Raw genomic sequence first — 72,089 nt, 5'->3', positions numbered from 1 at the left:
CAAGTAGTGCATAACATTGGGAGAATGTTCCACATAAATTTAAAGAACCATTGTTCTTATCATCCACAATCAGCTGGCCTTGTTGAGAGATCTAACGCGACTATAAAAAACAGATTAAAGAAATGTATGGAGGAAACCAAACGACCATGGACTCAGTGCTTAGACCTGGTCAAAATGTACATAAATATTACAAGTACAACAGGGCTAACTCCCTATGAAACTATGTTTGGAAGACCTTACAGGCTTCCTCAGTTCAAGAACACATGGGAGATCCCCGAGGAAGCCACATTAGCTGATTACATGAGAAAAATGTTGGAACGTCAAAAGAATCCAACCAATAACACTGATGATGAACCCATTTCTCCGCAGGAAGACCCCAAAGTGGTACCGGGAGACTGGGTTTTGATCAAGAGTATCAAGAGGAAGAATTGGCATTCACCCAAGTGGGAAGGTCCCTTTTTGGTACTACTCACGACACCTAATGCTTTGAAAATAGCCGAACGCAACACATGGATTCATTTATCTCATTGTAAAAAGGTGATCTCCGCAGACCCAACCTAAGTACGGAAGGTGAGCAAAGTCTGGTAATAGTGCCTGATCCTGGTGCCAAGATCCAGGGTTGACACGAAAGCTAGCAGAAGCCAATTTCCAAGACACCAACCCGAAGCTCAGGGTGTTGACTCTGAGGAGATCCAAAAACATGAGCATTAGAGAGTCATTTGGTGAGTGCTTTAATCGGGCTGTAGCCTGCGCAAAGTCTACCATGCGCTTTTGGTTGCTTTTGCTGATTTGTGTTACCATTATATTTTTTTCGGGGGTTATTTTATTCGTATGGATAGAGTACCATGAGCCTCGAACATTCTTCTCTCAGGCAACTACCAACACTGATTCTAATCAATATGGCTCATGGGGAAAAATTGCTAGACATAAGCGCAACACAAAATCCCCTTTCGATCATGTTGTTTGTACACCAGAAACCGTCCGCGTTCCAACTTGCGTACCATGGCTTTTGTCTTGGACTTACAATAACTCATTAATGTTTACTGTGGCTCCTAATACATCTTCTTCTATTATTTTACCAATGAAAAGTTTGAAAGGTTTTCGAAATGGTCACCCCACTACTGGGGATAAATGGCTCGGATATTGGTGGTATTTAACTGGTCACCCAGTTAGCACCGACTGGGGCACCCTTGTCACCACACAAACGCAAGATTTTTGGCCCTCTGGTTCCAGTGAAGAGGCTGTGTTCTTTGCTAAACGAGTAACTTTGAAAAATCAGGGCACAAGCCTCCTTTTGACTCTTACACTCCCTGATGGTCAAATTCGTCCTCCAAATGCCACTTTGTTTAACACTTCTTGTTGGGGTTTTCAACTGTGGGCTTGGTCCTCTGGAATTGATCCCCACTTTCCTATTGCTATTTGCATTAACAAAACAATGTCGATCGTAGACCGTCCCGTTACAAATAATTACACCTTGTCAGCAGGAGCAAAAATCACAAGTATGCCCCTCACTGATATAGACAGCTATTTTGTAGCCTCCACAGGAATAAGCGGTCAAACCAACAACTGGCTTCTTATGGCTGAGCAAGCCGCAAAAATGGCTAACACCAGTTGCATTGCATGTATGGGTCCAAGACCTCTTTTGAAAATCATACCTGCAAATATAGTTCCTAAGTGTGCTGTTGTTTTAATGTTAAACTCATCCATTTCACCCACTCATGATTGTTTTAAATGGGATAAGGTTTACCCTGTTGCCTCTATGACAAAATATAAACCCCTTTTTTCGTCCGATGTAGCTAAGGGTAATTTTACATGCATTAGATTACCTGGTACTGGTGAGAAGCTCGGCGCCCTACCTACTCCATGGTGTGAGTCCATGACCAATGTCACTGCCCCTTTTTTGCCCATTGCTCGTAGTGATATTTGGTTTTGGTGTAATAGTAACAAACTTTATGATAGGTTACCTTTAAACAGCTCTGGAATTTGCGCTTTGGTAACCCTATTGTTTCCTGTTCATTTGATACCAATGTCCTCTTATGATCTAACATCTGTTGCTAAGTCCGTAGTGCCCAAATACTGGCCGAGAACGAAGCGAAACGCCGAATGGCAGGGCGCAGCTAATCCAACTTACATAGATGCCATTGGTGTTCCTAGAGGAGTACCGGCTGAGTATAAGCTGGTGAATCAGATAGCAGCTGGTTTTGAATCCGCCCTGTGTTGGTGGTGTACTCTTAACAAAAATGTTGACAGGATTAACTACATCCACTACAACGTGCAGAGGCTTGGAAATTGGACCGAGGCGGGTTTCAAGGCGGTCCACTCCCAACTGGCCGCTACTTCCCTCATGGCTTTCCAGAATCGAATGGCCCTTGACATGCTACTCTCAAAAGAGGGCGGTGTCTGCGCCATGTTTGGTGAGCAATGTTGCACATTTATTCCAAATAATACTGCAGCCGACGGAAGCCTGTCCCGGGCCCTTGAGGGTCTGAGGACCTTGAATGGGAGGATGAAGGAACACAGTGGGGTGAACACGGAGGTTTGGACCGACTGGTTGAACGTGTTCGGAAAGTACCGCACCCTGGTTTCCTCGGTCCTGGTCTCCATTGCCGTTTTCTCTGCCATTTTAACCCTGTGTGGATGTTGCTGCATTCCTTGTCTCCGATCCTTAATTATTAAGCTAATTACAACTGCTATCTCTCCACCAGCTGAGACTTTTCCGTTACTCCAAAGGGATGACCTTTCGATCGACGGGAGTTCTTTCTCTAGTGACGACTCTGTCAGCGAATCCATTGTGGTAAACCTGTCCGATTTGTTTCGTGACTCTGGCTTTGACGATTAAGACTCAATTTCCTCCCAAGTGTAAGTTAGTTCTTGCGAAATGTGATCCCTTGGCTGAAAATCTTTTGAAGTGGCCATATGGGTGATAAGTTAGTCCCCGAGAACTTATGATAAACAGGGGGGAATTGTTAGAAAAATTGTATATATATGTTATCATGCGTTCTCTAATGAGTACTTATTCACAATATTACTGTTCAGTATGCTTGCTGCTTTGCCTTGCTTATTCTTATCTTGTACAACAGAACAGAAGGATTACGGCTGGGTCAGGGGCGAGATGACGGTTGTGTCAAACAAGATGCTGCTGACAGCTCAGCGTCCACCAGAACAGATCGTGAAAACAACACGTCAAACAATGCGTCACGAACCTTCTGATCTTCCTTAAAGAACGTCACTTTCTCTTTTTATCTCTCAGAATATCGCTTAAACTGTTTTGCTGATATAGCCATATCTGCACGCAACACTTTGTGCGTTACTTTTTGTTTCTTACGAGACGAAGCCACAATCTCTTCCCCCCCCCCCCCCTTAAGGGCTAATCGTCTCACACTGTGGGTAGGGCATTCCAAATAAAAAGAGCGAGGAGTGTAAAACAGATTTTTAGTGTAGTCGGATTGCTGTAAGTCTGATTGCACTCCTCGCGAGAAAAGACTCAATATTCTGCCTCACTTGTTTTTTGTCTGCTGACCCTTTTCTCTTATTCAGATATTCAGTTAGCACTTTGAACCTAACAACGTCGCATGCGAAGATGTACCCAATGATCACATAAGCGCCATGATACTCCAGACGCTAGGATGCATGTGTGCGATGGATGCGCACGGCATAGGGCACAATGATCTACATGTGGCTAACATCCTTATCAGGCGCACGTCCCATGACTTTGTGGTGTACGTGAGCGGCCCTGATGTGCTGGCGTCCACCCCCACCCATGGCCTGGAACCTGTGATCATAGACTTTGGGTTGTCGCGTATGCCCTCCCACGACCGGCGGTACCTGGGCGCAGACTACTTCACGGAGATCGGCATATCGTCCACTACCCACCGCCCTGACCGGCGCTACGACGTGGCGGTATTTCTCATGGGCCTGGATTACGTGTTGCGCCAGATGCAATCCCGCAGCGGAGTGGTCGACTATCAACCGTTAATAAACAGTATCCCCACCACCAAGGACAGCAGACCTCATCACAGGAATCTCAGGAGTCTGTGCCATTTGCTAACCGAGATATTGCCCACAAGCAATGTCTGTGACACCGACACCATGCTCGCCATGCTGTTCATCATGCGCTCGGTAGTGTCCATAGGCCCACAGCCATTGGCGGGCGACGTCCGTGCGGCCTGGTGTACCGTTATCGAGCACTTTGGCTATAGTCTGGAGAGACTGCGGGTGGCCTGTGCGAATCTTGTGGCGTGCCCGTGCGCTGAGAGCATCCTAGTTCTGGCCAGGATAACGGCGCATATTACACACCGTGTCAATTCACACAACAGCCGTGTACTGGTTAGACACGTCTACAAGAGCACTGCTTGGAAGCGTCCCGCTGATGCGCTACTGCTGGTGGCGGCCCAAATGGAGTGTCAGCCCCCGCAGTCCTCCGAAGGTACTGTGCGTGTGGTGGACGTAGGCACAGGAGAACAGCGCGTTGAGCCATTGGTAGACTGGGCCACGGTCCTGGCTGTGCGTGGGGTTACCGGAGGCTCCATCAGGGCCATATTGGACAACATCGAGAGGACCAACGGCACCGTGGACAGGATGGTGGATGACATGCTGATGCGCTGTGCCTACATACACAGGAGCAGGAGACACCGCTAAATGGTGTGCCCCTTGGCCTTCAGGGCCGTGGTGATGACACTCGGTATAGACCTGGCCACGGAAGTGCTGTCTGGCATCCTGTGGTCGGTGTCACGCCGTAGTGCCATCTGAGACTTGGCCTCGCGCACTGCGAGACGATTTAGGTATGCACAGGCGATGTTCTCGGAGCCCGTGAGCACGTAGGCATTCTCGATGGTAGCGGCTGTAAACACCCGGCCGTAGCGCTCGGTCAACCTGTCAAACACGGCCTTCGGAGGGTGGGGATCGGTGCGCTTAAAGTATGCCTCCATTTTACATTAAAATATACAGTATATTGGAAATTGGGACTGTGTTGGTAGTGGGCCGCGAAAACAACCTGGTGACATTTATGCACGACCGCGATAATTCGGTGTTCCTAACGGTTAAAGTGACGCATGGTTGTGTAAAGGTTGTGGACGTGGGGAGCTCCGAGTTCAGCACTTATATGGCGGCCTGCCTCTATACAGCAGGACATATATATGGCTCCAGGCTCACGATCCCCAGAGACCTGGCTAGACCATACATGGCTCAAATGGGCTTTGTCAACTGTGGCAACGTCGGCCAAGTGGGCCTGTGCCCTGCGTATCTCAACTATAACCACCACAAGCTCGTCATACACATGGCCTATAACAGCCTCGAGACACAACACTCAATGGTGCTGCTTGTAGTGGGCATGTCCTACTTCCAAGTACAACACTTTAAGGAGATGGTGGACATGAAGATAGCGGGTGCGGGCGCCCTGCACACTGTGGAGTACATCGATAAGATCATACAGCTCGTGTCGATCATGTCCATGCCCGAGTACGGTTCCATGCCACCCTCTGAAAACACTATGTTTGAGTACATCGTATTACCGGGGAATAGCATGCAACACGTCAAAGATAGGTTGGTCAACTGGAACCTGTCATTCCTTGTCGTGGCACACCAGAAGGGACTTGACATGTACAGAACGTCTAATGAGGGACAACCAGAGGTCATGCATGCATCATGGGATGAGATCACCGGCCACGTGACAGTCAGAACATACATGCAATACGCACCCAGGCTCATGGGGTCCACGTGCGGGGACCTGGCCACATATGTTTCTCAACGGACCAAGACCGCGGCGCAGTTTAACCACATGCCCGTACCGGTGATGGGGGATGATATCGAGTGGGATGATGATTAAAGAAAATGTTCACACTGGAGCAGCGGAAGAAGCTGCAGGAGTTGGAGGAACAGGTGAAGTACTACACCAACGCTAAGACCCTGGATGGACTGCCCATGGCCACGAGTCAGCAGTCTGTGTACATCGACAAGATTGTAGGTATGCTGGGTCTGAATAGAGACCCGAGCAAGGGCACACGCCTGGTGGACGTGGCCATTGCCATGCTTTCGGGACCTGAGGCCCAGCCACCCCCTCCTCACGGCTGGGCTAGAGTGTCGAAGCTGTCGGAGGACCAGGCCCTCAAAATGCACGAAACTACCCTCGAGGAATATATGGCCCCGAGGCTAGACTATGCCCAGGAACAGCTGTGTGACCTGGTGTTTGACAACAGTACGGCTGGGTCGGTGTCCGCACGCATCAAGAGGTTCGTACGCACGTGTGACGCCACGGCCAAGTATGCTGACGATGACGACAAGGCCAAGATAGACCGGGTCTTGGATGAGCACATGCTTAGAGTTAATTACGAACTGTACGCTGAGGACTTCAACAGGTGCCGGTACGTCCGCAGGCTCAAGAGAGATGGTCGTATACGCCTCGCGGCCATCCCAGGCGTGGAGCCCATAATTAGGGTGCACGGTCGCTACTTTCTCCTCCGGAGCAGGGACACACACTACAGGTACTGGAAGGAATGCAGGTGCCTGAGGAGGCTGGGCCCATGTTATGGTGGCTGCAGTCCTGACAGTGGTCTTGGCCGTCGTGGTAGTCTGCCACGTTAGCGGCACCCTTGAGCTTGTGTAGAGTGTAGTACGAATGGGGTTTACTGGTAGGCATTTTTTAAGGTATGTTTTAGGAAAAAATGACATTTGTGTTTATCTACACCATCGTAGCTGCCGCACTCATAGCCAGCGGGTCGCCCGTGTTTGTCAGGTTGCTAGTGGCTGTCAGTGTGGTCGCCATGCTGCTCTCCGTCAACCGAGAAAGGCACGAGTGTGCCACACGGCTCGGGAAGAGCCCCTTTCAACGGCACCATGGGGTAACCCTATACCGCGACCACCTCAAACTGCTGAGGGATGTGCGCCTCAAGAATGTTGTTATTTAACGGCGTCCGGTGGAAGAGCGCCGTCTGGGGGATGATCGGCGTCTACTGGGGGAGCGGCGTCTAGCAGGAGAGCGTCGTGTGGCGGGGGACTTTCTCCTGCGGGGGGACATGCGTCTCTTGGGGCTGGCTATCCGGCGCAGGGACCGTGGGCTGGCAGTGCACCTGAAGACATTTGGCTGAGGCATTTTATATATAAAAAAATTGTATTTGTGAAACAGCACAAAGTGCATCAGATACTTAAGCATGCACAATGGACACAGTATACATTTACCAGTGGCTGTATTCAAATTATGAGATTAGAGGGTACGGCCTAACGCGTACATCTAAGGTAGCGTGCGTTAGGATACCCAATTTCAGGCAGGTGGTGTACGTAGAGTGTCTGGGCGAGCCTGTCGAAGTCAAAAAGCTGTTTATCGACCACGGGTTCAAAGTGTACGAAACACCGCTGGCCTGCAACCTGCATGGCGGTAAGGGTAAAGGCACTTTCTTTGGGGCGCGGGTGTCTGGATACATGGCACTGCGTGCCATACAAGAGCACGTAGAGGCACACACATTTAAGTTGCACGAAACAAAGGTGAGTAAGACCCTAGAGTTAACTGCACGCGCAGGCCTACCCTCAGTGGGGTGGGTGGCCGTACAGCAGCGGTGCGCCGTAGCCAGAACAAAGACCATGGTCGACCACGAGTATCTTGTGGCAAACTGGCAGTCGGACTGTTAGGTACAAAATCAGCAAAAGGATCAGCAGACAAAACCAGTGAGGCAGAATATTGAGTCTTTTCTCGCGAGGAGTGCATTTAGACTTACAGCAATCCGACTACACTAAAAATCTGTTTTACACTCCTCGCTCTTTTTATTTGGAATGCCCTACCCACAGTGTGAGACGATTAGCCCTTAAGGGGGGGGGGGGAAGAGATTGTGGCTTCGTCTCGTAAGAAAAGAAACAAAAAGTAACGCACAAAGTGTTGCGTGCAGATATGGCTATATCAGCAAAACAGTTTAAGCAATATTCCGAGAGATAAAAAGAGAAAGTGACGTTCTTTAAGGAAGATCAGAAGGTTCATGACGCATTGTTTGACGTGTTGTTTTCACGATCTGTTCTGGTGGACGCTGAGCTGTCAGCAGCATCTTGTTTGACACAACCGTCCTCTCGCCCCTGACCCAGCCGTAATCCTTCTGTTCTATTGTACAAGATAAGAATAAGCAAGGCAAAGCAGCAAGCATACTGAACAGTAATAACACGGACATTGAGGCCGCCCCCCACATAGAGGGCGTGCCGCCGCCCACCATTTGCTACTTTGACATAGAGGTCAAGTCAGAGTTTGCCAATGTGTTCCCCAGTGACAAGGACGACGAGGTGGTCTTTCAGATAGGTATGGTGCTATGCAAGGGTAGTCAGGTACTCAAGACCGACCTGCTCTCGCTCAGGGGTAACAACTATGACAGCACAGTGTACCAGTATGACACAGAGGCCGACCTCCTGCAGGCGTTTGTTGCGTACCTCAAGGATCACCAGGTGGTTGCAGTGTGCGGCTACAACATAATGGGCTTCGATATACCCTACATGATCAAGAGGTACAGCCGGCTGTCGGCCCTGGGCACACTTAGGCGTGTAGGCTGGGATCCCACCAGACTGGCCCTGGAAAAGACCGTGGGTATGGGGCATGCGAGGATAGCCTACATACAGTGGGAAGGCGTGCTCACCATAGACCTGTTGCCCATAGTGACCATGGATCATAAGCTCGACTCGTATAGTCTCAACTTTGTGGCCAACCACTTTCTTAAGACGGGCAAGGACCCTGTCAAGCCCAAAGACATCTTCAACGCGTACGTCACGGGCAACATGGCCACGGTTGGTAGGTACTGTGTCAAAGACACGTTGCTGTGCCACCAGCTCGCCTGCTACTTCAATACGTGGCTGGCCCTATGTGAGATGGCCTCGGTGTGCAACACGTCCATCATGCAATTATTCACCCAGGGTCAACAGGTGCGCGTGTACTCTCAGATATACAAGCACTGTACGCCGCGCTCGGTGACAGACAAGGTATACGTCATACCCGACGGCAACGAAGCCGAAGCGGTCGGCTCGTACACGGGGGCCTACGTCTACGAGCCCGTGCCGGGTGTGTACAAGAACGTCATACCCCTAGACTTCTCTAGCCTGTATCCAAACATCATCATCAGCAAAAACATATGCTACACCACCATAGTAGAGCACGGCGGCGAGGAGTATGCCTGGGAGGAGCACGAGGGCTGCGAGCATGCCCCGCGGTACGCCGAGAAGGAGGCTTTGGGTCGGGAGATAGGGGCGCAGCAGTGCTCGCTCGCAGCGTTGCCGGCCAAAGCTAAGCAAGAGCGCGCCCGTCTCAGGGATCGCATACAACAGCTCAAAGTACGGTACGCAGCCATGGTGCCCGGCAGCACAAAGTGCAACACGTTCAGCTACAGGTTCACTCGAGAGTTTGAGGGCGTGCTGCCCAAGGTGCTCAGGGGACTGTTGGACAGCAGAGCGACCATACGCCGTCGCATGAAGGACATCAAGGACAGGGACCTGTACATGGTGTTGGAGAAGAGACAGCTGGCGTACAAGATCAGCGCAAACTCCGTGTACGGCACCATGGGCACACAGAGGGGATATCTACCGTTCATGGCCGGGGCTATGACCGTCACGTATTGTGGGCGCAAGCTCATCGAGAGAGCCGCCGAGCTTCTCAGGACCGTGGTGGGGGCCACCATGGTTTACGGCGACACGGACTCGTGCTACGTACAGCCTCCCTCGAGGAGCTGTGGGACCTGGCCATCGACGCCAGCGACACGGTGTCGTCGTTCTTCGATAAGCCCGTGCGTCTCGAGTTCGAGCAGTGCATCTATACAAAGTTCATCATCTTCACAAAGAAGAGGTACGTGTATGTAGCCGCGGCCAGGGACGGCACGACCCGCACAGGCAGCAAGGGCGTCATGCTGTCCAGGCGGGACAGTGCCATGTGCGCCCGTAACATATATGCAGCCGTCATGACCGCCATCCTCCAAGAAGACCCCCGGGCCCACGTCACGGCCAGCGACATGATGACGGCCATCATGGTGCCCGGGGCGCTGCCCGACAATGACTTTGTGCTCACCAAGAGCGTACAGGGCATAGGCGGTGAGTGCAATGACCAGGGCTCGTACCGCATACGCAACCCCAAGAAGGCGCAGGAGGTGGCGCAGCAGAGGTGCCGTTATGGCACAGGGGATGCATACCGTGCCGCCCTCAGAGAGGAGCTTGTCAAACAGATGCCTGCCCAGGCCCAACTCGCTGAGCGCATGAGGCTTCAGGGGCGCGCGGTCGTGTGCGGGGCGCGCGTCGAGTACGTCGTGCTCAGGCACCAGCATGGGGTGCCTGAAGCGCCCCTCGGCGGCAGGATCCTAGACTATGACCACTGGAGCGACACCAAGGATGTGTACCCGTTGGACCGCCTGTACTACATGAAGAGCGTCATAAATGCGTGTGATCAGCTCTTTGTCACGGCCGGCTATGGCGCCGTGTGTAGCAAAGTGTACGCTGCGCATCTGCAGGCTGCGTATGTGCGTAAAGAGCTGCTCAGGCAACAGAGCGTTATATAATAAAATGGCAGACACCGAGCAGCCACTGCGCAAAGAGGCCACACTGTCGTGCAACTCAGTAAAAGAGCAACTACTCAGCGCCATGGGCACTGAGTATAGACTGTCCAACAGTGTGCTGCAAGAGGTCATCGCCCACATAAAGAACCAGTACATTGTGGACCTGTGCGCCCGTATCACCATGGGCCTCGACTATAACAACAGTAAAACTGTTACCGAGAAGCTGCTCAAAGTGATCGGCATCTCAGGGTGGCCAGAGGTCCAGCTACCCATGTACTACGTTAAGTCGGGCACTATCATCAGGCTCATGAAGGACAAGATGCCTGGAGTGCGCATCCAGCAGCAGCACATTTGTGTGTACCTGCATATTGTGGGAGTGCTGCTGAGTCAGCATACCAAGGCCTGCGGCACTATGCTCATCAAGCCCGAGCACATGGCATACGTGCTCAAGAACAACAGGATCGACCCGAGCGCTCTGGTGTAGGCCAACTATGGAAAGTACTGCGCGTACACCTCCTGGTACACCTGCAGGTCGGCCGCACTGTATGGGCAGAATGTGATCCAATCGAACGCGTGTGGGTGTTGCCTTACAAAGGCCCGCACACTGTTCATGGCCACTCGCACAGCGTCCCATATGGGATAGTTGTACACACCTGTAGAGATGGACGGGAACGCTATTGTGCGTAAGTGGTTGTTCATGGCCTCGTACAAAGACTGCACGTAGCAGCCCATCAGTTGCCGGGTTTGCTGCGTGGTTGGGACACTGCCGCGTTTCAGCACAGGGCCTACGGTGTGGATGACAAAATCGGCCGGAAGGTTATAGCCTCTGGTTATTTTTGCCTCCCCAACTCGAATATCATCCAGCTGCTGGCATTCTCTTAGCAGCCCAGAGCCCGCTGCACTATGTATGCACACAATGGCCGCTATGCGCAATGTGGATATGTCACACTGCCTAACTGTAACCCGTGTCGGTTCAATGGGCCAACTGGGGGCGTCGATGACGGTGCTCTCGTAACGTGTGGGCGTCTCGATCATGGTGGTATCTAGTTCAGTCGGGCAACCGTAATAGGGCTCTGGGCAATTGCAGAACATGTGCACGGAAAAGGGCATCCCTTACCTGAATGAGCGAGACATGCCCCTGACTAAGCACGCGTTGTGTGAGATGTTGTTTCACCCGGCCGAACGCACGCTCCAAGAGACAGTTCAGCCTAATGAAAACGACTGCACCATGAGTCACCCACTCCACGATGAGGCTGTGGATCGCGTCCTGGTAAAATACAACATTACTCATCTCCAGTTTATGTGCAGCGATCCGGATATTGTGATCATGGACAGGGGCAGAGCCGTTGACAAAGCGGCCATAATGGCCAGACTCTCGGGCTCACCGCAGACCAGTACCGTTACATCAGCCTCGCATCGGCCCGCGGTGGCCAGCAGCAGCAGCAGCAGCAGCAGCAGCAGCAGCAGCAGCAGCAGCAGCAGCAGCAGCAGCAGCAGCAGCAGCAGCAGCAGCAGCAGCAGCAGCAGCAGCAGCAGCAGCAGCAGCGTCCAACGTATTCCAAGTACAGTATGCGTGAGTGCATGAGAACGATGTCTATGAGACAAGTGGTCGCCATGTGCAAAGAACGTAACATCGATGTGAGAAATGAAGATACCGGGCGCCCGTACACCCACGCAGAGCTGTGCAAGAAGCTAACGGGCAGTTCTCCCACCATCACGGTACCCGAAACGGGACTGGTGGTGGACCCGGCGCCCGCAAACAGTCTAGTGTACATTAAGATGCCCCACACTATGCTGCATAACACAGTTCGCGCAGCCCACGGTGTCACGTACAGCTTTGTGGCCGTGCAAGACTCTGTTCCGGGCACTTACAAGCCTGTGGATCCGGAGCACTATGTCGTCTGTCACACTCCTCCGAAGGACATAGCAGTGCAGCTGTCGCCCATCGACAGTTGGGGCCCGGACATCAAGTGGACCGTAAGGCGTCCCTCGCAACCCTAACCTTAACCCGAGGTCCCAGAACACTTTACATTGCTCCTTGCGCCTTTCCCCCGGACATCGTCATCAGTGATCTGATGAAGAAGCTGGACATCCTGGGCGATAACGCCGTAAGTGTATGCCGAACTCCTTATGTTCGCACTCCACGAGACTCGGCGGCTCAAATGTGACTTTTGGAAGGCTTTGCGCTGAAAGAAGCTTGTTGATGTTAGAGATTTGCTCACTCCAACTTATTTTGCAAGAACCACACGGGAGACAAGCAAGTTCTTTTAGACACCTGCAGGTGGAGAGATCACTCGCTACAGGAACGAAATCTAAAAGTCTCCTTCCTGCAAGGGCATATTTATTAGGAGGAACAGAGTGGGGGTGAGAGTGGACAGGTTTGGTGTACCCCCGGCCTCTGATAAGATCAGAGCAGGGGGTGTTTTACACTGTTGTGGGAAACAGAACAACTTTGATTGCTTCCCCTGCAGCTGGTCAATCAAGCAGAGGAAGCAACCACTTCATCTTACTCTGCATTGTGAGGGCAAGACAAGATTGATTTAATCATTATAGTTTACATTCCAACATAATCCTACGATAAAGATAACCTGGAAAACCCTAACATCTCCCTCCTGTTTTATCATATGATTATGTCACCCCAAACAACAAAGACAAGTAAGAAAAAACATATATATATATATATATGTATAATGAAGAAAGAAGAATAGTAAAAATAAAAACAACAAACAATGATAGCAACACTTTCCAGTGAAGATGAGGCATTACCTCAATACCCCAGATCAAACTTATTGTGTAAGCGAAAAACCTGCTGGCCAGATGTTATTAGCAGGAAAATTCTTAAACGGCCCCTGTGCCACAGGCGACCAGAATGCTATCAATAAAAAATAAAAATAAAAACACAGAAACAGTACATCATTGTATCCATCACTTGCGAAGCATTTTCGATGGTTAAATCATCAAGTTTCTGTAAAACATGCCCAACAGAGCAGCATCTACGCAATCCACGTGTCATTATCGTCATCACATCCGTCATCTCTAAGAAGTTGTATATGAACTTGGGCTACAGTAGAGGACACAAACTTCGACACAGCAGACTTCAAACATGGGATAACGCAGGTCGTAAACGAGCACAACACCACCAGCACAACAAGCACAGGAGACAGCAATTTCAACAGCAGTTGCCACCAGTTGCCAGAGAATAGCCATGAAAAGAAATCAAACTGATGTGGGACCTTGTCTTTAGACATGGCCTACTGTAAGTTCTTCAGCGAATTCATGGCGTCGTTTATGTGGGTGTCATTTTCTCCAGGTATGTATGTGCAACAGGAAGTCCCAATGATGTGGCACACACCACCTTGTGCTGCCGTCAACAAGTCCAGAACCATCCTGTTTTGCAAGACCATCAGTCTAATAGCCTGAATCTCTCTATTTTGTCCATCGTTGACTTGCAGCGAGAGATTCACAAAGGATTGAAAACGATAGTTCAGTGTCTCGATGAAGAGCGATAGTTTCCCAACCCCAATCTGAGGGAAGAGCGCAAGGACAACTTTGTCTCCGGCAGACCACAGTTTATGGTCCCCTGGAACGTTCGCACCCCAGACAGGGTCATGAGGGTCAAAGATTGCAACTGCTCTGCGTCGACGTCCAGATGAGTTGTGTGCTCCTGTCAGCAAATGATGTCGTATCCTGTAGGTGTGGTCTGTCACCCACACTGGTGCACACACTCCTGTCCAGTTGGCGGGCAGCATCGGATAAACCTTGTGACCACAAAGCCACCAGCCCTTCTGTATGAAGTATGTTCCGTTCGATGGTGTAGCCATGTTGGTTGGAGAGCCCTCACCACCTGAAATGGCTCTCTTATCTTGACACTCATCGGTGATGTCCAAAGCTCCCATCCAGTTTCCTCCTGGAGAGCAGTCGTCGTTAATGCAGACGTGGGTCTTGTTACCTTGGATGTAACATGTGTAATTCACTCCAGCTGGTCTCTCTGTGTAGGCCACTTGTGGTATTGTCCGTCCTTTAACAGTCACATTGAGATTTGTCCAGAACAGCTGATCACAGGCACCGTCAGCAAGTCCAGGGCGGTAAGGGTCGGCATCTTTGACTGTGACGGCACGGTGCTGATATCCAACTCCTCCCATAGATGCCATACATTTTGCTTCAGTGACATTCATTGCTCTGGCCTCCAAGCGAACTTGCGTGGAGGAAGGGGGGAGTTTCGAACACACATAGCACGCCTCCCGTGTGTGAGCTCTCACAGTGAACCTGACATACCGGTACCAAGTGTTGGTTTCGTATGGGTTTCTGGGGTCCCATGACCAGTCTTCAAAGTTCTCATCATGTGACCATCGTTTACCACGGGCAACATTGTCATTTGGTCTGTTCAGATGAGTCAATAGACCATAGCACGCTCCAACCACAACGCAGCAGAGGATCCATCTGGCATATGGAGCCCCGTTGCTACTAGGATGGCAGAGACACCGGGACATCCCCTCGCCTAGCGGAGTGGGGATCGATGAATTCTTCACCAACATTGAGACGCCTCACCCTAAACGATGGGGCCCCTTTGTAGTCAGCCTTCCCCACCACTCCGAATTAGGGGTCCAGCACTCTCTGCAACTTGCAGTGGCTGTGGTGAATCCAGCTGGGCCGTTGAGAAATTTTCACCGCCGTGGGAGTAGCAAGCAAAACTTGGAACGGTCCCTCCCACCGCGGGCTGGCCCAGTTCTTTCTTTTGATGACCTTGATGTAGACCCAGTCTCCTGGATTGATGGGGTTGTCGACCTGTGAGGAGGAAAGATCAGGCGGCAGTAAATTTGTCTTTGACACAGTTTGAGCGTCCTGATCATATAATCTGCCAAGGACTGCTCTTCATCTGTTGTTTGCAACTCTCGTAGTTCTTATGGTTCTTATGTTCCTGTTAGCCTGCAATTGTCCAAATCAAAAATGTTTTCTTTTGACTGTCTTTCTTTTGAACCTCTAAATCTCTCGTGTTGCTAACCTATCTACACCAGAATAAAAAAAATTACCACAGTATAACACCAAATGTATTCGAAAATTCATTGTCATAAAGTGTTGTATTATTACTATCTTCCACTATCTGTCCTACTAACTCCCTCCTTTTGAGGCTTGGCAACGCCCATACCTCACACCTTGACAATCTTTTTGGGAGAATGCGTTCTTTACTACATACGATTCCATCATCATTTAATTTGACTTTCTGTCCAAAACGCTTCTCAATTTCCCAGTTCACACATCTTCTACATGTGTTACTGGTTCTCCAGTTTTTTTTCTGTAGTTAATTATCAATCCAAAAGCTACGTGTTTCTTTCTAACATTCAACCTGCTCAAAATCACTCTTTCATCAAAGTCGCTCTACTAATTTTCCATAGTAGTCGCTAACGACTTCAACCATTCAACCTGTACCTTTTCATTCAGGCTATCATTCATCAATGTTCATTTGCATCTCACACACAGTCTCCAAAAAGGAGTCTTTCTATCACATTGGTCCCAATTCATCCAAGCTCACCACACAACATTCATATATCATTTTCAACTCAGGTTTCCTGGTAGAACAATCCACCAACTCAAAAAAAAATTAACTAAAACAAACAATTGGCAAATTAATCTGAATTTTTTCTTTGTTTTTAAATTTGAAGAACTCAATCTCTCAGATTTAGCTTGCATTTAGAATTTTGTATAATCTTATAACACAACCAATCAATTATTCCTATTAAATGTAGCATTGCAAAATCTTAAATTCACAATTTAGCTTCTTCCAATTCTTGAAAGCATGTTCTGTCATTTTTATTTTCTTCGAATTTCTCATGTGGGCTCGACACTTAACATGCACTAGTGTGGATTAGTTTCTGCTTGCAAACAGATTTCTCTCTTTTTCCTCTCATTTTTATCTTTCAAAATAATTTCTGTTCTGCGGTGCAAATTGGATAGACCACAGTCTAGCAATTTTTTTTTTATACTAAAACTTTAGCCAATGTTCATCATTTTAACATATACACACACACATGCAGAGCTCTCGCACGCAAAAGGTAGTTCCCAGCACCAATGATTCGTCACAGGCTGGCCATTTCCTGTGGTCGATCATGAGCTGGTCCCTCCCATGCACACGAGGACAGCACATTCTTATTTTATTTATTTATCTTCTAGAAGCAAGTTGCATTTCTTTACCACTTGATTTCTCAACTTCCTTTCTACTCCATACTTTTTCTTCCACTTCGGCATATATTGCATACAATTAAGAAATCTACTCGCCATGTACTTCTCATCTCCGTCAAGAGGTAGAGATTTACCGTTTTTATTTCCCATCTTAATTCTAGTAATTTTAGGTTTTACAATCTCTTTGTCTCAAAAAATATTATTATTATTATTATTACTATTATTACTTATTTATTTCTTTGAGGATCCTCAATGCAGGTTTAAATTGACCTTTCAACAAATTACTAGCCTGTATTATTGCCGTGGATCAATGCTAGAACTGCTATTTAGTCAATTTATCCTACCAGTCACACTCTCAATTACACAAACTCCAGCGCTTTGTATTTTTCTCATGGCTCGGACAAACCAAAGCCGTATCTCATAGCTCGGACAAACCAAAGCCGAATCTCATAGCTCGGACAAACCAAAGCCGAATCTCATAGCTCGGACAATCCAAAGCCGAATCTCATAGCTCGGACAAACCAAAGCCGAATCTTATAGCTCGGACAAACCAAAGCCGTATCTCATAGCTCGGACAAACCAAAGCCGTATCTCATAGCTCGGACAAACCAAAGCCGAATCTCACGTGCACCTGTGTTTTTTTTTTTTTTTTTTTTATACGCGTTTCACAACAACACAATCACACAACTTCAGGCCTTTAACTTACTTGTCCCCTGGTTCGTTGCACTGCCGGGTCCCGTCAATCCACCTCTGTCAGACGAAGGCAGACCTAAGATGCTGGCCCAGCGAAGAATTTCCTTCCCAGGTCTTTCTTTACCAGGTCCGGCTAATGGACGCTGGCCCGTCGACGGTGTACAGCGCGTCGTCCTCCGTCAGCCAGATGATGGGTATGAGGGATCCCGGGTTTCGGCACCAAAACGTTAGAGATTTGCTCACTCCAACTTATTTTGCAAGAACCACACGGGAGACAAGCAAGTTCTTTTAGACACCTGCAGGTGGAGAGATCACTCGCTACAGGAATGAAATCTAAAAGTCTCCTTCCTGCAAGGGCATATTTATTAGGAGGAACAGAGTGGGGGTGAGAGTGGACAGGTTTGGTGTACCCCCGGCCTCTGATAAGATCAGAGCAGGGGGTGTTTTACACTGTTGTGGGAAACAGAACAACTTTGATTGCTTCCCCTGCAGCTGGTCAATCAAGCAGAGGAAGCAACCACTTCATCTTACTCTGCATTGTGAGGGCAAGACAAGATTGATTTAATCATTATAGTTTACATTCCAACATAATCCTACGATAAAGATAACCTGGAAAACCCTAACAGTTGACGCTGTGCCTTTGGGCTCTTGCAGAATCTCGCCAACGAGGAGCAGGTGGTCATGATTCACGCCAGGACCCTTCTCACCCTAGCCGAGAAGGTAACGCGCACGTCCACGCACGCTCTCGCATTCTGCTTATGTGACAGCAGCCTTTCCTCAGTGGTTAGAATACATCAAAGTGACCAAGTCAGCACTTCAACAGTAGATGTTGGACATTGAAAGTGAGAAGGTAGACAGACACGCGACATCAGCCAAGGGGAACTCCGGCAATGTGCCCCAACAATTCTGACCTTGAGCTGTGCTAGGATATGTTCTGTAAGCAGAAGGGCTACCTGGATGAAGAGTTGGACTTCAGGAAGCGTTCCATGGACCAGGCTCATAAGGTAAGTCGCCCTCAAATCTCCCGCCGGACCACTGATGGACGAGGATTGCGGCCCAGAGGATCCTGGAGCTGGAGGCCATGTTGTACGAGGCGCTACCGCAGCGGGACTGCCCCGCCACGGACGGCGAAAAAGCCAGCCACGCTGGCGTGAATGACGTGCTGACGGCGGATCAGAGAGAAGAGCTTAGGAGCGCCGTGGACCAATGGAAGCGAGCCCTGATGTGCGAGTTGAGGGAGCGCGACGCTTGCATCCTCCAAGAGAGAATGGATCTGCTGCACAGCGCGCAACAGGTAAGGGCCCAAAGCCAGCCCGGCACTTACTTGCACGCTTACTGGCTTTTGAATGCCACTTTCCATTTGTCCGTCCTAGAGGAACAAAGAGCTGAAAGAATTCATCGAAGCTCAGAAGAGACAAATCAAACAATTGGAGGAGAAGTTTCTGTTTCTCTTTCTATTCTTCTCCTTGGCCTTCATTCTGTGGCCCTAACACCAGCTGGTGAGTGAGCTCCAGCGGCACCGCACTCGACACCTCCGATAAACTGCCAGCCGGTCTCAGACGTTGGCAGACGCTCCGATGCCGACGTATACCCCCCGCCACGGTGACAGAGGCACCGCGTCACACCGGCGCTCATCCAATCAGAAGGCAGGAAAGGCAAATTCACATGCAGGGCACTCTTGAACCAGAAGAGAGCGCCACAAAAAACGGTTGTTGCCCCAAACGCGCACTAAAAAGGGTCAGAATAACAAGAGTCCCACCGGCCAGCCGGGGCCACCCGTCCATCCATTTCTTCAGGGGGGGAAAAAATTGGAGTCACCGGTGAGTACATTTTGCATTTAGCTCTGCTTTTCTGCTTCTGTCTTCAAGTGTGTGGCATCCTGCGACCAAAGATTCAAGCAACCCCAAAGCGGTTGACCTCAACGTCCCACCACCATGCCGACCAGAGCAGGTGACATGATGCTTTGGACATCCTTCCGTCTCAGATGCCCAAAAGTACTCTTTGCCACATCTGCGGCAATACGGTGTCTTTTCAAAGGTGCAAATAAATCCAGCGTGGGCGGAACACGCACGTCTTCGTTTTTTCCCGCTTTGTTTGTGTGACAGCTGTTGTGAAAATTTTATACAAATAAAGTTGTATAGTACAGGTTTGGCCAAGCCGCAATTCCTGAACCGCATGCGGCTCTTTGCTTGGATTCATGCGGCCCTTTTATGTTCATAGCAACATTTGTGTGTGTGTGTGTGTGGGGGGGGGGGGGGGTGGTTGTGCGTGTTGGCTTCACTTGAGTTCAATTTGGTATTTTGGTCAAAAGCGCATGTGGTGAAATTCCACAAAGTAGGATGGGCAAACACATTCCAGTAAACTATTAGTGTCAATTGGGCTCTCGAAATGGCAGAGAAAAGATGCACAGCAAAACGGAAATATGTAGATGAACACAGGACGTTTTTATCAGAGTGGGAAAGTTTATATTTTTTGTTGAACGTGATGGCAAACCATTCTGCCTGTTATGTCAGACCTCAGCGCATTTCAAAGATTCAAATCTTCAGCGCCATGCACTTCAGCTCACTCCATGGCTAACATTGATCAGGCGTCGAACCCGCAACATCATGCTTAAGAGGTGGACATGCTAACCAGTGCGCCATTAAAGTCAAAGTCAAAGTCAAAGTCAGCTTTATTGTCAATTTCTCCACATGCCAAAGACACACAAAGAAACCGAAATTTCGTTCCCCCCTATCCCACGGTGACAAGACATGGCTCACAACAGACAAACAAGTAAACAAGTATAACAAAAGCGTGCTGAATAAATAATGAATAAATAACACAACAATAAATAAATAAATAAATAAATAAATAAATAGGAGGAGCAGAAAAAAAAAGGAGCAAGTGCGCGTACAGCAGACATTCCCGAAAATAGCGCAACAGTGCCGCACGCTATGCAGAAGGGGGTAGCGAGTTCAGGGCCCTAACAGCCTGGAGAAAGAAGCTGTTGGCGAGTCTGGTGGTGCGGGAGCGCAGGCTTCTGTACCTCTTCCCAGAGGGCAGAAGGTCAAACAAAGAGTGAGCCGGGTGACTCACATCTTTGGCAATCGAGGTTGCCTTGCGGGCGACATGGGAGGTGTAAATGTCCTTTATTATGTCAACGCATAATAACTAAGTCTACTGATCAAAACAGCGGTTACTATATGACGTCGCTACGTCGTGGTCAAGTGACGCAGACAAGACATCAATGGACGGACCTTCCTCCGAAATTAGAATCCGTGGGCAGAGTTAACTTGTTTAAAAGGGAGTGGACAGAAGAAATATTTAATTTATTTAAATCTATTTTGAGTGCACACCATTATGCCAATGCATAACAACTGTAAATCTACTAAACAAAACAGCGGTTGCTATATGACATCTGCCACGTTGTGGTCACGTGACAGACGTGACGTCGATGGGCGAAACTTCCACCGGAATTCAAATCCGCGGGGAGAGTTAACTTGTTTAAAAGGGAGTGGGCAGAAGAATTATTTAATTTATTCAAAACCATTTGGAGTGTGCGCCATTATGTCAATGCATAACAACTGTAAGTCTACTAAACAAAACAGCGGTTGCTATATGACGTCTGCCACGTCGTGGTCACGTGACGCGGACGTGACGTCGACGCCTACTTTACATCCCACCGATCACAGGACCCCTCGGCTGCATAACCGCGCCCCCTTCCCAACCAATCGGATTTGCTATACGCGAAAACGACGCCAATGGGCGGGCTCTTCCGCCAGAATTTAAATCCGTGGGCGTGGCTTGCAACAGGAAGTAGGAAAATGGCGATGTTGACAAAGACACAGCGGATGGTAACTTACGACTAACGAGAGAAATATTTTTATTTTCTGCTTGCAACTGGACCGTCCAGAGCGTACACGGTAAGTACAACTCATCGTTTTTAAAAAGAAGTACTTTTGTTGCCCTGAAAAGCGAGTGAGTGTGGCGTTTGGGGGGAACGTCGAATTTCTGCGATTATTTCGACTGGTCAACGGTTGTAAATGATTGCGTTGATTAAAAACTTTATTTAACTCTACTCTTAACTTTGCCGTTTCAGATATGCGAGTATTACACCGCGGAAATGACGTCAATAGGCTGAACTGTCGCCAAAATTCAAATCTGTGGGCGCAATGGCCTTGAGCGAGACAACGGATACATAAACGACGACTATCAACAGAAATATCTTTATTTTCTGCTTGCAAGTGGACCGTCTAGAGCGTACACGGTAAGTACAACTCATTGTGTTTAAAAATATTTACGTTTGTGTAGTTTGCGTTGCGTTACATCTGTGAATGTTGGTTGAGGCTAAATGTTAATGTTTAATTTCCTTCCTTTAGGTTCCACGGTGTTTGTTGGCTGTAAGTTTTCCACTGCAAGAAGAGGCTCGTATCATTGACCAGGAGCGAGCTACAAGTATCATTGACCAGGAGCGAGCTACAATGGTGAGTAGCCATAACATTTATGTTAAACACTTCCTATTTCATGTCTAACAGTACTTGATTTAACAAATAACCATAAATAAATACAGTGTGGGCACTGAAGTTAACATATGTGATTATACTGCCTAATCCGTCACCGAGTATATTGTTGCAAAGTAATATAAGATCCAAAGTTGTAATTCAGAATAGTTTTCAAAAGAAGGCCATTAGAATTATATACAAGTCTGATTACCCTGAACATAATAACAAGCTATTAATTAAATCACAAATTCTTCAATTCAAAGATTTGGTAGATTATCAGACAAATAATGTCTAACAGTAATTGATTTAACACATCACGATAAGTAGATTGAGTGTGGGCACTCTCAAGTTAACATATGTGATTATACTGCCTAATCTGTTACAGAGTATGTTGTTGCCAAGTAATGTAGAATAGATCCAAAGTAGTAATCCAGAATAGTTTTGAAAAGGCCATTAGAATAATAAACAAATCTGATTACCTTGAACATAGTAACAAGCTAAGTGTTTAATATGTCCTATGAAGTCAAAATTGGGCACCATCATGTGGTGAAATTTGGAATTGCATCACATCCAATTTTGCCTGGGAACAAACAGATTAAATAAATCTTAGTTTTGAATAAGCCACTCCTTCTCAAACAAGTAAACTCTGCCCATTTTGCGCAGTAGATGTTCTGTTAATATCTAGTGTTTATACAAAGTCATAATTTAAATTGCTTTCAACCTTCATTCATCGGTTCAACCAACATTACTCGCTCTTATTACCAATTTGTATTGATTTAACTAAGCGTTTAATACTTCCTATCAGGTCTCAAGTCAAGATTTGGCAAAATACAATTTCAGCAAATCCAATTTTGCCAGGGAACAAAAATAGATTAAATAAACTAAATAAGTCTTCTTCCCATTAAATACATCAGAAAAGTTTGTCTTGTAAGCAGTCCTCTTCAAACAAGTAAAGTCTGCCCATTTTGTGCCGTAGATTTTGTGTCTATGCCTAGTATTTATAAAAAATCATAATTTAAACGACTTCTTTCCTTCATTCACTTTGGAAATTTGGAATTGCAGCAAATCGAATTTTGCCAGGGAACAAAAATAGATCAATTAAACTAAATAAGTCTTCTTCCCATTAAATAAATTATAAAAGTATGTCTTGTAACCAGTCCTTTTCAAACAAGTAAAGTCTGCCCATTTTGTGCCGTAGATTTTGTGTTTATGCCTAGTATTTATACAAAATCATAATTTAAAGGACTTCATTCCTTCATTCACTTTGGAAATTTGGAATTGCAGCACATAAAATTTTGCCTGGGAAGAAAAGTAGATTAAATAAATTTAATAAGTCTTACTACTTCCCATTAAATAAATTAAATATGTCTTACTTGTTCCCACTCCTTTTCAAAAAAGTAGTTTAAAACGAGGGCCCTTCACTCAACCTTTAACCTCAACCCCGCACGTCACATTGTGTTGTATCTGTGAATGTTGGTTGTGGCCAAATGATAGTTTTCTTTCATTCGTTTAGGTTCCAAGAAAACTTGATGTAACTCTACTTTTAACTGCCGTTTCAGATAAGCGGGTATTACGTCGCAGTCATGTGCCGCGGATATGACGTAATTGGCGGAACTTCCGCCAAAATTCAAATCTGTTGGCGCGATGGCCGTGAGCCACTGAGCAACGACGATTATCAACAGAAATATCTTTATTTTCTGCTTGCAACTGGACCGTCTAGAGCGTACACGGTAAGTAACACTCATTGTGTTTAAGGAGATTTACGTTTGTGTAGTTTGACTAAAGTTGTCGATGTAGCTAGCGTTCACGGTAATAGCAACGTGTAGCTGAGGCGCTAACCCTAGCAGAAGTGTAGCCGCGTTGCGTTGTACGTGTGAATATTGGTCGAGGCGAAGTGTTAATGTTTAATTTCATTCCTTTAGGTTCCACGGTGTTTGTTGGCTGCAAGTTTTCCACTGCAAGAAGAGGCTCGTATCATTGACCAGGAGCAATCTACAATTGTGAGTAACCATAACATTTATCTTAAACACTTCCTATTTCATGTCTAACAGTACTTGATTTAACAAATAACCATAAATAAATACAGTGTGGGCACTGAAGTTAACATATGTGATTATACTGCCTAATCTGTCACCGAGTATATTGTTGCAAAGTAATATAAGATCCAAAGTTGTAATTCAGAATAGTTTTCAAAAGAAGGCCATTAGAATTATATACAAGTCTGATTACCCTGAACATAATAGCAAGCCATTAATTAAATCACAAATTCTTCAATTCAAAGATTTGGTAGATTATCAGACAAATAATGTCTAACAGTAATTGATTTAACACATCACGATAAGTAGATTGAGTGTGGGCACTCTCAAGTTAACATATGTGATTATACTGCCTAATCTGTTACAGAGTATGTTGTTGCCGAGTAATGTAGAATAGATCCAAAGTAGTAATCCAGAATAGTTTTGAAAAGGCCATTAGAATAATAAACAAATATGATTACCTTGAACATAATAACAAGCTAAGTGTTTAATATGTCCTATGAAGTCAAAATTGGGCACCATCATGTGGTGAAATTTGGAATTGCATCACATCCAATTTTGCCTGGGAACACACAGATTAAATAAATCTTAGTTTTGAATAAGCCACTCCTTCTCAAACAAGTAAACTCTGCCACTGGAGGCAGGCAGTGTCTGTCTGTTGAGGTTTTCACCTTGTTCTTCTCCTGCTGAAGTTCTAACTGGACGTCCATCAGTTTGGCTCTCAGCTCGTCATTGGCGGCCTGAAGGGCGCCCGTTCACTCCGCCTCGGCCCGCCCTGCCGGAGCTCGTTTGGACATCTCTTACTCGAGTCTCGCCCGGTCGTCAGTCAGAGATCACAACATTTGTACCTGGAGAGCACAAACGCAGTGCTGTTTTCCACTGGCTTCGGACTCAACTTCAATCGGTACCGTAACTTACAACATCGTAAACATAGATCTAGCTTGACTTATTCATTGAATAAATGCATTTAGTTCTTCAAAACTGCATCACGCAACATAGCGTGACCGAGACGGCCGTTATCCACCTGCGTGAAGTTATTTGGTAAAATGAATGAGATGTTTATGACACCATCGTTCTGTCTCTATGTAGATGAAGGGAAATAATCGATTGCTGAAGGTCCAAAGGTGTTGTGATAAACAAACATTTTAGTGATTAGTGACATATTTGTGATAAACATATTAGGCAGGATAATCACATATGTTAACTTGACTGCCCACACTCTATTTATTTATGGTTATTTGTTAAATCGAGTACTGTTAGACGTGAAATAGGAAGTGTTTCACATAAATGGACGACGAAAGGGGTACTCACCATTGTAGCTCCTGCTGGTCAATGATACGAGCCTCTTCTTGCAGTGGAAAACATACAGCCAACAAACACCATGGAACCTAAAGGAATGAAATTAAACATTAACATTTAGCCTCAACCAACATTCACAAACGTAAATATTTTTAAACACAATGAGTTGTACTTACCGTGTACGCTCTAGACGGTCCACTTGCAAGCAGAAAATAAAGATATTTCTGTTGATAATCGTCGTGTTTGTATCTGTTGTCTCGCTCAAGGCCATTGCGCCCACAGATTTGAATTTTGGCGAGAGTTCAGCCTATTGACGTCATTTCCGCGGTGTAATACCCGCATATCTGAAACGGCAAAGTTAAGAGTAGAGTTAACATTTTTAATCAACGCAATCATTTACAACCGTTGACCAGTCGAAATAATCGTCGAAATTTGGCGTCTGTGGCTGGAAGCAGACGCCGAGTTCGACGTTCCTCCCAAACGCCACACTCCCTCGCTTTTCAGGGCTACACAAAAAAAACATATTTTTCAAAACAATGAGTTGTAATTACCTGTACACTCTAGACGGTCAAGTTGCAAGCTGAAAACAAAAATATTTGTCTTGTTAGTCGTCGTGTTACTAACCGCTGTGTCTTGTTTGCCAGCATTGCCGCTTTCCTACTTCCTGTTGCAAGTCACGCCCACGGATTATACTTTTGCCGTGAGTTCCGCCTATTGACGTCATGTCCGCGTCACATGACTGCGACATAATATTATCTAAAACTGTTTGTGCGGTATTGTGTTGTTTTGTGCGGTATTGTGTTATTCTGTGCGGCGTCGTGTTGTTCTGTGCGGCGTCGTGTTGTTCAGTGCGGCGTCGTGTTGTTCAGTACGGCATGGTGTAGTTCAGTGCTGCATGGTGTTGTTCAGTGCGGCATGGTGTTGTTCAGTGCGGCATGGTGTTGTTAAGTGCAGCATGGTGTTGTTCAGTGCGGCATGGTGTTGTTCAGTGCGGCATGGTGTTGTTCAGTGCGGCATGGTGCTGTTCAGTGCGGCATGGTGTTGTTCAGTGCAGCATGGTGTTGTTAAGTGCGGCATGGTGTTGTTAAGTGCGGCATGGTGTAGTTCAGTGCGGCATGGTGTAATTCAGTGCGGCATGGTGTTGTTCAGTGCGGCATGGTGTTGTTCAGTGCGGGATGGTGTTGTTCCGTGCGGTATCATGTTGTTCAGTGCGGTATCGTGTTGTTCAGTGCAGTATCGTTGTGTTGTCCGTATTGTGTTGTGTTGTTAGTAATGTGTTGTGTTGTTCGTATTGTGTTGTGTCGTTCGTATTGTGTTGTGTTGTTCGTATTGTGTTGTGTTGTTCGTATTGTGTTGTGTTGTTCATATTGTGTTGTTCGTATTGTGTTGAGTTGTTCGTATTGTGTTGTGTTGTTCGGATTGTGTTGCCTTTAACACTTAGCCTCTAACACTTAGCCTCTAACACTTAGCCTCTAGCACCTAGAAGGTAAATAAATAGGAAGCAAGTGTCACGTGCTGGTGCCACCTGCGACGGGACCACGCCCCCCCTGTCAGTGGAATCACCGTCACCTGCCACGGGTTCATGGACAGCGCTATATCAGCGCCGCAAGCGCAGAACCGAGTGCCAGTCTGTCCCTTGATGCTGCTTCGCTCATCAGTCCCGGAGAAACTTGACTCGCTTGACTATTCGAAACCCCCGCAGAACCGTTTGTCCTCTCCAGCCCGATCGCCGCTCCAGCGCCGGCTGTTCCCATCATCCCCTTCCAATAAAGTCCGTCGTCACGCACTTGGCTGTACTGTCCGATCCTTAACAGTACAGACTGGCCAACACTATGCAGTCAGCGAACGACGAGACGGCATTGAGCCGACTGGAGCGAGCCGAGACCGCCATCAGCAGCCTGTCCGCCGACATCCGGAACCTGATCGAGGTTGGTCAGCAACAACAGCTGCAGCAGCAGGAGATGGCCCAAGCCCTCCAGAGACTGTCGGTGGGTGCGTCCCCGGCTGTCACAGCACCCCAGCACCGCCCGTCTGCCGAGGCCAGGAGGCTCGTGGACGTCCCGGAGCCCCGCCTCGGCAACATCGAGAAGTTCAACGGCGATCCCAAGCACGTGAGGGCGTTTGTGACCAACTGTCGCATAATGTTTGCGTCAGAATCAGCCAAGGTCGGGTTCGTTCTAACCCACCTCACGGGCGAGGCGCGGCTATGGGGTTTGGCAGAGTATGAAAGGATGGCCCCGGCATGCGATTCCTTTGACGCCTTCGCAGAGGAATTGCTCTGCCTGTTCGACCTGGGATCCGCCGCCGAAGACGCCGCCGAGGAACTGGCGACGCTGCGTCAAGGTAGCCGATCGGTCGCGGAGTACGCCCTTAAGTTCCAGACGTTGGCCGGCAGCAGCGGATGGAACGCGCCAGCGCTCGTTAGCACATTCCTAAACGGCCTCGCCGAGTATATGAAAGACGAACTGGTGTCTTACGATCGCCTGCGAACCCTGAAGGGCGCGATGGACTTGGCGGCCCGAGTAGACCGGCGGATCCGGACGCGGCGGCGCGATCGGGAGAGGAGGTCCCCGCGGAATCCGCGTGGCCACATTCCTCCGTCTGCTGGGGACCCGTCAACCACACCACCCGCCGAGCCCATGGATCTGGGAGGGGCTTGGGTTCCCTCGGAGGAGCACCGTCGACGCCTCTCGCTGGGCTTGTGTTTTTACTGTGGGGAGGGGGGCCATCGGGTGGCGGGGTGCCCGTTAAAAGGCCGGAGCTCACGCGGCGTCGGGGGATCCGCGTGAGCTCGACCAGCACCGGCTCTCCCAGTCCCAGCACGCTCACGCTACAGGCACGTGTCCAGCTTGCGGCGGGCGACCAGAACGTGGCGGCCTTGGTGGATTCCGGCGCGGAGGGGAACATCATGGACATTAGCCTGGCGCGTCAGTGGGGTGTCGGCTTCCTCCCGCTGAGCCCGTCCATTCCCGCGCGTGCCATTGATGGCCGTCTGATTGGCGAGGTGGCTTTCGTGACGGAACCGGTTAAGGTAATGCTCTCCGGCAATCACCACGAGACCATCCAGTTTTTTCTTCTTTCCCTCCTAGGACAGCAGCTCATCCTGGGGCACCCTTGGTTGCGGCAGCACAACCCGGTGCTGGACTGGGAGGTGGGGGTGGTACGGCAGTGGAGCGAACGCTGCCATCGAGTGTGCCTGAAGGCGGCCACCAGCCCACTCGGCAGAGCCCTGCCCAGGTACAGTCCCGACATCTCCAATGTCCCAGCAGTTTATCACGAACTCAAGGAGGTTTTAAGTAAAGCCAGGGCCGCTTCTCTTCCTCCACACCGGTCCTACGATTGCGCCATCGACCTGTTGCCCGGCACCTTCCCTCCCAAGGGACGCGTCTACTCCCTGTCCGCTCCTGAGCGCCGGGCTATGGAGGAATACATCCGGGAGTCCCTGGCAGCCGGTATCATACGGCCGTCCTCTTCACCTGCGGGAGCGGGGTTTTTCTTCGTGAAGAAGAAGGAGGGCACGCTCCGCCCGTGTATCGACTACCGGGGAATAAACGAGATCACCGTAAAGAACCGATACCCTCTGCCTCTTCTTTCTTCCGCCTTTGAGAGCCTTCAGGGTGCCACCATCTTCACAAAGCTGGATCTTCGCAACGCCTACCACCTGATCCGCATCCGGGAGGGAGACGAGTGGAAGACGGCTTTCAACACCCCGAGCGGACACTACGAGTACTTGGTGGTTCCGTTTGGGCTCACCAACGCCCCAGCAGTTTTCCAGTCCCTGATAAACGACGTGTTACGAGACATGCTGGACAAATTTGTGTTCGTTTATTTGGACGACATCCTCATCTTCTCCCGCTCGCTTCCTGAGCACATCAAGCATGTTTGGGCGGTGCTGCGACGCCTCCTAGAGAATTCGCTCTACGTGAAGGCAGAGAAGTGCGAGTTCCACGCCTCCTCTGTCAAATTCCTCGGCTACGTGGTGCGTGAGGGATCCATCGAAATGGACCCTGGGAAGGTGGAGGCGGTCACGTCATGGCCTGTTCCCGAGACACGCAAGCGGCTGCAACAATTCTTAGGTTTCGCGAACTTTTAGCGACGTTTTATCCGTGGATACAGCACGGTGGCCGCGCCACTCACCGCCCTTACCAGCCCCGCCTCCCCATACAAATGGACAGAACAGGGGGAACAGGCATTTCAGGAGCTTAAGAGGAGGTTCACATCCGCTCCCATCCTCAGAGTTCCCGATCCCGACAGACAGTTCGTGGTCGAAGTGGACGCCTCGGACGTGGGTGTCGAGGCGGTGTTGTCTCAACGTAGCCGCCAAGACGATCGTCTCCATCCGTGTGCCTTCTTTTCTCGCCGTTTGTCAGCCTCAGAAAGGAAGTATGACATCGGTAATCGTGAGCTCCTCGCCGTCAAGTTGGCTTTGGAGGAGTGGCGACATTGGCTGGAGGGCGCCACCACTCCGTTCATTGTCTGGACCGACCACCGCAACTTGGAGTATCTGAGATCGGCCAAGAGACTGAACGCGAGACAAGCACGGTGGGCTCTGTTCTTTGACCGGTTTGAGTTCTCTCTTTCCTACAGACCGGGTTCCCGTAACGCGAAGGCGGACACCCTGTCGCGTTTGTTTCCTGGTGGGGAGGAGGGACAGGGTCCGCCTCCCACTATCCTCCCGAGCTCGGTTCGGGTGGCGGCTCTCACATGGGAGATCGAACGCCAAGTGGAAACCGCATCACGCGATCAACCCGGCCCCAGCAACTGCCCGGAGGGTCGCCTGTTCGTCCCTGAAGGCCTGCGATTGGCCGTGCTGCAATGGGCGCACGACTCACGCCTGGCCTGTCATCCCGGCGCTGCACGCACGAGGTACGTGGTGGCACAGCGTTTCTGGTGGCCCACCTGGCAAGTGGACACCAGTGATTACGTCAGAGCCTGCTCAATCTGTAACCGCTAAAAGACGTCTACTCGTCCTCCGGCCGGGCTGCTTCAACCCTTGCCGGTTCGCCAGCGTCCCTGGTCTCACCTGTCAATTGACTTTGTCACAGGCCTCCCCCCCTCAGAGGGAAACACGGTGGTCCTCACGGTGGTAGACCGTTTTAGCAAGATGACGCATTTCATCCCTCTGCCTAAGCTCCCATCTGCGAAGCAGACGGCGTCCATCATGGTGCGGGAGGTGTTTCGTCACCACGGTCTTCCACAAGACATCGTGTCAGACCGAGGACCTCAATTCGCGTCCACCTTCTGGATGGAGTTCTGCCGACTCCTCGACGCCACGGCCAGCCTCTCCTCGGGGTTTCACCCTCAGTCCAACGGTCAAGCGGAGCGCCTGAACCAGGAACTGGGCAGGGCTCTCCGATGCATGGCCGCCGGGGACCAGCGCGGGTGGGTTCAACAGCTTTCCTGGGTAGAGTATGCTCACAATTCCCTTCCCACCTCGACTTTCGCCTTTCCACTGCGTCTTCGGGTACCAGCAACCCTTGTTCGCCCACCAGGAGCGTGGTGCGGCGTGCCCGTCGGCCCAGGCTTGTGTCCGCCGTTGTCATCGTGCCTGGGCGAGGGGCCGGGTCACTCTTCTCCGCTCTGTTTCAGGCTACGCCCGCCAGGCGAACAAGCACCGGACGCCGGCTCCGGAGTACAGAGTGGGGCAGCGTGTGTGGCTCTCGACGCGGGATTTGCCGCTGCGAGCGGGATCCCGCAAACTGGCGCCCCGCTTTGTTGGACCGTTCCCTATCCAGAAGGTGATTGGCCCGGCCGCAGTCCGTCTGCTCCTTCCAGACTCCATGAAGGTTCATCCCACGTTCCACGTGTCCCGTGTGCGGCCCATCCATGAGAGCGCGTTGGCGCCGGCGCCCGTTCCGCCGCCGCCGCCCCAGCTCGTCGATGGGGGCCCGGCTTACGCTGTCCGCTCCCTGCTCCGATCGCGGCGGCGTGGTCGGGGCCTACAATATCTCGTGGACTGGGAGGGTTATGACGACGCGCACCGCTCCTGGGTTCCGAGCCGCTGGATACTCGACCGTTCGCTCATCACGGAGTTCCATCGCTGTCATCCGGACCAACCGGGTCCTCGGCGCGGGCGCCCGAGGAGGGACGAGGGGACCAGGGGTGAGGGTCCGGGGAGGTCTTGCCCACCGGTACCGGGTTCTTCTGCCCCCGCGCCCGTCGAGCCTGCGTCTGGCGAGGTGTCGGACGTTTCAGCGGTGTGCTGACCCCTCCACCTGGCCGCCCGGGGTATTGCCTTCCTTTTTTTTTGTTGTTGTTGTTTTGTTGTTTTCGGTTCCTGGGGACGTCGGGAGCCGTCCCTTGTGGGGGGGGTTCTGTCACGTGCTGGTGCCACCTGCGACGGGACCACGCCCCCCCTGTCAGTGGAATCACCGTCACCTGCCACGGATTCATGGACAGCGCTATATCAGCGCTGCAAGCGCAGAACCGAGTGCCAGTCTGTCCCTTGATGCTGCTTCGCTCATCAGTCCCGGAGAAACTTGACTCGCTTGACTATTCGAAACCCCCGCAGAACCGTTTGTCCTCTCCAGCCCGATCGCCGCTCCAGCGCCGGCTGTTCCCCTCATCCCCTTCCAATAAAGTCCGTCGTCCCGCACTTGGCTGTACTGTCCGATCCTTAACAGGAAGGACTCACCGATGACGTCTTTGCCCACGTCCAAGCGTTGTACTTTGTATTTTCATCCTTCTGACAGTGGAAAACATATAGCCAACAAACACCGTGGAACCTAAACGAATGAAAGAAAACTATCATTTGGCCACAACCAACATTCACAGATACAACACAATGTGACGTGCGGGGTTGAGGTTAAAGGTTGAGTGAAGGGCCCTCGTTTTAAACAACTTTTTTGAAAAGGATTGGGAACAAGTAAGACGTACTTAATTTATTTAATGGGAAGTAGTAAGAGCTATTGAATTTAATCTATGTATTATATTCTATTGTATTGTATTCTGTTGTATTCTTTTGGATTGTATTCACACTAACCCTACTAAAACTTCAGCCCACAAAAACTCGCCTCTGGCGCCTAGCCTCTGGCACTTAGCCTCTAACACTTAGCCTTTAACATTTAGCCTTTAACACTTAGCCTAGAAGGTGAATAAATAGGGTTAAAGGTTGAGTGAAGGGCCCTCGTTTTAAACTACTTTTTTGAAAAGGAGTGGGAACAAGTAAGACGTATTTAATTTATTTAATGGGAAGTAGTAAGACTTATTAAATTTATTTAATCTACTTTTCTTCCCAGGCAAAATTTGATGTGCTGCAATTCCAAATTTCCAAAGTGAATGAAGGAATGAAATCCTTTAAATTATGATTTTGTATAAATACTAGGCATAAACACAAAATCTACGGCACAAAATGGGCAGACTTTACTTGTTTGAAAATGACTGGTTACAAGACAGACTTCTTTAATTTATTCAATGGGAAGAAGACTTATTTAGTTTAATTGATCTATTTTTGTTCCCTGGCAAAATTCGATTTGCTGCAATTCCAAATTTCCAAAGTGAATGAAGGAAAGAAGTCGTTTAAATTATGATTTTTTATAAATACTAGGCATAGACACAAAATCTACGGCACAAAATGGGCAGACTTTACTTGTTTGAAGAGGACTGGTTACAAGACAAACTTTTCTGATGTATTTAATGGGAAGAAGACTTATTTAGTTTATTTAATCTATTTTTGTTCCCTGGCAAAATTGGATTTGCTGAAATTGTATTTTGCCAAATCTTGACTTGAGACCTGATAGGAAGTATTAAACGCTTAGTTAAATCGATACAAATTGGTAATAAGAGCGAGTAATGTTGGTTGAACCGATGAATGAAGGTTGAAAGCAATTTAAATTATGACTTTGTATAAATACTAGATATTAACAGAACATCTACTGCGCAAAATGGGCAGAGTTTACTTGTTTGAGAAGGAGTGGCTTATTCAAAACTAAGATTTATTTAATCTGTTTGTTCCCAGGCAAAATTGGATGTGATGCAATTCCAAATTTCACCACATGATGGTGCCCAATTTTGACTTCGTAGGACATATTAAACACTTAGCTTGTTACTATGTTCAAGGTAATCAGATTTGTTTATTATTCTAATGGCCTTTTCAAAACTATTCTGGATTACTACTTTGGATCTATTCTACATTACTTGGCAACAACATACTCTGTAACAGATTAGGCAGTATAATCACATATGTTAACTTGAGAGTGCCCACACTCAATCTACTTATCGTGATGTGTTAAATCAATTACTGTTAGACATTATTTGTCTGATAATCTACCAAATCTTTGAGTTGAAGAATTTGTGATTTAATTAATAGCTTGTTATTATGTTCAGGGTAATCAGACTTGTATATAATTCTAATGGCCTTCTTTTGAAAACTATTCTGAATTACAACTTTGGATCTTTTATTACTTTGCAACAATATACTCGGTGACGGATTAGGCAGTATAATCACATATGTTAACTTCAGTGCCCACACTGTATTTATTTATGGTTATTTGTTAAATCAAGTACTGTTAGACATGAAATAGGAAGTGTTTAACATGAATGTTATGGCTACTCACCATTGTAGCTCGCTCCTGGTCAATGATACTTGTAGCTCGCTCCTGGTCAATGATACGAGCCTCTTCTTGCAGTGGAAAACTTACAGCCAACAAACACCGTGGAACCTAAAGGAAGGAAATTGAACATTAACATTTAGCCTCAACCAACATTCACGGATGTAACGCAACGCAAACTACACAAACGTAAATATTTTTAAACACAATGAGTTGTACTTACCGTGTACGCTCTAGACCAGGGGTGTCAAAGTCAAATGGACGGAGGGCCCAATAAAAAAATTAGCTACAAGCCGAGGGCCGGACTGATCGAATGTTCATTGAATTTTTTTTTTAAATGACGCATGTAGTCTAGTGAACCTAATTGAACCTACTGAAAACCTAACAAATATATTCCAATATGATCAGATAAATAAAGCAATATTTTCTTATGGCTTTGTCAATAATCTTTAATTTTCAACAGACAGAAAAGACAAATTTCCTTTATATAAAAATCCCCATAACATGAACATTAAATGAAAGAAACCTGTATTATTCAAGGCACCACCAGTAACCTATATTTTCTATTTTAGCAAAAGTGAGCTAAATTTACTTCAAAGAAAAAAATAATAGCAATTTTCTATTATCCACTCAACTGAAATATTTTAAAAATATAATTGGATTGAAATACAATAAAATAAAGTGCAGAAATCTGTTAATCAAAAACAACACTTTCCTCAAGGATAAGTAACATGCAGTGAAAAAAATATTAAACTTTAACTTTTAAACTTGAACTGAGTAAAAACACAAACTTTAATCAGACAGTTTTTGATGAAATCCCCCTCCTTAAATGGCCGGGCTAATTTAGCGATCTCTTCTGCCAAAATAAAACTGGCCTTGACAGCAGCCTAGCCTTGTGTTTTGGCTTTTTAGAACAGAGCCTGTCGAGATTTGAGGCCTCGTTTTAATTCCTCGGCCTTCTGTAGCCTTTGTTCCATGTCTATATTCTTGTTTTTGTCCGCGTGTTCCGTTTCATAATGTCTCAGATAATACTCTTTCAGTACCGCCACACTTTCTCCACACAGAAGACACACAGATTTTCCAGCTACCTCCGCGAACATATACTCCGACTCCCACCTTGTTTGAAACCCCCGGTTCTCAGTGTCCACCTTCCTTTTTGCCATTTATGATGGGTATCTGAGGGTTAATTTTACAGTTATGCTGACGACTGCTTTGCTAATAAACACTGAAATCAAGCAGCCTACTGCTCGGTGCTTCAGCGTTGCATTGTGGGAAAATATAGTATTGGTGCGTGTGAAAGATCTGCGGGCTGCCGGCTTGCTGCGGTCTGCGGGCCGGTTCTAATAATAAATCAAGATCATCCCAGGGGCCGTACAAAACCTTCTCGCGGGCCGGATGTGGCCCGCGGGCCTTGACTCTGACATATGTGCTCTAGACGGTCCACTTGCAAGCAGAAAATAAAGATATTTCTGTTGATAGTCGTCGTGTTTGTATCCGTTGTCTCGCTCAAGGCCATTGCGCCCACAGATTTGAATTTTGGTGACAGTTCAGCCTATTGACGTCATTTCCGCGGTGTAATACCCGCATATCTGAAACGGCAAAGTTAAGAGTAGAGTTAAATAAAGTTTTTAATCAACGCAATCATTTACAACCGTTGACCAGTCGAAATAATCGTCGAAATTCGACGTTCCCCCCAAACGCCACACTCACTCGCTTTTCAGGGCAACAAAAGTACTTCTTTTTAAAAACGATGAGTTGTACTTACCGTGTACACTCTGGACGGTCCAGTTGCAAGCAGAAAATAAAAATATTTCTCTCGTTAGTCGTATGTTACCATCCGCTGTGTCTTTGTCAACATTTTCCTACTTCCTGTTGCGAGCCACGCCCACGGATTTAAATTCTGGCGGAAGAGCCCGCCCATTGGCGTCGTTTTCGCGTATAGCAAATCCGATTGGTTGGGAAGGGGGCGCGGTTATGCAGCCGAGGGGTCCTGTGATCGGTGGGATGTAAAGTAGGCGTCGACGTCACATCCGCGTCACGTGACCACGACGTGGCAGACGTCATATAGCAACCGCTGTTTTGTTTAGTAGACTTACAGTTGTTATGCATTGACATAATGGCGCACACTCCAAATGGATTTGAATAAATTAAATAATTCTTCTGCCCACTCCCTTTTAAACAAGTTAACTCTCCCCGCGGATTTGAATTCCGGCGGAAGTTTCGCCCATCGACGTCACGTCTGTCACGTGACCACAACGTGGCAGATGTCATATAGCAACCGCTGTTTTGTTTTCAAAGTCAAAGTCAAAGTCAGCTTTATTGTCAATTTCTCCACATGCCAAAGACACATAAAGAAACCGAAATTTCGTTCCCCCCTATCCCACGGTGACAAGACATGAAGAACAATGAACAGACAAACAAGTAAACAAGTATAACAAAAGCGTGCTGAATAAATAATGAATAAATAACACAACAATAAATAAATAAGAGGACCAGAAAAAAAAGGAGCAAGTGCGCGTACAGCAGACATTCCATTTAGTAGATTTACAGTTGTTATGCATTGGCATAATGGTGTGCACTCAAAATAGATTTAAATAAATTAAATATTTCTTCTGCCCACTCCCTTTTAAACAAGTTAACTCTGCCCACGGATTCTAATTTCGGAGGAAGGTCCGTCCATTGATGTCTTGTCTGCGTCACTTGACCACGACGTAGCGACGTCATATAGTAACCGCTGTTTTGATCAGTAGACTTAGTTATTATGCGTTGACATAATGGCGCACTGGTTAGCATGTCCACCTCTTAAGCATGATGTTGCGGGTTCGACGCCTGATCAATGTTAGCCATGGAGTGAGCTGAAGTGCATGGCGCTGAAGATTTGAATCTTTGAAATGCGCTGAGGTCTGACATATCAGGCAGAATGGTTTGCCATCACGTTCAACAAAAAATAGAAACTTTCCCACTCTGATAAAAACGTCCTGTGTTCATCTACATATTTCCGTTTTGCTGTGCATCTTTTCCCTGCCATTTCGAGAGCCCAATTGACACTAATAGTTTACTGGAATGTGTTTGCCCATCCTACTTTGTGGAATTTCACCACATGCGCTTTTGACCAAAATACCAAATTGAACTCAAGTGAAGCCAACACGCACAACCCCCCCCCCCCCCCCACACACACACACACACAAACAAAGCGGGAAAAAACGAAGACGTGCGTGTTAGGGTTTTCCAGGTTATCTTTATCGTAGGATTATGTTGGAATGTAGACTGTAATGATTAAATCAATCTTGTCTTGCCCTCACAATGTAATGATTAAATCAATCACGTCTTGCCCTCACAATGCAGAGTAAGATGAAGTGGTTGCTTCCTCTGCTTGATTGACCAGCTGCAGGGGAAGCAATCAAAGTTGTTCTGTTTCCCACAACAGTGTAAAACACCCCCTGCTCTGATCTTATCAGAGCCCGGGGGTTCACCAAACCTGTCCACTCACCCCCACTCTGTTCCTCCTAATAAATATGTCCTTGCAGGGAGGAGATTTTTAGACTTCATTCGATAATCGCTGTTCAGACAGCGACGAATGGACTCTCCACCTGCAGGTGTCTAAAAGAACTTGCTTGTCTTCTGTTTGGTTCTTGCAAAATAAGTTGGAGTGAGCAAATCTCTAACATTTTGGTGCCGTGACCCGGGATCCTCATACCCACCATCTGACCGGCGAAGGAGGACGTGCTGCATTGTCGACAAGCCAGCGTCCATTAGGAGGACCTGGAAAAGAAAGTCCTGGGAAGAGAATTCTTCGCTGGGCCAGCATCTTAGGTCTGCCTTCGTCTGACAGAGGTGGATTGACGGGATCCGGCGGTGCAACGAACCAGGGGACAAGTAAGTTAAAGCGCTAAAGATACGGCTTTGGTTTGTCCGAGCTATGAGATTCGGCTTTGGTTTGTCCGAGCTATGAGATTCGGCTTTGGTTTGTCCGAGCTATGAGATTCGGCTTTGGTTTGTCCGAGCTATGAGATTCGGCTTTGGTTTGTCCGAGCTATGAGATTCGGCTTTGGTTTATCCGAGCTATGAGATACGGCTTTGGTTTGTCCGAGCCATGAGGCCTAAAAAAGCGCTGGAGTTAGTGTGATTGAGTGTGTGACTGGTAGGATAAATTGACTAAGAAGCAGTTCTAGCGTTGATCCATGGCAAAAAAACAGGCTAGTAATTTGTTGAAAGGTCAATTTAAACCTGCATTGAGGATCCTCAAAGCAATAGTTAAAGAAATAAATAAGTAATAATAGTAATAATAATAATAATAATATTTTTGAGACAAAGAGATTGTATAACCTAAAACTACTAGAATTAATATGGGAAATAAAAACGGTAAATCTCTTGCTCTGCTCTTCTTTAAAACGAGAAGTTCATGGCAAGTAGATTTCTTAATTGTATGCAATATATGCCGAAGTGGAAGAGAAAGTATGGAGTAGAAAGGAAGTTGAGAGTTCAAGTGGTAAAGAAATGCAACTTGCTTCTAGAAGATAAATAAATAAAATTAGAATGTGCTGTCCTCGTGTGCATGGGAGGGACCAGCTCATGATCGACCACAGGAAATGGCCAGCCTGTGACGAATCATTGGTGCTGGGAACTACCTTTTGCGTGCGAGAGCTGTGCATGTGTGTGCGTATGTTAAAATGATGAACATTGGCTAAAGTTTTAGTATAAAAAAAAAAAAAAAAAAAAAAAAAAATTTTTGCTAGACTGTGGACTGTGCACCGCAGAACAGAAATGATTTTGAAAGATAAAAATGAGAGGAAAAAGAGAGAAATCTGTTTGCAAGCAGAAACTAATCCACATTAGTGCATGTTAAGTGTCGAGCCCACATGAGAAATTCGAAGAAAAAAAAAAAAAAAAAAAAAAAATGACAGAACATGCTTTCAGGAATTGGAAGAAGCTAAATTGTGAATTTAAGATTTTGCAATGCTACATTTAATAGGAATAATTGATTGGTTGTGTTATAAGATTATGCAAAATTCTAATTGCAAGCTAAATCTGAGAGATTGAGTTCTTCAAATTTAAAAACAAAGAAAAAATTCAGATTAATTTGCCAATTGTTTGTTTTAGTTAAGTTTTTTTGAATTGGTGGATTGTTCTACCAGGAAACCTGAGTTGAAAATGATATATGAATGTTGTGTGGTGAGCTTGGATGAATTGGGACCAATGTGATAGGAAGACTCCTTTTTGGAGACTGTGTGAGATACATATGATGAGCATTGATGAATGATTGCCTGAATGAAAGGTTGAATGGTTGAAGTCGTTGGCGACTACTATGGAAAATTAGTAGAGCGACTTTGATGAAAGAATGATTTTGAGCAGGTTGAATGTTAGAAAGAAACACGTAACTTTTGGATTGATAATTAACTAGAAGAAAAAAAACTGGAGAACCAGTAACACATGCAGAAGATGTGTGAACTGAGAAATTGAGAAGCGTTTTGGAAAGAAAGTCAACTTAAATGATGATGGAATCGTATGTAGTAAAGAACGCATTCTCCCAAAAAGTTTGTCAAGGTGTGAGGCATGGGCGTTGCCAAGCCTCAAAAAGGGGGGAGTGAGTAGGACAGATAGTGGAAGATAGTAATAATACAACACGTTATGACAATGAATTTTCGAATACATTTGGTGTTATATTGTGGTAATTTTTTTGTTCTGGTGTAGATAGGTTAGCAACACGAGAGATTTAGAGGTTCAAAAGAAAGACAGTTAAAAGAAAACATTTTTGATTTGGACAATTGCAGGCTAACAGGAACATGAGAACGATAAGAACTACGAGGTGGGATCCAATTTCATTGGGGAGATTGAGAATTCACAGCACCATACTCTAAGTCACATTTTTGAGCAAGCATGACAATAACATGTGAGAGGTCAAGACATACAGATCAGGGCTTGATGTGGAAAGCAGACCTCGATGAGTTGATTTTCAATAATGATACTGAAGACAACATACTGTCCGATTAAATTGGAACTATAGATAAAATGTAGCTCAAAAATAGGATGAGTTGCAGGATTTACGATATAAAACCGAGACCGCTGTTATTAGGAGAATTTGAAGTTTGGTAAATAAACGTTACCAGCAAATTGATGGAAGCAGCTACATTTGGAAATAGTCTTACAAGTTTGATGTCCCAGCCTGTCATTCTCAGTGTCAGAGTCCCTGAAACCCAATCCGAGACTTCGCCTGCAGCCGTGAACAACTACAAAATGGTGCCTGGCTCTGAAGCACCTTTGACCTTTGGCGAAGGACAAGAAAAGACTGCTGTTGTGCTTGGAGGAGGACAAGTACACTCCGGAGGACAGACAACATCCTCGGGGACGAGAAAAGACAGTGAAAAGCGGAGGAACTCACAATGATGAAAATTGACTCATTTGAACAATGGACTCATTCAAGAGTGATGGATGGGGTCGCTCTGAAGCAACAACAAAAGAACACCAACTTGAGAGGGTGAAGTGCGGCAAAAAGATATGGACTTGGAGTGTCCGACAACCAAATCGCACTCCTTGCTACGGCGTTCCCAAATTTGGTGAAGCTTGGTTCAAAGTGGAAGGGAGGTTCATTGTGCACTGAGTTTGACAGAACTGAGGAGATTTGATAAATAAATAAATAAAAATTTGAAAAATACGTAGGGCTACAGATTATAATCAGAGATTGAACAGATTTGGATAAAACAAATAGGCTAAAACGGTAGGAAACAAGAGCAAGATCTGATATTTTGGCTCATCAAGCTTAAAACGTAGAGGTCGAGTTATATAAATTCAATGACCCCCGCCTCCCCCGGGACGTGGGAAAAGCTCTGCCGGAGGTGGGAGTTGAAGCTCTTCCTGACAGGAGATTCTGCCAGACGTTCCCAGCAGACCCTCACAGAGTGTTTGGGTCTTCCAGGTCGGACCAGCATCTTCCCCCACCATCGGAGCCAACCCACCAACAGGTGGTGATCAGTTGACAGCTCCGCCCCTCTTTTCTCCCGAGTGTCCAAAACATGCGGCCTAAAATCTGATGACACAACTACAAAGTCCTGGTGCCATTGCCCACGTGAGCATTGAAGTCACCCAGTAGAACGATGGAGTCCCCAGAAGGAGCGCTCTCCAGCACTTCCTCCAGGGACTCCAAGAAGGGTGGGCATAGACACAAACAACAGTCAGGACCCGTCCCCCCACCTGAAGGCGGAGGGAAGCTACCCTCTCGTTCACCGGGGTGAACCCCAATGTGCAGACGCCCAGCCGGGGGGGCAATAAGTATACCCACCACATCTGCTCGACACATCTCACCGTGGGCAACTCCAGAGTGGAAGAGAGTCTAGCCCCTCTCGAGAGGGCTTCTACCGGAACCCAAACTGTGCGTGGAGGCTAGTCCGACTATATCTAGTCAGAATTTTTCTGCCTCGCACACCAGCTCGGGCTCCTTTCCAGCCAGAGAGGTGATATTCCATGTCCCAAGAGCTAGCTTCTGCAGCCGGGGATCAGACCGCCAAGGTCCCTGCCTTTGGCCACCGCCCAGCTCACACTGCACTCGACCCCTTTGGCCCCTCGCACAGGTGGTGAGCCCATGGGAAGGGGGACCAACGTTTCCTTTTCGGGTTGTGCCCGGCCGGGCCCCATGGGCGAAGGCCCGGCCACCAGACGCTCGCCTTCGAGCCCTGCCTCCAGGTGCAGCACAACCAACGTGTGGAAAAGATAATGCGCACGACATTTTTTCTCAAAAGCATGACTTGAAAGAAGGTCCAAACCAGACAAACAGCAGAGGATGGTTTTGATCTATCCACCTCTGGGTTATGGGCCCAGCACGCTCCCGCTGCGCCACTCTGCTGCTCAGTGCTAGCAATTCATCAAGTCCTCTAATCGGCTAACAAGCATTCGGTTCCAACTCGTAACTGGATTCTGACTGTCACTCATTATGAACAAAGCTCAGTCGGGCAGCACTAACCTGGATGCTGGTGGAGAAACCAACTTTTTATCCACTTTCACATTTTATTAGAAATGTCAACAAAATTCAATGTTGAAACTGCAGTTGGTAGGTAGTGTCGCTGAAGCGCTGGATTTAGGCTCTCAGTCTCTACTAAGGCGTGCGTTCAAATCTTGTGTTAGTTCCGCTGTATTCTTCTGGCCTGACTCCTTTTGGCGCAGCCGTTGTACATATGATGACCCTGGAAAGTTCTTGGCAAATTCTCATTTGCCTTTCATGTTCATCGGGTCTACCATTTTAATAGGTATCTACACTGTGTATTTGGATAGAGACTGGTCAAAGGGGACACATATATGCCTCGTGAACTACTACATGCATTACTGCGGATGAAGAAGAGTGAACAAATAAGTCATCAGACAAGTTTGCCGATTTTTTAGTGCCCATTAGAGCAGCACTCTGTTCCGTACTGTAACCTGTTAGGTTTGTTCCCAGTTCTTTATCTTTAATGCTCGATATGCTAACAGTAATTACCAAGAGAAAGCCTTCACAGTTTAACTATTTAATGTATGCCAAAATGATTGATGCACAGCTGTGGAGCCCTTTCTGCGAGATGCAGAAGAAGGTTCCTCTCCCAGCGCCAAGGTTCCTGCTCTTATACTACTCTGGCCGCCTTCCTGCAAGGAGGCGACTGCCTAGCCTGTGTGATAATGTGTGACCTTGTCATCTTAACCGAGAGCGACTTCTACATATGTGCAAAGGGTTTCATAGAGTAGAGAAAGCTAATAAAGCAAGAGAAGTGTTACAGCGATATAATGGCATAGCTCAAGCTCCCTAGCTAATCACATGTGCCAAAGAGGCCTATTCTAACAAACCGTTGGTGAGAATGGGTAGACGGGGAAGCCTGTAAGCGAGTCCCTCACTCGCATACTCCATCGCTTCTCTGCCTTTTGGCTAAGATAAAGTGTAGTATCTGTTCTTGGGTTTGGGGGATTAAGAGAGCTGACCGTAGAAGAGAGAATTTTAACCATAAAAGTGGTGATTTTACCCTTGCTTTTACTAATCAGTTCTGTTTTCATCCCAGCAAGTAAGTTGCTTTTAGAATTGGACCGAGCCATTTTTTACTTCACCTGGAAATCCAAGTCAGAGGGACTGAAGAGGGACACCATGAAGAAAAAGAAAAAAAAATAGAGGAGAAGGAGTCCCGAACTTAAAACTCTTCCTCGGAAGCAGATATGTTGCCCTGCACCTGCGAAGCGCGCTCGTTACACCAAATGCATCGAAAAGCCAAGCAATGACACGATTCTGGATGGGCTCATACTGTCACGGTCGGGTGGTGGAGCATGGAGCAGGACGACCAAGTGCAGCTCGGACCAGGGTTTATTGAAGCAACTCAAAATACAGACTCGGTAAACTGACATGACTTAAACAATAACTTGACTGACTGACCGGGACGTGGAACAAGAAGACAGCAGGACATGACGGCACCAAGACAGGACGACACACCGAACGACAGGAACCAAAACCAATGACCAAAACCAATGACCAAAACCAATGATCCGACAGGGAGAGAGGGGCAGACAGGACTTTTATACACGACAGGTAACGAGAGGCAGGTGGGAACAATCACACTGATCATGGGCACACAGGAGGGGAGGGGCGAGCACACAGACAGAAACCAAGACAGACACATAGTGGAGCAGGGCGAGACGTGACACATACCTCCGGAAACTAAAGCTAATACCCATCGACCAATGAATTCCTGTGTCTTTTAACGCGCCACCTTCTTATTTCTTCACCAAAAAGTTTTTGAAGAACTTTAAATTAGAGCAAGAAAATAGTGACATTTTAACAAGTCACAGATCTATGATCTCTGTCGTACAGCGGGAAGTGGTTTGTCCAGTGCTCGGACCCGCATTCGGCGAGCCCACAACAGTTTGGCACAACGTCAACCACCCCGCCCTCTCGAAACAAACTTGTTGGGACCTGTCGTGGATGGTGGCCCATGATGGCCTCCCAGTCAGGTCCGTTATGCACTCCCGGGGCATATCAGCGCTCTCAACGTGCCCCCGACCTGGCTGTGGCGCCCAGGAGTCAGTGTGGCACCTGCTCAGGTAGTTCATGGCTGCCGTATACCTGTGGGCGACCTGCAGTTCCCGGCAAGGGAAGTGTTGAATGCAGACATCAACATCTCAACAGACCCTTCGCACCCAGGTTGCAGCCTGTTTGAACTACTCCCCTCCGGACGCCGTTATAGAGCTCTGTACACTAAAACCAGCAGACACAGAGACAGCTTCTTCCCCCAGGCTGTCGCTCTGATGAACTCACACCACTCTTAGAGTCTCAGAGTCATTACTGTGCAATAACATCCCGCTTTCCACACCTTTTTTGTTTACACTGTTTGTACTATGTGTCCTCTCTGCATCCATTGCAGCCTGGTCATCCTCGAAGAGGGACCCTCCCATCTGTGGTCTCTTCTCAAGGTTTCTCATTTCCCCTAGCTGGAGTTATGAGTTTTTCCTTGCCCTCTTGGGAGTTTAAGATCAGTTTAAGATCAGGGGATGTTTGAGAATATCTTTCATTTTTCACATGTTGTTGTTAGTCACCTAAATGTTGAACAGAGGCTGTGATTTACCGAAGTCAAATTCCTTGTTTGGCACGCTCAAACATGGCGAATAAAAAACTCTTGAATCTTGAACCTTGTACTCTATGGGGTGAGCCCGTTGAAAATCAAGCAAGAAGACTTTGCAGTGGCTCACTTTTGCTGCCATCAAAGACGCCATGTGGACTTCCAGAAATTTGCTGGTAAGGAGGCACAGACAGACAAGGAAATGATGGAATTGGGCTAAAATGGTGCACGAAAACAGTGTGTATTCACCTTTATATTTTGCTTCATGTAGCCTTATCAAAATGAATAAAACTTCTCTCTGTATGTGCATTCACGTGTAACATTGAAGGAGGTAGATATTTTGTTTCAATATTTAAATAAATACCATCATTGTCTATTAAGACACTAAAAGTTGATGGAACATTTTTTGTAGGGCTGCTGTGTTTTAACAAGGAAAGACTCATGTGCTTATGGATGAAGACGACTTGTACTTGTGATTGTGCTTGTGAACAGTAAAGAGGAGTGCTTGTGCAATTGACAGGGTTGGTTATTGTTTTTTATTTAAAAACAATATTTTTTGCCAAATTACAATAGACTGGCATGTGCCAATTCAAATGGGTCCCACCAGAAGTTAAACTGCATTGATAAACGAAGCCCCTTCGTTAGTCATCACTTTACCGTGGAGGAGGGGTTTGCACGCCCCAATGATCCTAGCAGCCATCTTGTCTGGGGCTTCATGCCCCTGGTAGGGTCATCCATGGCAAACGGATCCTAGGTGAAGGGCCAGACAAAGCACGGCTCTCACAAGCCCCTTATGAAGAAAAACATAAATGGATTTTGTTTTCCCTCGCCCGGACGCGGGTCACCGGGCCCCACATCTGGAGCCAGGCGTGGAGGTGGGGCTCGAAGGCGAGCGTCTGGTGGCCAGGCCTTCGCCCACGGGGCCCGGCTGGGCACAGCCCGAAAAGGAAACATGGGTCCCCCTTCCCATGGGCTCACCACCTGCCGGAGGGGCCAAAGGGGTCGGGTGCAGTGCAAAATGGGCGGCGGAAAAAGGCAGGGACCTTGGCGGACCGATCCCTGGCTGCAGAAGCTGACTCTTGGGACATGGAATATCGCCTCTCTGACTGAAAAGGAGCCCGAGCTGGGCGTGGGAGGAGTTTGGCGAGGCCATGGAGAATGACTTCCGGATGGCTTCGAGGAAATTCTGGTCCACCATCCGGCGTCTCAGGAGGGGGAACCAGTGCACCGTCAACACTGTTTACACTGGAGATGACGTGCTGCTGACCTCGACACGGGACGTCGTGAGTCGGTGGGGAGAGTACTTTGAAGACCTCCTCAATTCCACCGACACGCCTTCCATTGTGGAAACAGGGCCTGGAGACTCTGAGGTGGACTCTCCAATCTCTGGGGTCGAACTCACTGAGGTAATCAAAAAAGTCCTCTGGGGCATGGCCCCGGGGGTGGATGAGATCCGCCCAGAGTTTTTAAAGGCTCTGGATGTTGTGGGACTATCATGGCTGACACGCCTCTACAGCATTGCGTGGACATCGGGGACGGTGCCTCTGGATTGGCAGACTGGGGTGGTGGTTCCCCTCTTTAAGACGGGAGACCGGAGGTTGTGTTCCAACTATAGGGGAATCACACTCCTCAGCCTCCCTGGTAAGGTCTATTCAGGGGTGCTGGAGATGATGGTCTGTCGGGAGGTCGAACCTCGGATTAAGGAGGAGCAGTGTGGCTTTTGTCCTGGCCATGGAACAGTGGACCAGCTCTACACCCTGGGCAGGATCCTCGAGGGGGCATGGGAGTTCGCCCAACCTGTCCACATGTGTTTTGTGGACTTGGAGAAGGGGTTCAATCGTGTCCTTCGGGAAGTTTTGTGGAGGGTGCTTCGGGAGTACGGGGTGCTGAGCCAACTGATAAGGGCGGTTTGGTCCCTGTATCACCAATACCAGAGTTTGGTCCGCATTTCTGGCAGTAAGTCAGATTCTTTCCCAGTGAGGGCTGGACTCTGCCAAGGCTGCCCTTTGTCACCGATTCTGTTCATAATGGTTATGGACAGAATTTCTACACGCAGCCAAGGCGTTGAGGGGGTCCAGTTCTGGGACCTCAGCATTGCGTCTCTGCTTTTTGCAGATGACGTGGTGCTGTTGGCTTCTTCAAGCCGTGATCTCCAGCTCTCACTGGGGTGGTTCGCAGCCGAGTGTGAAGTGGTCGGGATGAGGGTCAGCACCTCCAAATCCGAGGCCATGGTCCTCGGTCGGAAAAGGGTGGGATGCCCTCTCCGGATCGGGGATGAGATCCTGCCCCAAGTGGAGGAGTTCAAGTATCTTTGGGTCTTGTTCACGAGTGAGAGCAGGATGGAGCGCGAGATCGACAGGCGGTTTGGTGCAGCGTCGGCAGTAATGCGAACTCTGTACTAATCCGTCGTGGTGAAGAGAGAGCTGAGACAAAAGGCAAAGCTCTCAATTTACCGGTCGATCTACGCTCCTACCCTCAACTATGGTCACGAGCTTTGGGTCGTGACCGAAAGAACGAGATCCAGAATACAAGCGGCCGAAATGAGTTTCCTCTGCAGGGTGTCCGGGCTCTCCCTTGAGAAGCTTGGTCATCCGGGAGGGACTCGGAGTAGAGCCGCTGCTCTTCTACGGTGAGAGGAGCCAGATGAGGTGGCTCAGGCATCTCATCAGGATGCCTCCTGGACGCCTCCCTTTGGAAGTGTTCCGGACATGTCCCACCGGTAGGAGACCTCGCGGGCGATCCAGGACGTGCTGGAAAGACTATGTCTCTCGGCTGGCCTGGGAACGCCTTGGGATTCCCCGGGTTGAGTTGGATGAAGTGGCTGGGGAGAGGGAAGCCTGGGAGTCCCTCCTAAAGCTGTCTCCCCCTCGACCCAACCCGGATAAGCGGAATAGGATGGATAAATGGATGGATGATAAACGAGGTTTTAAACGTGATTGTCTGTCTGCACTCGGCATAATTTCTCTGTTTATGTGAACATGTTCACACGTGCCGGTATAAATTATGTGAACGTATGATTGTTGCACGGAGTATGATATAGGCGGCTATCCGTTGCAATATTGATATTCTTTCGCAGAGCATCAACAAATTGAGATATACTCTTATTGTTCCTCTCCACGGAAATGGTATACTCTTTATTGTTCCTCTCCACAGAAATCTTTAGTAAAAGGCGAAAGATTTATTCGATCTGAAGAGAAACGAGTGATCTGAAAATCTGAGTCAAAACGGGCCACCCCACTGCTGGTCTCACTAAATTCACAGGCGGTCTCACACTCAAATTGCAGCAACCATTCCTTCTAATACAAACAATAGAAGTTGATGGATTTACTATACTTACAAGGACTCAAGCAAAATAGAATGTTTAAACGAGTATTTTGTGTTCATTAATGTCTCACTTACTTTAAACATTGTTGGCGCACAGGATTGTAGGTATCTGATCGAACACTGATGGCGCTCGTTCTTTCAATTATATTGGGCGTCTATTTTGATTATTGATGGTAAAAACAGTTGTATGTCTTGGTACGTGTACTTTTGGTCTGAGAGAACGGGAAATGATCCCATCCCTGTGTTTTATTTGAAAATTTGTAATTTCATAACTTTATTCAACACAAATCGGGAAACAAAATACGATCGTAATTTCTCAAATGATTTTTCAAACTTCGGAAATGCTCTATGTCTCCCTTGTGTCGCAAATAATTGAGGCTTTTGACGTTGCTGGCATGGTTTGGAGTGTAATTCACCTCCACTGCGTTGGTGGCGTTTGATATTTGACATTAGAAAATATTTCTGTCATTTTACTTTAGAAAGTAAAAGTTGTTTTCTAGAAATCCATACTTGTGATGTATGAGGAACAACAATCGGGCGCATTCTTAAAAAGACAGACCTACAGCCGACAAAAAGGTTTTGATACGTTCATATCATATGACGAGTCAGGAACGTGGTAATTACATATTGAAATGAAAAGAGACTACCGTTCAAGATGGCGGCGCGTGCACACGCAGCGGCCACTCTCTGTCCCGTTCGGTGTTTTGTGAGTGTTTACTGAGTGTTTGTCTGGCAGTTTTGTGTGTATTCGTCTCGTGTGATACGTCGTGCTACTAGTGCGGCGGGCATGTTCTGCTCAACATCGGCGGAAGTGGGTTTTATGGCGTTCTGGACTTTGGTGCGGAGAGATTTGCTGCTGGTGTTAGCGCTCGGACTGCTTCGTCATGGAGCGATGCCGGACTGGCCTGCTCTTCCTCCCCCGGTTGGACTGCGTCCTGAGCTCGGACTGCTCCGTCCTGGAGCATTGTTGGGATGCGTCGGCAGCGGGTCTGCGAGGCAGCGGAAGAGGGGCCAGCGCGGAGACGTCGGGCCAGGCTTGCGGCCAACCCAGCTCGCCCATCCGTGCCTTCCATTCTCCTGGCGTACGTTCGTTCGCGGGACGACAAGATGGGTTGCGTTCGCCTGATAGGATCCACGAACCGGACAGTGCGTGCCTGCTGTGTGCTCGTGTTCACAGTGGCCTGGTTGACTGTCATCTTACCGGACTCTGCTGTGCATCGGGAGCGGCTAGCGTGCTATCACGCTTATTGTTCATTGATGTTGACTTCTTATGTTATTTTTCCTGTGTTGTTTACTTGTATGTGCGTTGTGAACTCTGTCTTGTCACCCTGGGATAGTGAGAAACGTAATTTCGATCTCTTTGTGTGTCTTGACATGCGGAGGAATTGACAATAAAGGAGACTTTGACTTTGACTTTGAATTTTGCATTTGCTAATTTGGTGAATACAGTTTAACGAGCAAATGCACAGTGTTAGAGATTCGCTCAGTCCAACTTATTTTGCAAGAACCACACGGGAGACGAGTAAGTCCCTTTAGACACCTGCAGGTGGAGAGTCCATTCGTCGCTGTGCGTACAGCGATGTTCGAATGGAGGTCTGACTCTCGCCTCCTGCAAGAGCATTTTTATTAAGAGAAACAGGGTGGGGGTAAGAGTGGACTGAATAGAGAAAGCCCTTGACCTCTAGTCAAAACATAGCAAGGGGTGTTTTACGACTTTGTGTAGGATGGGACACGCTAGGTGATTTATCACAGGTTGCATTCCAACATAAGCATAAAACTAATCTAGCTAGGTTATTTATTACAGGCTGCATTCCAACATAATCATACGATAAGAATAATCTGGAGAACCCTGACACACAGTTCCAGAGTACAGTTAATTACATAATCAAAAGTGTTCAGTGTGTCACAGCATCGCAGACTTAAACTCCATGTGCATACTACTGCGCTTAATTTTTGTTTTCATCAGAAAGACCAGAGGAGAGCGCGAACACAGTCCCCCACTACCAGAAATAATGCAGTCAAGATTCACACAGTAGGGGAATTTGCAGAGGTCAGCACAACCGTAGTGCAATGGCTGAGCCTCACATGGGGTGAACCACCTTCTTGATCATGGGCCGACGTCTTTACCGCACACGCCATTTTCAGTCACGGGCTTAATTGCTAAAAACGTGTGGCACACATACACACTCAGTGGATGAAACAGGATTCGTAGAACTGTTTAAGTCAAAGTCAAAGTCAAAGTCAGCTTTATTGTCAATTTGTCCACATGCCGAAGACATACAAAGAAACCGAAATTTCGTTCCCCCCTATCCCATGGTGACAAGACATGGCCCACAACAGACAAACAAGTAAACAAGTATAACAAAAGCGTGCTGAATAAATAATGAATAAATAACACAACAAATAAATAAATAAGAGGAGCAAAAAAAGGAGCAAGTGTGCGTACAGCAGACATTCCAGAAAATAGCGCAACAGTGCCGCACGCTACGCAGAAGGGGGTAGCGAGTTCAGGGCCCTAACAGCCTGGAGAAAGAAGCTGTTGGCGAGTCTGGTGGTGCGGGAGCGCAGGCTCCTATACCTCTTCCCAGAGGGCAGAAGGTCAAACAAAGAGTGAGCCGGGTGACTCACATCTCTGGCAATCGAGGTTGCCTTGCGGGCGAGATGGGAGGTGTAAATGTCCTTCAGGGAGGGGAGCGAAGCACCAATAATCTTACCAGCCGTATTCACTATGCGCTGCAGGGCCTTCAAGTTCTGTTCAGTGCAGTTACCACCCCAGACAGCGATGCAACTGGTGAGGACGCTCTCAATGGTGCCACGGTAGAATGTAGACAGGACTGCCTGAGGAGCACATGCACGCCTGAGCTTCCGCAGGAAGTACAGGCGGCGCTGAGCTTTCTTTGCCAGTGACGAGGTGTTTGCGGACCAGGAGAGGTCCTCACTGATGTGCACCCCCAGGAACTTGGTGCAGCTCACCCACTCCACCACAGCACCGTCGATGATCAGCGGCAGGTGTGTTGTGTGACCCTTCCGGAAGTCAACAACGATTTCCTTGGTCTTATTGACGTTCAGCAGGAGGTTGTTGTCCCTGCACCACATGGTCAGAAGGTCAACTTCCGACCTGTACCGAGTCTCGTCGCCCTTCGTGATGAGACCCACCAGAGTCGTGTCGTCAGCAAACTTCACTATGCGGTTGTCGCTGTAGGTCGCAGTGCAGTCATGCGTCAGCAGGGTGAAGAGCAATGGACTAAGCACGCAGCCCTGGGGGCCCCCGTGCATGCATTGCCTTTTTTAACCTGAGAACCCTAAAACTGTATGAATTTGTATTTATTGAAAACGTCCAACATTACCACTGAATAATATTTTTTTTCCTGAACAAGTTTTGAAAATGACAAATATATCAAATAACAATAACATAAACAGTTCACCGCCACACAGCCCCAAGCACCGGCATCGACTTCCAGGCGTGTGGCAGCGTGGACTTCCATCCCTGGAGGTGGCACTTCCAGCCACAGAGGTCGAAGAGAGCTCCATAGAATAGGACCGGGTGTGCGTGAAACATATAATAGTTTTTCAAACCTTCTGTGTCACTCCAAATCATTAAATCCTTCAAACTAGTGGTAGAGTGTCCGCCCTGAGACTGGAAGGTTGTGGGTTCAAACCCCGGCCGGGTCATACCTATAAAAATGGGACCAATTGCCTCCCTGCTTGGCACTCAACATTAAGGGGTGGAATTGGGTGTTAGATCACCAAATGATTCCCGAGCGCGGCACCGCTGCTGCTCACTGCTCCCCTCTCCCCCAGGGGATGGATCAAAATCACACGGGGATGGGTTGAATGCAGAGGACAAATCTCACCACACCCAGATGTGTGTGTGATGATCATTGGGAAAAAAAAACTCTCCGTCCTCTGTGTCACTTACAAGCAAAGCCACTAAAGATGCCGGTAGTACATGGGGCCCTTCGTCATCTTCGTCATCCCGTGATCGAATCCTTTGTCCTTTAAGTAAACAACCGCCGCGCCGCTGATGTCACTTGCAGTTCAAACTACAGTAATCCCTTGCTACATCACGGTTCGTTTATCCATTTTTCGTTTTTTTTTTTTATTTTGAAAATTTGTGACAAAAAATCACGTATAAGTTGCTCCTCAGTATAAGTCGCCCCCCCACCCAAACTATGAAAAGAAACGTGACTTATAGTCCAGAAAATACGGTAATGACAACACACAATACAACAAAACACAACACAACAATACTTACCGTAATTTCTGGACTATAAGCCGCACCGGACTATAAGCCGCACCAGCTAAAATTCAGGGATATTTTAGTTTTTTTCTTACATAAGCCGCACCGGACTATAAGCCGCACGTGCACATGAGTTTTTTTACAAAGAAAGACAGTACACAGAAAGCCGTAAAAATCCATAAATACGCCTCGCCGCCATTTAAGCCTCAGGGTTCAAAGTAACCTTCTGAATAAAATGCATTAAAAGTTCACATTCATTACAACTTGTTTTTGGTGAGCAAAATGTCAGAAGAATTGAATTTAAATGCTAATTGATTGGGTTTTAATACAATGCAGATGGTCCAAACAGCGCCACTGCTTTGTGTAATCTCTAAGAGAAAGGGTTTGGAGCCCTTTGACGCAGGTCACCTAGCGTGCATTCCTACTAAAGCTCATAATAGTCACAAGCAACACAGCCAGAATAAGCAGCAGCCATAGTAGTGTTTCAAAATAGTATTTTTGTTGTTGTTTTTTTTTTTTTCAAGATACCGCACAACAGTGGTCCACAGCGTTTTTACGAGTGCATAAAAGTGATCAAGTCATCACAAAAATCACTAAAAAAATCTTATATAAGCCGCACCTGACTATAAGCCGCAGGGTTCAAAATTTTGGAAAAAGTCGCGGCTTATAGTCCAGAAATTACGGTACCTTTCCTTTAAAATCTTTTTCTCTACCTAACACAGACAGATAATGGGAGAATGTGTCACAATGTGAAGGAGATGTATTGGGTAATGCAGAAACAAAATAAAAACTATTATTTAATGTTAGACACATTATCCACTAGGCTACTTTCCTCTTGACATTCATTAAATTGACAACGAAGGGACTTGAACCCCTTAATCTTCTGATCCAGTCAGTTAACTCCACTTGAATCTAGGCTGTAGATTTACTGTGTATGCTCAAAAATCATTGCACTGCTATCACTTGTCAGAATTTCCTGTATGGCTATCTGGCCTAATGGATAAGATTTCAAATCTAAACAGGTATTCATGTCTAGTGTATCATCAAATTGAAAGAGGAAAATATGTCACGGTCGGGTGTGGAGCATGGAGCAGGACGACCAAGTGCAGCCCGGACCAGGGTCCACCGAAGCAACTCAAAATACAGACTCGGTAAACTGACATGACCTAAACAATAACTTGACTGACCAGGACGTGAAACAAGAAGACAGCAGGACACGACGGCACCAAGACAGCACGCCAACACCGAACGACAGCAACCAAAACCAAAACCAATGATCCGACAGGGAGAGAGGGGCAGACAGGACTTTTATACACGACAGGTAACGAGAGGCAGGTGGGAACAATCACACTGATCATGGGCACACAGGAGGGGAGGGGCGAATACACAGACAGAAACCAAGACAGACACATAGTGGAGCAGTTGGGGGCGAGACGTGACAGAACCCCCCCCACAAGGGACGTCTCCCGACGTCCCAAAAAAAAAAAAAACTAGGGGAACCGAACCGCGCCGCACTCGGGCGGCGACTTGGGGAACCGAACCGCGCCGCACTCGGGCGGCGACATGGGGAACCGAACCGCGCCGCACTCGGGCGGCGACTTGGGGAACCGAACCGCGCCGCACTCGGGCGGCGACTTGGGGAACCGAACCGCACCGCACTCGGGCGGCGACTTGGGGAACCGAACCGCACCGCACTCGGGCGGCGACTTGGGGAACCGAACCGCACCGCACTCGGGCGGCGACTTGGGGAACCGAACCGCACTCGGGCGGTGACTTGGGGGAACCGAACCGCACTCTGGCGGCGACTTCGGGGAACAGATCCGCACTCTGGCGGCGACTGCGGGGACAGATCCGCACTCTGGCGGCAACTGCGGGGACAGATCCGCACTCTGGCGGTGACTGCGGGGACAGATCCGCACTCTGGCGGCGACTGCGGGGACAGATCCGCACTCTGGCGGCGACTGCGGGGACAGATCCGCACTCTGGCGGCGACTGCGGGGACAGATCCGCACTCTGGCGGCGACTGCGGGGACAGATCCGCACTCTGGCGGCGACTGCGGGGACAGATCCGCACTCTGGCGGCGACTGCGGGGACAGAACCGCACTCGGGCGGTGACTGCGGGGACAGATCCGCACTCGGGCGGTGACTGCGGGGACAGATCCGCACTCTGGCGGTGACCTAGGGGACAGAGCCGCACTCTGGCGGTGACCTAGGGGACAGAGCCGCACTCTGGCGGTGACTTCGGGAACAGAACCGCGCTCGGGCGGCGACTTGGGGAACACAACAGCACACGGGCGGCGACTTGGGGAAACAGAACCGCACTCCGCGGAAACTCGGGGAAACACAACCGCACTGGGGCGGCGCCTTGGGAAGTCTGTACCGCGATCGGCGGCCACTCACAAAGTCCGTACAGTGATCGGCGACATTCGGAAGGCGGGGCTGTGCGCGGCGGCAAGAGCCATCACGCGCCGCAGCAGAGGGAGCGGAGCCAGGGACGATCGCGGGTCCGACGCAGCTGGCTTGGATGTCTGGCGACGTTCGCGGGTCCTGCGACGCTGAAAAACTTTAAAACTTTAGCCAATGTTCATCATTTTAACATATACACACACACATGCAGAGCTCTCGCACGCAAAAGGTAGTTCCCAGCACCAATGATTCGTCACAGGCTGGCCATTTCCTGTGGTCGATCATGAGCTGGTCCCTCCCATGCACACGAGGACAGCACATTCTTATTTTATTTATTTATCTTCTAGAAGCAAGTTGCATTTCTTTACCACTTGATTTCTCAACTTCCTTTCTACTCCATACTTTTTCTTCCACTTCGGCATATATTGCATACAATTAAGAAATCTACTCGCCATGTACTTCTCATCTCCGTCAAGAGGTAGAGATTTACCGTTTTTATTTCCCATCTTAATTCTAGTAATTTTAGGTTTTACAATCTCTTTGTCTCAAAAAATATTATTATTATTATTATTACTATTATTACTTATTTATTTCTTTGAGGATCCTCAATGCAGGTTTAAATTGACCTTTCAACAAATTACTAGCCTGTATTATTGCCGTGGATCAATGCTAGAACTGCTATTTAGTCAATTTATCCTACCAGTCACACTCTCAATTACACAAACTCCAGCGCTTTGTATTTTTCTCATGGCTCGGACAAACCAAAGCCGTATCTCATAGCTCGGACAAACCAAAGCCGAATCTCATAGCTCGGACAAACCAAAGCCGAATCTCATAGCTCGGACAATCCAAAGCCGAATCTCATAGCTCGGACAAACCAAAGCCGAATCTTATAGCTCGGACAAACCAAAGCCGTATCTCATAGCTCGGACAAACCAAAGCCGTATCTCATAGCTCGGACAAACCAAAGCCGAATCTCACGTGCACCTGTGTTTTTTTTTTTTTTTTTTTTTTTATACGCGTTTCACAACAACACAATCACACAACTTCAGGCCTTTAACTTACTTGTCCCCTGGTTCGTTGCACTGCCGGGTCCCGTCAATCCACCTCTGTCAGACGAAGGCAGACCTAAGATGCTGGCCCAGCGAAGAATTTCCTTCCCAGGTCTTTCTTTACCAGGTCCGGCTAATGGACGCTGGCCCGTCGACGGTGTACAGCGCGTCGTCCTCCGTCAGCCAGATGATGGGTATGAGGGATCCCGGGTTTCGGCACCAAAACGTTAGAGATTTGCTCACTCCAACTTATTTTGCAAGAACCACACGGGAGACAAGCAAGTTCTTTTAGACACCTGCAGGTGGAGAGATCACTCGCTACAGGAATGAAATCTAAAAGTCTCCTTCCTGCAAGGGCATATTTATTAGGAGGAACAGAGTGGGGGTGAGAGTGGACAGGTTTGGTGTACCCCCGGCCTCTGATAAGATCAGAGCAGGGGGTGTTTTACACTGTTGTGGGAAACAGAACAACTTTGATTGCTTCCCCTGCAGCTGGTCAATCAAGCAGAGGAAGCAACCACTTCATCTTACTCTGCATTGTGAGGGCAAGACAAGATTGATTTAATCATTATAGTTTACATTCCAACATAATCCTACGATAAAGATAACCTGGAAAACCCTAACAGTTGACGCTGTGCCTTTGGGCTCTTGCAGAATCTCGCCAACGAGGAGCAGGTGGTCATGATTCACGCCAGGACCCTTCTCACCCTAGCCGAGAAGGTAACGCGCACGTCCACGCACGCTCTCGCATTCTGCTTATGTGACAGCAGCCTTTCCTCAGTGGTTAGAATACATCAAAGTGACCAAGTCAGCACTTCAACAGTAGCTGTTGGACATTGAAAGTGAGAAGGTAGACAGACACGCGACATCAGCCAAGGGGAACTCCGGCAATGTGCCCCAACAATTCTGACCTTGAGCTGTGCTAGGATATGTTCTGTAAGCAGAAGGGCTACCTGGATGAAGAGTTAGACTTCAGGAAGCGTTCCATGGACCAGGCTCATAAGGTAAGTCGCCCTCAAATCTCCCGCCGGACCACTGATGGACGAGGATTGCGGCCCAGAGGATCCTGGAGCTGGAGGCCATGTTGTACGAGGCGCTACCGCAGCGGGACTGCCCCGCCACGGACGGCGAAAAAGCCAGCCACGCTGGCGTGAATGACGTGCTGACGGCGGATCAGAGAGAAGAGCTTAGGAGCGCCGTGGACCAATGGAAGCGAGCCCTGATGTGCGAGTTGAGGGAGCGCGACGCTTGCATCCTCCAAGAGAGAATGGATCTGCTGCACAGCGCGCAACAGGTAAGGGCCCAAAGCCAGCCCGGCACTTACTTGCACGCTTACTGGCTTTTGAATGCCACTTTCCATTTGTCCGTCCTAGAGGAACAAAGAGCTGAAAGAATTCATCGAAGCTCAGAAGAGACAAATCAAACAATTGGAGGAGAAGTTTCTGTTTCTCTTTCTATTCTTCTCCTTGGCCTTCATTCTGTGGCCCTAACACCAGCTGGTGAGTGAGCTCCAGCGGCACCGCACTCGACACCTCCGATAAACTGCCAGCCGGTCTCAGACGTTGGCAGACGCTCCGATGCCGACGTATACCCCCCGCCACGGTGACAGAGGCACCGCGTCACACCGGCGCTCATCCAATCAGAAGGCAGGAAAGGCAAATTCACATGCAGGGCACTCTTGAACCAGAAGAGAGCGCCACAAAAAACGGTTGTTGCCCCAAACGCGCACTAAAAAGGGTCAGAATAACAAGAGTCCCACCGGCCAGCCGGGGCCACCCGTCCATCCATTTCTTCAGGGGGGGAAAAATTGGAGTCACCGGTGAGTACATTTTGCATTTAGCTCTGCTTTTCTGCTTCTGTCTTCAAGTGTGTGGCATCCTGCGACCAAAGATTCAAGCAACCCCAAAGCGGTTGACCTCAACGTCCCACCACCATGCCGACCAGAGCAGGTGACATGATGCTTTGGACATCCTTCCGTCTCAGATGCCCAAAAGTACTCTTTGCCACATCTGCGGCAATACGGTGTCTTTTCAAAGGTGCAAATAAATCCAGCGTGGGCGGAACACGCACGTCTTCGTTTTTTCCCGCTTTGTTTGTGTGACAGCTGTTGTGAAAATTTTATACAAATAAAGTTGTATAGTACAGGTTTGGCCAAGCCGCAATTCCTGAACCGCATGCGGCTCTTTGCTTGGATTCATGCGGCCCTTTTATGTTCATAGCAACATTTGTGTGTGTGTGTGTGTGTGTGTGTGGGGGGGGGGGGGGTGGTTGTGCGTGTTGGCTTCACTTGAGTTCAATTTGGTATTTTGGTCAAAAGCGCATGTGGTGAAATTCCACAAAGTAGGATGGGCAAACACATTCCAGTAAACTATTAGTGTCAATTGGGCTCTCGAAATGGCAGAGAAAAGATGCACAGCAAAACGGAAATATGTAGATGAACACAGGACGTTTTTATCAGAGTGGGAAAGTTTATATTTTTTGTTGAACGTGATGGCAAACCATTCTGCCTGTTATGTCAGACCTCAGCGCATTTCAAAGATTCAAATCTTCAGCGCCATGCACTTCAGCTCACTCCATGGCTAACATTGATCAGGCGTCGAACCCGCAACATCATGCTTAAGAGGTGGACATGCTAACCAGTGCGCCATTAAAGTCAAAGTCAAAGTCAAAGTCAGCTTTATTGTCAATTTCTCCACATGCCAAAGACACACAAAGAAACCGAAATTTCGTTCCCCCCTATCCCACGGTGACAAGACATGGCTCACAACAGACAAACAAGTAAACAAGTATAACAAAAGCGTGCTGAATAAATAATGAATAAATAACACAACAATAAATAAATAAATAAATAAATAAATAAATAGGAGGAGCAGAAAAAAAAAGGAGCAAGTGCGCGTACAGCAGACATTCCCGAAAATAGCGCAACAGTGCCGCACGCTATGCAGAAGGGGGTAGCGAGTTCAGGGCCCTAACAGCCTGGAGAAAGAAGCTGTTGGCGAGTCTGGTGGTGCGGGAGCGCAGGCTTCTGTACCTCTTCCCAGAGGGCAGAAGGTCAAACAAAGAGTGAGCCGGGTGACTCACATCTTTGGCAATCGAGGTTGCCTTGCGGGCGACATGGGAGGTGTAAATGTCCTTTATTATGTCAACGCATAATAACTAAGTCTACTGATCAAAACAGCGGTTACTATATGACGTCGCTACGTCGTGGTCAAGTGACGCAGACAAGACATCAATGGACGGACCTTCCTCCGAAATTAGAATCCGTGGGCAGAGTTAACTTGTTTAAAAGGGAGTGGGCAGAAGAAATATTTAATTTATTTAAATCTATTTTGAGTGCACACCATTATGCCAATGCATAACAACTGTAAATCTACTAAACAAAACAGCGGTTGCTATATGACATCTGCCACGTTGTGGTCACGTGACAGACGTGACGTCGATGGGCGAAACTTCCACCGGAATTCAAATCCGCGGGGAGAGTTAACTTGTTTAAAAGGGAGTGGGCAGAAGAATTATTTAATTTATTCAAAACCATTTGGAGTGTGCGCCATTATGTCAATGCATAACAACTGTAAGTCTACTAAACAAAACAGCGGTTGCTATATGACGTCTGCCACGTCGTGGTCACGTGACGCGGACGTGACGTCGACGCCTACTTTACATCCCACCGATCACAGGACCCCTCGGCTGCATAACCGCGCCCCCTTCCCAACCAATCGGATTTGCTATACGCGAAAACGACGCCAATGGGCGGGCTCTTCCGCCAGAATTTAAATCCGTGGGCGTGGCTTGCAACAGGAAGTAGGAAAATGGCGATGTTGACAAAGACACAGCGGATGGTAACTTACGACTAACGAGAGAAATATTTTTATTTTCTGCTTGCAACTGGACCGTCCAGAGCGTACACGGTAAGTACAACTCATCGTTTTTAAAAAGAAGTACTTTTGTTGCCCTGAAAAGCGAGTGAGTGTGGCGTTTGGGGGGAACGTCGAATTTCTGCGATTATTTCGACTGGTCAACGGTTGTAAATGATTGCGTTGATTAAAAACGTTAACTCTACTCTTAACTTTGCCGTTTCAGATATGCGGGTATTACACCGCGGAAATGACGTCAATAGGCTGAACTCTCGCCAAAATTCAAATCTGTGGGCGCAATGGCCTTGAGCGAGACAACAGATACAAACACGACGATTATCAACAGAAATATCTTTATTTTCTGCTTGCAAGTGGACCGTCTAGAGCGTACACGGTAAGTACAACTCATTGTGTTTAAAAATATTTACGTTTGTGTAGTTTGCGTTGCGTTACATCTGTGAATGTTGGTTGAGGCTAAATGTTAATGTTTAATTTCCTTCCTTTAGGTTCCACGGTGTTTGTTGGCTGTAAGTTTTCCACTGCAAGAAGAGGCTCGTATCATTGACCAGGAGCGAGCTACAAGTATCATTGACCAGGAGCGAGCTACAATGGTGAGTAGCCATAACATTTATGTTAAACACTTCCTATTTCATGTCTAACAGTACTTGATTTAACAAATAACCATAAATAAATACAGTGTGGGCACTGAAGTTAACATATGTGATTATACTGCCTAATCCGTCACCGAGTATATTGTTGCAAAGTAATATAAGATCCAAAGTTGTAATTCAGAATAGTTTTCAAAAGAAGGCCATTAGAATTATATACAAGTCTGATTACCCTGAACATAATAACAAGCTATTAATTAAATCACAAATTCTTCAATTCAAAGATTTGGTAGATTATCAGACAAATAATGTCTAACAGTAATTGATTTAACACATCACGATAAGTAGATTGAGTGTGGGCACTCTCAAGTTAACATATGTGATTATACTGCCTAATCTGTTACAGAGTATGTTGTTGCCAAGTAATGTAGAATAGATCCAAAGTAGTAATCCAGAATAGTTTTGAAAAGGCCATTAGAATAATAAACAAATCTGATTACCTTGAACATAGTAACAAGCTAAGTGTTTAATATGTCCTATGAAGTCAAAATTGGGCACCATCATGTGGTGAAATTTGGAATTGCATCACATCCAATTTTGCCTGGGAACAAACAGATTAAATAAATCTTAGTTTTGAATAAGCCACTCCTTCTCAAACAAGTAAACTCTGCCCATTTTGCGCAGTAGATGTTCTGTTAATATCTAGTGTTTATACAAAGTCATAATTTAAATTGCTTTCAACCTTCATTCATCGGTTCAACCAACATTACTCGCTCTTATTACCAATTTGTATTGATTTAACTAAGCGTTTAATACTTCCTATCAGGTCTCAAGTCAAGATTTGGCAAAATACAATTTCAGCAAATCCAATTTTGCCAGGGAACAAAAATAGATTAAATAAACTAAATAAGTCTTCTTCCCATTAAATACATCAGAAAAGTTTGTCTTGTAAGCAGTCCTCTTCAAACAAGTAAAGTCTGCCCATTTTGTGCCGTAGATTTTGTGTCTATGCCTAGTATTTATAAAAAATCATAATTTAAACGACTTCTTTCCTTCATTCACTTTGGAAATTTGGAATTGCAGCAAATCGAATTTTGCCAGGGAACAAAAATAGATCAATTAAACTAAATAAGTCTTCTTCCCATTAAATAAATTATAAAAGTATGTCTTGTAACCAGTCCTTTTCAAACAAGTAAAGTCTGCCCATTTTGTGCCGTAGATTTTGTGTTTATGCCTAGTATTTATACAAAATCATAATTTAAAGGACTTCATTCCTTCATTCACTTTGGAAATTTGGAATTGCAGCACATAAAATTTTGCCTGGGAAGAAAAGTAGATTAAATAAATTTAATAAGTCTTACTACTTCCCATTAAATAAATTAAATATGTCTTACTTGTTCCCACTCCTTTTCAAAAAAGTAGTTTAAAACGAGGGCCCTTCACTCAACCTTTAACCTCAACCCCGCACGTCACATTGTGTTGTATCTGTGAATGTTGGTTGTGGCCAAATGATAGTTTTCTTTCATTCGTTTAGGTTCCAAGAAAACTTGATGTAACTCTACTTTTAACTGCCGTTTCAGATAAGCGGGTATTACGTCGCAGTCATGTGCCGCGGATATGACGTAATTGGCGGAACTTCCGCCAAAATTCAAATCTGTTGGCGCGATGGCCGTGAGCCACTGAGCAACGACGATTATCAACAGAAATATCTTTATTTTCTGCTTGCAACTGGACCGTCTAGAGCGTACACGGTAAGTAACACTCATTGTGTTTAAGGAGATTTACGTTTGTGTAGTTTGACTAAAGTTGTCGATGTAGCTAGCGTTCGCGGTAATAGCAACGTGTAGCTGAGGCGCTAACCCTAGCAGAAGTGTAGCCGCGTTGCGTTGTACGTGTGAATATTGGTCGAGGCGAAGTGTTAATGTTTAATTTCATTCCTTTAGGTTCCACGGTGTTTGTTGGCTGCAAGTTTTCCACTGCAAGAAGAGGCTCGTATCATTGACCAGGAGCAATCTACAATTGTGAGTAACCATAACATTTATCTTAAACACTTCCTATTTCATGTCTAACAGTACTTGATTTAACAAATAACCATAAATAAATACAGTGTGGGCACTGAAGTTAACATATGTGATTATACTGCCTAATCTGTCACCGAGTATATTGTTGCAAAGTAATATAAGATCCAAAGTTGTAATTCAGAATAGTTTTCAAAAGAAGGCCATTAGAATTATATACAAGTCTGATTACCCTGAACATAATAGCAAGCCATTAATTAAATCACAAATTCTTCAATTCAAAGATTTGGTAGATTATCAGACAAATAATGTCTAACAGTAATTGATTTAACACATCACGATAAGTAGATTGAGTGTGGGCACTCTCAAGTTAACATATGTGATTATACTGCCTAATCTGTTACAGAGTATGTTGTTGCCGAGTAATGTAGAATAGATCCAAAGTAGTAATCCAGAATAGTTTTGAAAAGGCCATTAGAATAATAAACAAATATGATTACCTTGAACATAATAACAAGCTAAGTGTTTAATATGTCCTATGAAGTCAAAATTGGGCACCATCATGTGGTGAAATTTGGAATTGCATCACATCCAATTTTGCCTGGGAACACACAGATTAAATAAATCTTAGTTTTGAATAAGCCACTCCTTCTCAAACAAGTAAACTCTGCCACTGGAGGCAGGCAGTGTCTGTCTGTTGAGGTTTTCACCTTGTTCTTCTCCTGCTGAAGTTCTAACTGGACGTCCATCAGTTTGGCTCTCAGCTCGTCATTGGCGGCCTGAAGGGCGCCCGTTCACTCCGCCTCGGCCCGCCCTGCCGGAGCTCGTTTGGACATCTCTTACTCGAGTCTCGCCCGGTCGTCAGTCAGAGATCACAACATTTGTACCTGGAGAGCACAAACGCAGTGCTGTTTTCCACTGGCTTCGGACTCAACTTCAATCGGTACCGTAACTTACAACATCGTAAACATAGATCTAGCTTGACTTATTCATTGAATAAATGCATTTAGTTCTTCAAAACTGCATCACGCAACATAGCGTGACCGAGACGGCCGTTATCCACCTGCGTGAAGTTATTTGGTGAAATGAATGAGATGTTTATGACACCATCGTTCTGTCTCTATGTAGATGAAGGGAAATAATCGATTGCTGAAGGTCCAAAGGTGTTGTGATAAACAAACATTTTAGTGATTAGTGACATATTTGTGATAAACATATTAGGCAGGATAATCACATATGTTAACTTGACTGCCCACACTGTATTTATTTATGGTTATTTGTTAAATCGAGTACTGTTAGACGTGAAATAGGAAGTGTTTCACATAAATGGACGACGAAAGGGGTACTCACCATTGTAGCTCCTGCTGGTCAATGATACGAGCCTCTTCTTGCAGTGGAAAACATACAGCCAACAAACACCATGGAACCTAAAGGAATGAAATTAAACATTAACATTTAGCCTCAACCAACATTCACAAACGTAAATATTTTTAAACACAATGAGTTGTACTTACCGTGTACGCTCTAGACGGTCCACTTGCAAGCAGAAAATAAAGATATTTCTGTTGATAATCGTCGTGTTTGTATCTGTTGTCTCGCTCAAGGCCATTGCGCCCACAGATTTGAATTTTGGCGAGAGTTCAGCCTATTGACGTCATTTCCGCGGTGTAATACCCGCATATCTGAAACGGCAAAGTTAAGAGTAGAGTTAACGTTTTTAATCAACGCAATCATTTACAACCGTTGACCAGTCGAAATAATCGTCGAAATTTGGCGTCTGTGGCTGGAAGCAGACGCCGAGTTCGACGTTCCTCCCAAACGCCACACTCCCTCGCTTTTCAGGGCTACACAAAAAAAACATATTTTTCAAAACAATGAGTTGTAATTACCTGTACGCTCTAGACGGTCAAGTTGCAAGCTGAAAACAAAAATATTTGTCTTGTTAGTCGTCGTGTTACTAACCGCTGTGTCTTGTTTGCCAGCATTGCCGCTTTCCTACTTCCTGTTGCAAGTCACGCCGACGGATTATACTTTTGCCGTGAGTTCCGCCTATTGACGTCATGTCCGCGTCACATGACTGCGACATAATATTATCTAAAACTGTTTGTGCGGTATTGTGTTGTTTTGTGCGGTATTGTGTTATTCTGTGCGGCGTCGTGTTGTTCTGTGCGGCGTCGTGTTGTTCAGTGCGGCGTCGTGTTGTTCAGTACGGCATGGTGTAGTTCAGTGCTGCATGGTGTTGTTCAGTGCGGCATGGTGTTGTTCAGTGCGGCATGGTGTTGTTAAGTGCAGCATGGTGTTGTTCAGTGCGGCATGGTGTTGTTCAGTGCGGCATGGTGTTGTTCAGTGCGGCATGGTGCTGTTCAGTGCGGCATGGTGTTGTTCAGTGCAGCATGGTGTTGTTAAGTGCGGCATGGTGTTGTTAAGTGCGGCATGGTGTAGTTCAGTGCGGCATGGTGTAATTCAGTGCGGCATGGTGTTGTTCAGTGCGGCATGGTGTTGTTCAGTGCGGGATGGTGTTGTTCCGTGCGGTATCATGTTGTTCAGTGCGGTATCGTGTTGTTCAGTGCAGTATCGTTGTGTTGTCCGTATTGTGTTGTGTTGTTAGTAATGTGTTGTGTTGTTCGTATTGTGTTGTGTTGTTCGTATTGTGTTGTGTTGTTCGTATTGTGTTGTGTTGTTCGTATTGTGTTGTGTTGTTCATATTGTGTTGTTCGTATTGTGTTGAGTTGTTCGTATTGTGTTGTGTTGTTCGGATTGTGTTTCCTTTAACACTTAGCCTCTAACACTTAGCCTCTAACACTTAGCCTCTAGCACCTAGAAGGTAAATAAATAGGAAGCAAGTGTCACGTGCTGGTGCCACCTGCGACGGGACCACGCCCCCCCTGTCAGTGGAATCACCGTCACCTGCCACGGGTTCATGGACAGCGCTATATCAGCGCCGCAAGCGCAGAACCGAGTGCCAGTCTGTCCCTTGATGCTGCTTCGCTCATCAGTCCCGGAGAAACTTGACTCGCTTGACTATTCGAAACCCCCGCAGAACCGTTTGTCCTCTCCAGCCCGATCGCCGCTCCAGCGCCGGCTGTTCCCATCATCCCCTTCCAATAAAGTCCGTCGTCACGCACTTGGCTGTACTGTCCGATCCTTAACAGTACAGACTGGCCAACACTATGCAGTCAGCGAACGACGAGACGGCATTGAGCCGACTGGAGCGAGCCGAGACCGCCATCAGCAGCCTGTCCGCCGACATCCGGAACCTGATCGAGGTTGGTCAGCAACAACAGCTGCAGCAGCAGGAGATGGCCCAAGCCCTCCAGAGACTGTCGGTGGGTGCGTCCCCGGCTGTCACAGCACCCCAGCACCGCCCGTCTGCCGAGGCCAGGAGGCTCGTGGACGTCCCGGAGCCCCGCCTCGGCAACATCGAGAAGTTCAACGGCGATCCCAAGCACGTGAGGGCGTTTGTGACCAACTGTCGCATAATGTTTGCGTCAGAATCAGCCAAGGTCGGGTTCGTTCTAACCCACCTCACGGGCGAGGCGCGGCTATGGGGTTTGGCAGAGTATGAAAGGATGGCCCCGGCATGCGATTCCTTTGACGCCTTCGCAGAGGAATTGCTCTGCCTGTTCGACCTGGGATCCGCCGCCGAAGACGCCGCCGAGGAACTGGCGACGCTGCGTCAAGGTAGCCGATCGGTCGCGGAGTACGCCCTTAAGTTCCAGACGTTGGCCGGCAGCAGCGGATGGAACGCGCCAGCGCTCGTTAGCACATTCCTAAACGGCCTCGCCGAGTATATGAAAGACGAACTGGTGTCTTACGATCGCCTGCGAACCCTGAAGGGCGCGATGGACTTGGCGGCCCGAGTAGACCGGCGGATCCGGACGCGGCGGCGCGATCGGGAGAGGAGGTCCCCGCGGAATCCGCGTGGCCACATTCCTCCGTCTGCTGGGGACCCGTCAACCACACCACCCGCCGAGCCCATGGATCTGGGAGGGGCTTGGGTTCCCTCGGAGGAGCACCGTCGACGCCTCTCGCTGGGCTTGTGTTTTTACTGTGGGGAGGGGGGCCATCGGGTGGCGGGGTGCCCGTTAAAAGGCCGGAGCTCACGCGGCGTCGGGGGATCCGCGTGAGCTCGACCAGCACCGGCTCTCCCAGTCCCAGCACGCTCACGCTACAGGCACGTGTCCAGCTTGCGGCGGGCGACCAGAACGTGGCGGCCTTGGTGGATTCCGGCGCGGAGGGGAACATCATGGACATTAGCCTGGCGCGTCAGTGGGGTGTCGGCTTCCTCCCGCTGAGCCCGTCCATTCCCGCGCGTGCCATTGATGGCCGTCTGATTGGCGAGGTGGCTTTCGTGACGGAACCGGTTAAGGTAATGCTCTCCGGCAATCACCACGAGACCATCCAGTTTTTTCTTCTTTCCCTCCTAGGACAGCAGCTCATCCTGGGGCACCCTTGGTTGCGGCAGCACAACCCGGTGCTGGACTGGGAGGTGGGGGTGGTACGGCAGTGGAGCGAACGCTGCCATCGAGTGTGCCTGAAGGCGGCCACCAGCCCACTCGGCAGAGCCCTGCCCAGGTACAGTCCCGACATCTCCAATGTCCCAGCAGTTTATCACGAACTCAAGGAGGTTTTAAATAAAGCCAGGGCCGCTTCTCTTCCTCCACACCGGTCCTACGATTGCGCCATCGACCTGTTGCCCGGCACCTTCCCTCCCAAGGGACGCGTCTACTCCCTGTCCGCTCCTGAGCGCCGGGCTATGGAGGAATACATCCGGGAGTCCCTGGCAGCCGGTATCATACGGCCGTCCTCTTCACCTGCGGGAGCGGGGTTTTTCTTCGTGAAGAAGAAGGAGGGCACGCTCCGCCCGTGTATCGACTACCGGGGAATAAACGAGATCACCGTAAAGAACCGATACCCTCTGCCTCTTCTTTCTTCCGCCTTTGAGAGCCTTCAGGGTGCCACCATCTTCACAAAGCTGGATCTTCGCAACGCCTACCACCTGATCCGCATCCGGGAGGGAGACGAGTGGAAGACGGCTTTCAACACCCCGAGCGGACACTACGAGTACTTGGTGGTTCCGTTTGGGCTCACCAACGCCCCAGCAGTTTTCCAGTCCCTGATAAACGACGTGTTACGAGACATGCTGGACAAATTTGTGTTCGTTTATTTGGACGACATCCTCATCTTCTCCCGCTCGCTTCCTGAGCACATCAAGCATGTTTGGGCGGTGCTGCGACGCCTCCTAGAGAATTCGCTCTACGTGAAGGCAGAGAAGTGCGAGTTCCACGCCTCCTCTGTCAAATTCCTCGGCTACGTGGTGCGTGAGGGATCCATCGAAATGGACCCTGGGAAGGTGGAGGCGGTCACGTCATGGCCTGTTCCCGAGACACGCAAGCGGCTGCAACAATTCTTAGGTTTCGCGAACTTTTAGCGACGTTTTATCCGTGGATACAGCACGGTGGCCGCGCCACTCACCGCCCTTACCAGCCCCGCCTCCCCATACAAATGGACAGAACAGGGGGAACAGGCATTTCAGGAGCTTAAGAGGAGGTTCACATCCGCTCCCATCCTCAGAGTTCCCGATCCCGACAGACAGTTCGTGGTCGAAGTGGACGCCTCGGACGTGGGTGTCGAGGCGGTGTTGTCTCAACGTAGCCGCCAAGACGATCGTCTCCATCCGTGTGCCTTCTTTTCTCGCCGTTTGTCAGCCTCAGAAAGGAAGTATGACATCGGTAATCGTGAGCTCCTCGCCGTCAAGTTGGCTTTGGAGGAGTGGCGACATTGGCTGGAGGGCGCCACCACTCCGTTCATTGTCTGGACCGACCACCGCAACTTGGAGTATCTGAGATCGGCCAAGAGACTGAACGCGAGACAAGCACGGTGGGCTCTGTTCTTTGACCGGTTTGAGTTCTCTCTTTCCTACAGACCGGGTTCCCGTAACGCGAAGGCGGACGCCCTGTCGCGTTTGTTTCCTGGTGGGGAGGAGGGACAGGGTCCGCCTCCCACTATCCTCCCGAGCTCGGTTCGGGTGGCGGCTCTCACATGGGAGATCGAACGCCAAGTGGAAACCGCATCACGCGATCAACCCGGCCCCAGCAACTGCCCGGAGGGTCGCCTGTTCGTCCCTGAAGGCCTGCGATTGGCCGTGCTGCAATGGGCGCACGACTCACGCCTGGCCTGTCATCCCGGCGCTGCACGCACGAGGTACGTGGTGGCACAGCGTTTCTGGTGGCCCACCTGGCAAGTGGACACCAGCGATTACGTCAGAGCCTGCTCAATCTGTAACCGCTAAAAGACGTCTACTCGTCCTCCGGCCGGGCTGCTTCAACCCTTGCCGGTTCGCCAGCGTCCCTGGTCTCACCTGTCAATTGACTTTGTCACAGGCCTCCCCCCCTCAGAGGGAAACACGGTGGTCCTCACGGTGGTAGACCGTTTTAGCAAGATGACGCATTTCATCCCTCTGCCTAAGCTCCCATCTGCGAAGCAGACGGCGTCCATCATGGTGCGGGAGGTGTTTCGTCACCACGGTCTTCCACAAGACATCGTGTCAGACCGAGGACCTCAATTCGCGTCCACCTTCTGGATGGAGTTCTGCCGACTCCTCGACGCCACGGCCAGCCTCTCCTCGGGGTTTCACCCTCAGTCCAACGGTCAAGCGGAGCGCCTGAACCAGGAACTGGGCAGGGCTCTCCGATGCATGGCCGCCGGGGACCAGCGCGGGTGGGTTCAACAGCTTTCCTGGGTAGAGTATGCTCACAATTCCCTTCCCACCTCGACTTTCGCCTTTCCACTGCGTCTTCGGGTACCAGCAACCCTTGTTCGCCCACCAGGAGCGTGGTGCGGCGTGCCCGTCGGCCCAGGCTTGTGTCCGCCGTTGTCATCGTGCCTGGGCGAGGGGCCGGGTCACTCTTCTCCGCTCTGTTTCAGGCTACGCCCGCCAGGCGAACAAGCACCGGACGCCGGCTCCGGAGTACAGAGTGGGGCAGCGTGTGTGGCTCTCGACGCGGGATTTGCCGCTGCGAGCGGGATCCCGCAAACTGGCGCCCCGCTTTGTTGGACCGTTCCCTATCCAGAAGGTGATTGGCCCGGCCGCAGTCCGTCTGCTCCTTCCAGACTCCATGAAGGTTCATCCCACGTTCCACGTGTCCCGTGTGCGGCCCATCCATGAGAGCGCGTTGGCGCCGGCGCCCGTTCCGCCGCCGCCGCCCCAGCTCGTCGATGGGGGCCCGGCTTACGCTGTCCGCTCCCTGCTCCGATCGCGGCGGCGTGGTCGGGGCCTACAATATCTCGTGGACTGGGAGGGTTATGACGACGCGCACCGCTCCTGGGTTCCGAGCCGCTGGATACTCGACCGTTCGCTCATCACGGAGTTCCATCGCTGTCATCCGGACCAACCGGGTCCTCGGCGCGGGCGCCCGAGGAGGGACGAGGGGACCAGGGGTGAGGGTCCGGGGAGGTCTTGCCCACCGGTACCGGGTTCTTCTGCCCCCGCGCCCGTCGAGCCTGCGTCTGGCGAGGTGTCGGACGTTTCAGCGGTGTGCTGACCCCTCCACCTGGCCGCCCGGGGTATTGCCTTCCTTTTTTTTTGTTGTTGTTGTTTTGTTGTTTTCGGTTCCTGGGGACGTCGGGAGCCGTCCCTTGTGGGGGGGGTTCTGTCACGTGCTGGTGCCACCTGCGACGGGACCACGCCCCCCCTGTCAGTGGAATCACCGTCACCTGCCACGGATTCATGGACAGCGCTATATCAGCGCTGCAAGCGCAGAACCGAGTGCCAGTCTGTCCCTTGATGCTGCTTCGCTCATCAGTCCCGGAGAAACTTGACTCGCTTGACTATTCGAAACCCCCGCAGAACCGTTTGTCCTCTCCAGCCCGATCGCCGCTCCAGCGCCGGCTGTTCCCCTCATCCCCTTCCAATAAAGTCCGTCGTCCCGCACTTGGCTGTACTGTCCGATCCTTAACAGGAAGGACTCACCGGTGACGTCTTTGCCCACGTCCAAGCGTTGTACTTTGTATTTTCATCCTTCTGACAGTGGAAAACATATAGCCAACAAACACCGTGGAACCTAAACGAATGAAAGCAAACTATCATTTGGCCACAACCAACATTCACAGATACAACACAATGTGACGTGCGGGGTTGAGGTTAAAGGTTGAGTGAAGGGCCCTCGTTTTAAACAACTTTTTTGAAAAGGATTGGGAACAAGTAAGACGTATTTAATTTATTTAATGGGAAGTAGTAAGAGCTATTGAATTTAATCTATGTATTATATTCTATTGTATTGGATTCTGTTGTATTCATTTGGATTGTATTCACACTAACCCTACTAAAACTTCAGCCCACAAAAACTCGCCTCTGGCGCCTAGCCTCTGGCACTTAGCCTCTAACACTTCGTCGTCGTGTTGTTCTGTGTGGCGTCGTGTTGTTCAGTGCGGCGTCGTGTTGTTCAGTACGGCATGGTGTAGTTCAGTGCTGCATGGTGTTGTTCAGTGCGGCATGGTGTTGTTCAGTGCGGCATGGTGTTGTTAAGTGCAGCATGGTGTTGTTCAGTGCGGCATGGTGTAGTTCAGTGCGGCATGGTGTTGTTCAGTGCGGCATGGTGTTGTTCAGTGCGGCATGGTGCTGTTCAGTGCGGCATGGTGTTGTTCAGTGCAGCATGGTGTTGTTAAGTGCGGCATGGTGTTGTTAAGTGCGGCATGGTGTAGTTCAGTGCGGCATGGTGTAATTCAGTGCGGCATGGTGTTGTTCAGTGCGGCATGGTGTTGTTCAGTGCGGGATGGTGTTGTTCAGTGCGGTATCATGTTGTTCAGTGCGGTATCGTGTTGTTCAGTGCAGTATCGTTGTGTTGTCCGTATTGTGTTGTGTTGTTAGTAATGTGTTGTGTTGTTCGTATTGTGTTGTGTTGTTCGTATTGTGTTGTGTTGTTCGTATTGTGTTGTGTTGTTCGTATTGTGTTGTGTTGTTCATATTGTGTTGTTCGTATTGTGTTGAGTTGTTCGTATTGTGTTGTGTTGTTCGGATTGTGTTGCCTTTAACACTTAGCCTCTAACACTTAGCCTCTAACACTTAGCCTCTAGCACCTAGAAGGTAAATAAATAGGAAGCAAGTGTCACGTGCTGGTGCCACCTGCGACGGGACCACGCCCCCCCTGTCAGTGGAATCACCGTCACCTGCCACGGGTTCATGGACAGCGCTATATCAGCGCCGCAAGCGCAGAACCGAGTGCCAGTCTGTCCCTTGATGCTGCTTCGCTCATCAGTCCCGGAGAAACTTGACTCGCTTGACTATTCGAAACCCCCGCAGAACCGTTTGTCCTCTCCAGCCCGATCGCCGCTCCAGCGCCGGCTGTTCCCATCATCCCCTTCCAATAAAGTCCGTCGTCACGCACTTGGCTGTACTGTCCGATCCTTAACAGTACAGACTGGCCAACACTATGCAGTCAGCGAACGACGAGACGGCATTGAGCCGACTGGAGCGAGCCGAGACCGCCATCAGCAGCCTGTCCGCCGACATCCGGAACCTGATCGAGGTTGGTCAGCAACAACAGCTGCAGCAGCAGGAGATGGCCCAAGCCCTCCAGAGACTGTCGGTGGCTGCGTCCCCGGCTGTCACAGCACCCCAGCACCGCCCGTCTGCCGAGGCCAGGAGGCTCGTGGACGTCCCGGAGCCCCGCCTCGGCAACATTGAGAAGTTCAACGGCGATCCCAAGCACGTGAGGGCGTTTGTGACCAACTGTCGCATAATGTTCAGCCTCCAGCCCATCACGTTTGCGTCAGAATCAGCCAAGGTCGGGTTCGTTCTAACCCACCTCACGGGCGAGGCGCGGCTATGGGGTTTGGCAGAGTATGAAAGGATGGCCCCGGCATGCGATTCCTTCGACGCCTTCGCAGAGGAATTGCTCTGCCTGTTCGACCTGGGATCCGCCGCCGAAGACGCCGCCGATGAACTGGCGACGCTGCGTCAAGGTAGCCGATCGGTCGCGGAGTACGCCCTTAAGTTCCAGACGTTGGCCGGCAGCAGCGGATGGAACGCGCCAGCGCTCGTTAGCACATTCCTAAACGGCCTCGCCGAGTATATGAAAGACGAACTGGTGTCTTACGATCGCCTGCGAACCCTGAAGGGCGCGATGGACTTGGCGGCCCGAGTAGACCGGCGGATCCGGACGCGGCGGCGCGATCGGGAGAGGAGGTCCCCGCGGAATCCGCGTGGCCACATTCCTCCGTCTGCTGGGGACCCGTCAACCACACCACCCGCCGAGCCCATGGATCTGGGAGGGGCTTGGGTTCCCTCGGAGG

At 48.4% G+C, this 72,089-nt stretch overlaps 1 non-coding gene and 2 pseudogenes across 1 annotated transcript; 1 reads left to right on the top strand and 2 right to left on the bottom strand.

Annotated features, from left to right (window-relative positions):
• Window positions 1–42,598: 42,598 nt before the first annotated feature.
• On the top strand, window positions 42,599–42,806 carry LOC125993991 (U2 spliceosomal RNA; annotated as a pseudogene).
• Window positions 42,807–47,413: 4,607 nt separating this feature from the next.
• On the bottom strand, window positions 47,414–47,498 carry LOC125994010 (U5 spliceosomal RNA; annotated as a pseudogene).
• A 2,091-nt stretch (window positions 47,499–49,589) lies between these two features.
• On the bottom strand, window positions 49,590–49,755 carry LOC125993988 (U1 spliceosomal RNA). Its single transcript, XR_007490461.1, has one exon. It is a non-coding gene; the product is annotated as a U1 spliceosomal RNA (small nuclear RNA).
• Window positions 49,756–72,089: the final 22,334 nt, after the last annotated feature.

The sequence above is a fragment of the Syngnathus scovelli genome, chromosome 1 (genome assembly GCF_024217435.2).
Source record: "Syngnathus scovelli strain Florida chromosome 1, RoL_Ssco_1.2, whole genome shotgun sequence".
In the NCBI taxonomy this organism is placed as follows: Eukaryota; Metazoa; Chordata; class Actinopteri; order Syngnathiformes; family Syngnathidae; genus Syngnathus; species Syngnathus scovelli.
Note: the sequence above shows the minus strand (reverse complement) of the source record. Positions and strands in the feature narration are given on the sequence as shown.